This window comes from Abrus precatorius, unplaced genomic scaffold, assembly GCF_003935025.1.
Source record: "Abrus precatorius isolate BTA unplaced genomic scaffold, Abrus_2018 Scaffold7, whole genome shotgun sequence".
Lineage (NCBI taxonomy): Eukaryota > Viridiplantae > Streptophyta > Magnoliopsida > Fabales > Fabaceae > Abrus > Abrus precatorius.
The window spans coordinates 5050415-5122503 of record NW_020874417.1 but is presented as its reverse complement, the minus strand read 5'-3'; the positions used below and the strand labels follow the sequence as shown (position 1 = coordinate 5122503).

Here is a 72089-nt window from a genome sequence, read left to right as displayed (position 1 = left end):
TCTCGACACATTTCTCTACAAGCTAGTGTAGCATGGCCTTCCAAAACACCAATATGTGCCTTAATAAGCATGCATATGAAACAAGAAAAGGATTGAGAACAGCATAGAGCAAATCACACGTTGAATAGGAAAGCACTTTAGATGAAGAACCTTAGCAAAAAGCCAAAAAGGTAGCTCTATATTATATAAAGGCATGCATGCTAAGATGAAAGGTTTACCATCTCAACCTTTGCTATCTCCTTGGCCAACACAAAAGGCCCCTAGCAGATGTTGACTAGTTAAAAGAACGAGGGGGGTACGTATGCATGTTTCTTTTCTTTGGTCAACGGGAACGTGTGTAAGTAAAATATATGGAGGAAATCACCTTACCCTTGAAAGAAGTTGAGAAACCCAAAAAGAAAAAGTTTCAGGACCAATGGGAAAATTTAAACCAACTCCTCTACATTAGGGTCCATTTTTTTAAAGAATTGTTCTAGTATTACTCAAAAGTTAAAAATTATAAATTCTGAAGATGTTATAAAAATGGCGTTTCATGATTTTTTTTCCTTAATCATAAAGCAAATAGGCCCGTTTTCTGTAGAAAAAACCATGCATGAGATTTATAACTCGAGAATCATTTGATTTTGTGTGGAATATTAAAGAAGAACCCAACTAGACAGGTCCCCCCCCCCCCCCCTGTCATTTATCCACTATCCACCACGATCACAGTCTTATAACTGAAAATCATATATTTATAAGAATCATATTATATTTATAATATATAAAAAAAAATCATTTAAAAATTGTTAGAGAAACATGAGAGAGAGAGATTTAGAAAATTCAAAAAATTATATTATTAATGAAATGAAAAAAAATGATACAATAAATTGTCTTATATATAAAGGAAGAATCAACATATATCACTAACTTCAATTAATTATAACAAATTATATAACTAAATATAGTGTTTTTTAACCAATTCAATTAATATCTATACTCTGAGATGGAAAAGGTCTTCTTGGCAAATGTCATAGAATTTGTACCTTTTATATCCTTTAGACTTTTGTATGAGAAAATTATGAGATAAAAAATTTGAGAAAAACAATTTTAGAGGTGCGAATATAATTTGTTTTATTTGATAACTTTATTGTTTAGTGGAAGGAAGAAAATTGGAAGAGGCAGGATCCACATAAAATAAACCACTCCTTCAAAGAAAATGGGAGGGAAGGGAACACTGCCTTTTTGTTTTTTACTTTATTTTTAAATTTTTTTTTAAAGTATGTAAAAATACTATATTTAGAGTTTTAATTTTTTTATTGAATTAATTTTATTATTACTATTATTATTATAAAAATAATTTTTATATAGTTTACTTATTATTTTTTACTCTCTGTTATTTATCTAAACAAGTAAAAAAAATATTTTTTCCTTGTTTTATTTCTTTTCATCCAAATATTATTTTTTATTTTATTTTATTTCTTACCCTCCTATTCTTTTTTCTTTTTCTTTTTTTTATTATCTTCTTCATTTCATCGTCCAAATAAAGCGTCAGGGTAGCCTAAAATAACACTAGAATAGTTCTTGGAGATAGTTTATCTGATTGTGTAGTATCACCTCGATCAACTTTAATTTTTGGTTATATTTATATTTTTATGTATGATACAGTTTCTTTTTAAAAAATTGTATGTAGTTATTCGATATTGATATATACCCCGTATTCATGCAAACCCAATACGTAAGCAATTGTAGCGAGTGGGAGCAATTAATCTGACCGTTTAAATTCAATTTCTAAGCCATATATTATATAATAATTTCTGAAATCGCTGCTGACAATTTTTTATTTTGAAATCATTAATAACAATTTTTTGTTTTTTTAAATTTTTACTTTTTAAAAATTGTTATTGACGAGTTTTAAATTTTAGAATTTTTTAAAATAAATTTTAAAATTTAGTAAAATATCTACGCTAAAAATTATCATTGATAATTTTTAAATTTCATATTTTTTAATTTATAAAAAACAAAATATATATTTTTCGAACTCATGTATAAAAAATTAAACCTATAAGCATGTTCATAGGCATTAGACTTCTTAAAATAAAATAGACCTGTGGATCTCATTATAAAGGACTGTTTAATGTTACACAGGACGAACAATTTTTGTAGCAATACATCACGAATTGACGTGGTCATGCCATTGGGAGAATAATAAAATTAAACCCAAAAAAAAATATGAAAACGACAAAAATAATGCTAAGTTTTTCGTGAAATAGTTTTCGTCACGTTTTTCCTATTATTGTGCATTTTTTGTTTTTGTTTTTTATGTTTTATTTTATTATCAGGATTGGTATACTATTTAGTGCGAAGATGTTTCGTAACGATATATCATGAATTCACATGATCATGTTTCATTGAGTGAATAATAAAAGTTAAAAAAAATACACAAATCATGTCTAATCGTCGTTCCTAAGAACGAAATTGAGATATTTTTGTGTTCTTGACCTGGCTATTCTATTTCTACGTTATTAAATGGAGGGGTGCACCACTAGATTTGCAAAATCATTTTCTTTTACCATAAGGAACCTAGAAGAAAGGCTTACCTTCTTTATTCATCGCTGGTTTAAATTTTTTATTTAACTTATATTTAATGAATTATAATTTACTATTTCATTATAAATTAAATAAAAAGTTTAGATTAAGTATAAAAAATTTTAAATTTATATTGATGTGATAACATCCTTTCCCATTTTATGAATATCTATATATAAAAAAAATCATATTATAAGCTTGATTAATTTGTTTATAACAATTTATTTTTTTGTAGTGTCAAAATATAAATATTTATAAATGCCTAAATGGGATAATATTCATTAAAGAACCAGCAACAGCATATATAAAAAGCTACCTAACTTTTTTCATGAGTTACTAATACTTAAAGATATGCTCAACGGTCAACATACTTAAAAGGAGTGCTTTCACTATAATTGAAGAAGCTCGTTATTTTCACAGCAGACACCCTAACGAACACTCAGATTTCTTTTATTTAAGACTATTGACCTTTACGAAACGTTTGAACATATGTGAGGGTAAAAGGACCAAAGCATTTGTTTGTTTTCATCAAAGTTAAGCTATTCTGACACTACTTGCGGCCTATATACGTGACACCATTTGATTTTTAGTACACTCACTCCAACTGTTACTTTATGGATCAAATTTCTACACCTTAATTACGACTCATTTCTCTTTCCATGGCCATATATGTAAACCAACGGTAACTACAAAATTGGTATAAAGCTATTGCAGATTTGCTTAGAACGAATTTAGAAATATACCCTTTAATACACTTTTTTAACACTCTTAAGTAATAGTTAAAAATATATTAAAAAAATTATGTTAGAAAGTGTGTTACTAAATTCCTTCCTAACTTGTACTCAAGTCTTGATGAATGCAGAATCCTTAACTGTTCTCTAATCAGTACTCACTCTTCCAATATGAATTTTTGCCATTTTGATACTATTTTGATCGAATGGTTAAACTATAATTAATTGACGCGCTTTCGTGCTTGGTTGAGTTCTCGTTATATGGAGGTCCATACTCAGAGATTTTGAGATTATTTATTGAGACATACCTTGATGCTTATTGGAACTTTTTACTGTATAGAATTATAGGTCAAAATTTTACTTTTACTAAGCATTTCTGTTCCATAAGCAAGAGTAACTATAACTACAGAAAATTTGCCTACACCCACAACAAAAAGAAAATCATATATACTAACAGAAAGAAAATGTTAGTCATTAAACATATCACGTGCATTTAGACTTATCTAATAAAAATTGAGCAGTATAAGTCTACAGATTTGATATACTTCTGTGGTAATTAAAAGAGAGAGTGGCTGGGTTGAAAAGAAAAGAAGGGGATTTTTCAAAATTATAAGAAATTCTTAGTCTAATTAAACAGTGTTTATCAAACATGCAGATCCTTGAACGGTTAAACCATTTTTGTTTGAGCTGAAAATTTTAACTAGATCATCAGTACTCATTGTTCTTCAAGTTGGACGGTGTGCTTCGCATTTCAAGCTTCCATATTTTGATATTTTCTACTTTCTTACATTAAAGAAAAATTATTGTGTAATAAAGAATCATAGTGTCCATAATCTTGACTAATCATGTATTGCAGTTCATGAAAAAAGATTATTTAAAAAGATCATGTATTGCATAAAATAGACTTGATCATAAACACATGGTGATCTTAAATCATACAATAATTTCACTACATTAAGAGACTTTAATTTTCATGTTAAATTTGGTGTTGGTATATGACTTAAATATATCTTTTTTATATTGTTATTCAATTTACTTAATCACTTCTTAATTGGTTCTCACAAGTCACAAGTGATGACTGATTATCATAAGGTGTGAAGATGTATTATTTCCAAATACACATGACTCTTTCCAACATCACGCTATTAAGTATGTGACGTTGTTATCATGGGACACAAGAAACAACTTTAAAAGATGCACAAGTAGAACTTGGATTCTATGATGACCTTTGTCTCACCCATCTCTGTCATCCTTTGGGGCTCAAAGGGCTCCAACCTCAGCTTTTATTTCTAGCAAAGGTACAACCAAACACACAGTCCAATCTGTCAACTTAGCCTTACACACACAATCAATTGCATTTTGCATATACATTACATAAATCTCAATTTTTTTTAAAAAAAAAAATTGAATTGAAACCAAAGCAAAGCCAACCCAGATCCCGATTTCATGCAAGCAACAGATAGATCTAAAGACAGGAGAGGTGAAAGTGAGATTGTATCAGCTTTCTTCTCTGTGACACTGGCACGTTATAATTAAGGTGAAAGGGAGAGGAGGAGGGTTGAAAGAAACAGAGATGAGGCCAAGTGCTCTGTTTTATTTACCTTCCTTTATTTGTCTCTTGTGAAGGCAGCAGTGGTGGCAGGTTATGTGTACTGGTCACCCTCTTTTGAAGCCAAACCAGTTTTCCTATGTTCCTATTATTATTAAATTCCCATTTTACCTATTTTCCAAATGTGCCCGCATTCTCATTTGTGAATTATAATTGAGGATATCCTTTAGCTACCCAAGAGAAAGAGAAAAAAAACCATGAGTTTTGGGTGATTGTAGCACAATGGAAAAGGAAAAACTATAAGAGTGGATTCATAGGTCTATGATCAAATATGGTCCCCGTTGAAGCCTGCCTGGGGGGGCCAACTGACATATGCCTTCCCTTTTTCACGCCTTGTCCTTAGTTCTTACTCCTTACACTCTTCTCTCTTACTTCCCTTATGTACGGTCTCTGCATTAAACACACAACTTTGTTGCGCCCCAAAAGTGAAGTAGCATAGCAAGAACCTCACACAATTCACAACCCTTTCTCTCTCATTCGTCCCTCACTTCCCTTGCACCTAAAAGGACAGGAATAGAAACTTTCCCCTCTCACAACTCTAGTAGTGTCGCGCCCCACTACCACATTCAATATACCAATTTCATTAATCTTCTATAAGGGGTAGTAGTAGGATAGCTATAATAACTATTGATTAGAAATATAACATTTAAGTTTTGATATCTGCATGCATTTTACTACAACTTCAGCTTCAAGCAGTATTTATTTATAATTTCACATTTTTTTTAAATTACATCCAACTTTTAGAGGAATTGAATTGACTCCATTAATTAAACGCTATATATGCTCGCTAGACATACCTACGACCTTTCTCTATCTTCTTATCACTGCCTTTGTGGTCCATCAATTTTCACAACCGAGTGAGCCCCATATAAACACTGATAAATATTGGAGTAGTTGAAGGGAAGGAAGAGAAACACCAATATGGAGTGGAATGGGAGCACAAGACGCTATGTTCCTCGACCTGAGTCTTCTTTAAGCTTCCTCTACAACTATAGCTACACCCCATATCCAGGTAAACTCTAAAGACCAAAACACTATCTATTCTTCTTAAGCATTGACACTTTTCCTCCAATTTCATCAAGTTGCTTTCTTTTCACTCCTCTTACCCGCTTGAAGCACTTAACCTGTACCATGGTAATTTAGTAACTCCTTTATGAGTGTGGACTATTTTCAGAGTCCATTTTTGTAAGTTTTCGCATGAATAGTAACTTGAAGCACAAGCTATTGCCCCACCACAATTATTGCCTTTCTTGAACAAGTGGTACAGAGTAGGTACATAAATCATTGTTACAGCATGTTTCAACCCAACATGTGGCATTCTAGCTTGATCAACATAAAAAATCATGCTTAGTCCATTTAAGAAAATTATTAAAACACTTCGTAAACTCTCTGTGTGTTTAGGAATGGAAGTGAAGCAACAAGCACTGGCAGAGACACCCCCATCAATGGAAAAAATGAACTGTGGGAACCAAGAGAAGAAGAAGAGATTAACAAGTGACCAACTTGACTCGCTGGAGAGTAGTTTTCAGAAGGAGATAAAGTTGGACCCTGATAGAAAGATGAAGCTTTCAAAGGAGTTAGGGCTTCAGCCTCGTCAGATTGCTATTTGGTTCCAAAATAGGCGTGCAAGGTGGAAGACCAAGCAACTTGAAAGTTTGTATGATACACTTAAACAAGAATTTGATGTCATATTCAAGGAAAAACAGAAGCTTGAGGAAGAGGTAAGTTAACATAATGTGTGTGTGTGATTGCATATCTCTCTCCATGCAGCTCTTGCAAGTTGCTTTATAGACACATTTTACCGTTGTTTGAACTATGTAAGTTTTTGCCTTTAAAATCCATGACCCATGCGACTTCATTTCATATATGTTTATATGGTTTCAGGGTGTCTCAGAGCTTTCACGAAGATTGATTTCTTGAACATTTTAAAATTAAAAAAATTAAGTCAAATTTATGCAAGTTATTTGTAACCTTTTTTAAAAACTTAAATCAATTTTTTTTTCATAAATAAATCATCAAATAAGCTAAAAAAACTATACGAAAAATTTGTGATATATTTTTAAAAACTTAACCTATAAAAACTTATCAAATTAAGTATTTAAAACATAAAATTGGTGATGATAAACTCTTATTTAATAAGTATTTAAACGTCCATTAAGTTAAACAATTTATTAAATATTTATTCAATAAATTTAATTATAAATTTTATTAAAATAAGTTTAAAGAGTTTAATTATTTTACTAAATATATAAAAAATTCTTAAATTAAATTTAAAAAATTATAAGTATGCATCTGATAACACAATTTAATTAAACATTTATTCAATTAACTTTTTACCTGAAGATTTATGCTATAAATTTATTTATAATTTTTAAAATTAAATTAAAAAGAGTTTATTCTGATAAATTATTTTTAAAAAATTAATAAAATAAGCTAAAAATAACTTACATAAATTATAAGTTATTTCATGTATAAATGTTTTATCAACACTTTCAAACACACATAAATTATTTTTATAAGTTCTTACAAATACTCCCTAAATAAACAAACCATTTTAAATTATCTTGAACACGGTGTGTTAGTTTTTCCCTTGTTTTGTTAATTCAGTGAATACCAAAACTACTATTTTCTTTTTACTTGTCTTAACATGCTGATGGTTTGCTGAAGTTTAAGAACTAGACATTCCTCCGAACTGGTTATTTCCTTAAGCTGTTTTTTAATCTGTGCAGGTTATGAAGTTAAAGGCCATGCTGAGAGACCAAGCTTCTAGAACCCAAGTATCAACAGGTTATACAGAAATCTCTGGAGAGGAAACAGTAGAAAGCACGTCAGAAGCTCTTCGTTGTTCCAAAAGGGGAACCCTTCATCATCATCAGAACATTGGCGAGGGAAATTGTTCTTTCATTTTGGAAGATTATAATAACACTGTTCCAGTACTACCCTACTGGCCTGGTGCAACTTATTATCCCTAATATGCTTAAAGAACTTTGTGAGTGAGCTTCATTAACCTGATTAGTTACATAGATAGATGGAAAACCCTTTTTCCTTAGAAACTGACATGTTAGTACGATAATTATTACTAAATTAGCTGTCCCAGCAGACATCACTTTTATTAGTCGCTTCCATATTGCATCAAGTCTTTAATTGTTACGTACTTTTATTTATGTCTAATCCTTGTTAGTTAGTGACATTTCTGCTGTTTTGTATATATAATGAACTTTTTTTAATGATCCTTATATCTTAAAGTGTGTACGTATACGCAAGGATTTTCTTTTTCTTTTTAGGTTGAGAAGGACTCTTTTGTAGTATTTATGTTCCGTGTACGCAATGGATCCAGAGCATATAAGTAATTAAAAAGTTAATTTAATTAATTGAGAATTGTGACCTGAATAATGAAAATCTTTTAGGATTGTGTTTGCTTTTTCTTAAATAAGATACTAAAGCGTATAATTTGTATTCAAATTCTGTCCTATACTTAACACATGAGGTAATTCTCATCAAATGATTTTGTGCGTGTAAGAGCAGCAAAGAAAACCATTTATTTTACCTTTTTCATTCCTTGATGAGGAGAAAAACAAAATTGCTCAACATCTCTTCATGCCCGGTGCTAGTGCCCATGAACATACTTACGTTCTGGGCAGTCATTTCAACCTCCATCAGCCCAATATGGCCACTAAAAGTTATTGTCAAATAGGGGTACTGTTAAATTAATATGTTCGATGGGTAAAAGATAAATTGTTAATTTATTAAAAATATGTTAACAGAATTTAATATATTTATAATTTATTTAGTACATGTTCATCCAACTCATCCATTAACTTTTTTTAAAATTAGATATTTAACTCATTCAGTTAAAATATGTTTTATTTAATTTTTAAAATATTTTTATAAAATAAATTAAACTTCAGTATTTATGCATATTCAACTCTATAACGTGTGAGACTCAGCTTTTAATAGCCCATGTCCAGTTAATAAGCTGAACTATTTAGTTTAATGGATTACAAAATATTGTAAAGAGTCCATTATACAGGCAATAATAAATGGTGGTTCAATCCAGCTCACACTTTTGAAAAAGATAGATTGAATTGGTTTTTTTTTTTTCCTTGAAGATGGCCCAGTAGTTTTTCATTATAATACGGAAGAGAGGTGGTAGAGAGCAGAATAGCAACCTCAGCTTTCGAAATTAGAAGCAAATAAGGGCTATTTTACAAATGATGCTATAAATGCATCTAACCCTATATTATTTTAATATTAAACTTATGGCCAATAAATTATTGTGCAATAGTGTGCAGTAGATTCCGTTGTCCACCTCCTTAATAGGTGCCGTCAAAAGAAGAACCACTTTTATGGTTGATGAGGGGCTTCCTTGTTTAACCAGAAATACTGTCAGGGAGATTTCAACTCTCTCAACTGCTATGGTCCCTTCTCTCGACTCTCAAGACAATAGCACGGTGTTGAGCTCTATCTTTTCAGAAACAGGAGCACCTATCTTTTAACCCCTCAAGCATCGATCTCCTTTATCTCATGATTGTCGTGGAAGAATCAAGTTAAACTAAGTAGTTAGAGAAGGGTGAAAAGTGTAACCCTAGTCACATGAGCTAGGCTTTGACTTCTATAGGCTCAACACTTGCTTAATAAGCCTATTAAAATTGAGGTTTCAAAATGAATATTGGTTATTATATACAATGGGATCATGTAATTTGTTGAGTTATTTTCCTATCTGATTTTACTTTTTCTTTGAGTATCAAACTATCTCATATAGCAATTATTGACATAACACTAGTAAATGTTATCATTATGTTTTATATTTTCTCTTATTTATTTATTTATTTATTTATATTTATAAATATTATGTTTTTCATCATTTTTTTTATGTAATCTGATATATTAAACCAACGTAATTTACTACATCATATAATATTTTTTTGAATTATATAATTTTTAATTATTACTAATTGGACTACTATTCAAGTACTATAAGACTAGTAAGGTCTCTATTAGTTTAACGAACAATATTGGTTTTAAAATATTAGCAATATAAGTGATATTATTTTTTATTTTAATACTTTTGCTTAGGTGACACTCTCCTCCTTCAATCTTTGTTTTTAAGTCTAGTTACTCTTCTTCATTATTAACAACTAATACATGTGAAATTCAAATTTTATAATCAGTTGCAAAAATTATTCTAAAACCAGTAAATTCATAAGAATAAAAGGTAAGGTTGCCTCAAAGCATAGACAAGTAAGGCCTATGACGTTAAAAATATATGATTTATTAGTTCATGCACAGTTATTTTAAATATTATATAAATATAATAAAATTATTTCAACTATTATTTAAAAAATGTTTTAACTTAACTTTACAATTACATATTCTAATTAGTCAGTATATTTTAACTTAACTCTATAATCACAATTTAACTTTATATTTCAATATATTATGTTGTAATTTAATTTCTTTTTAGTAATAACTAATATCAAGTCCTTTTATATAGTAATATATATTTTCAAAGGAAGATAACATTGTGATTTGAAGATAAGATAAGATTTCAAAAAAAAAAAAAAGTAAATTTTAAAACAAACATTTTACATTATCAAATGTACTATTGTAAATTGTAATTTTTGCTACGGCTCCATGGAAGTTTGAGTCATGTTCTAATAACAAGTACTTGTTTAGAAGAAAATTATATATAGCTCTTTTAAATATTTTTGAATGTCTTTTCAAATTTTAATCCATGATTAACATATTGACTAGTAATTCATCCGTTTATAATTTTTTTGAAGACAAATGAATTAACAATATAGTACTGTTTAAAATTAACAGTAATTACCGAATATAACTTTTGATGATTATCAGTATTTTTGAAGTATTACCTTTGCATTTAATGAATTTGAAGATCATTTTGACACTAATCGAGGCTCAAAATTAACTTTAACACGATGCGTTAATGTAATCCCTCTCTTATTCGAAAACTAATTACAACCTTGATAGGTCTAAGAAGTAAGGCGACCAATAACAGGAGATGTTTAACCCTTCATTTTCTCTTTGTTTTTGGTCAATCTTCATTGTCTCTCTTCAACTCCTTATGTGTGACCCTTCTTCATAAGAAAGGCCAGCGCCTCAATTTTGTTCTTCCCCTCTTCACTACTTCATGCAATCCATCGTTTTCAACAAAATAACATTTGACGATTAGAGAAGAGATTCCTGCCATTAGCTACTAAAACTTGGTTCAAATCACTAATAATATCCCGCTCGTTAATACGTAAAGCCCAATACATCTTTGTTCTTTAATAATAAGAAGAAGTTAGGAGCTCTATGAAGAGAAATTTTCAAATAGAAAAACCTGTATTATATAAGTTTAATTTTAATAGCGTTAGTGTAAAAATTGTTATACTATCAACTAACTAAAAGTTATCCTAAATCTCACTTTTAAAATAATTATTATTTTCAACAATTAATTAAATGATAGCGTAAAAAATTACATTATTAGAATTCCAATTTAATTGTTATTATATTCCAAATTTTAAACATCAAAATGTGCATTTTTTTGCCTTTTCGAACAGGATTAAAACATGTATGTTTCAAATACTCGTAACTCATAAGACTACCCAATATACCCATGGCTTGTTAAGGTTGATTGAAAATTGAACACCCCAATGGATCTGTTAAAAACCTTACTTGCGTTCCTGCTTGATAGCTTACTATTAAAGTAAAAGAGACATAAAATATAAAGAGCAGGATTCAAACTACTGTCAGGTACAAAAATCGTACTCATATCTCTCACCCAATCCCTATCCCCTCCCCTGGACCAAAAAAAATTGATGGCTGAGATCGTTCAGATATTTATGGTGATTGATCCGAACTTCAACTATATCTGGCTGCCATTTGATATTTCAACAGAAAGTATGACTCGGAACTGGTTGAAAAGTCGAATGAAAACTTGTATAAACGCGTTTCAAGTTATAGAATTTTATTGAAGGTTCCATAGAAAAAACTAACCCCAACCTTTTCATCGGAATTTCATGTATTCATACAAGGCCCGACCCGACATTTCATCTTTAAATGGCTTTAATTGTAGTCACAACTCAATTTGCGTGCATCGTGAACAACTAATTTCATTTCGGGTTTCGGAAATATGTTAGAATATGTCACATTTAATAATTAGATCTGAAATCTACACAAGGAGATTTTTCTTTTGATCGCATTCAATCGCATTATATCACGAGTTAAATTTAAAACGGCTTCAAATTGAATAGGTGCACCCCCAATACCAAACGGTGTATAGAAGAATCATCCATATTAATAAGCCAGTAGATGGTAATTTGAAATATGATTTTGGAAAATGGGGATACCACCTCACAATATGAAGATTCAAAAAACGCTGAAGATAATTTGTATAAAATTAAAACTAGCTCTGCCGGCAAAATCCATTAGCTAGGTACTCTAAGCTCCAAACCCAAGTTTTGATAATCAACCAAATAAAATATCAGTACAATAGGAACATATCAACTCTATTTAAGTGCTAGGCCCAAAAGGAAGAAAACTAAAATCTCAGCGCTTGCCACCTCCACCACCAAGCTTGGGGCCTTTGGGAGCAGCAGCCTTGGAGACATTGCTTTTGCCTTGTGATTTCTGTAACTTAGCCTGAACTTCTGCCTTCTTAGCTCTCTTCTCATCCTTCGTTTTCTTGACCCTCTCTTTAATTTCACTGCAAAACACAATGACTTAAGATGGTGAGACATAGTAGCCATATCTGTAGGCAAATACAAAGAGCTAATTATATATAGAGATTGCAAAAACAGAGATGATGTTACATGTACAAGTTAGCATTTTATATACAAGTTTCAAGTTAGCATATGCCAATACAGAATCTACAAATAGAAATTAATAAGATAACACACCGAAGAGCAGCTTCTCTAGCAGCATCCCGAACCTCTGGCTTCTCAGTTCTTCTTTTCTGAATAACTTCCAAGGTAGCCCCAACAATGGACCTAGAGTAAGGCCTCTTGGTAGTTCGACGCCTCTTCTTCACAGCTTCTTGAGCAATATCCTACAAAACACATACATAAACAAAAAGTCAGTATACATGTAATTAAACAATCACAGGCACTGCAATTACAAGTCAATTTAACAGTAGCATGCATATGTGGCACAGTAACCTGTTTAGAGGTACAAACTCAACTCAAACAAGTGTATAACATATTCACCTTATCCATTTAATGACAAGTCTCATTTCACAATTGAAGTACAAGGGTTTTATGACAGTTGATACTGCCTATGTTGTATACAAATAATTTCAACTAAATATTCACCTTCTTGTGTTGCTTCCTATACATGGCAGTCCATGTGAGCTTTGATGGCTTCAACCGGTTGTGGAAATACCTTTTGCATTTTGAGTTGGCAAAGAGGAAGACCTACTCAATTAACAAACATCATAAACTCTCACATGATTATCAATTATGAAGACATCATAACAAACATCACATTCAGAGTCTAATATCATCAGCCCAAAAATTCAACAAGTGCCACAATTATGTCACCTGAGAATCACCACGAACAAATCTGATGCCTTTCCCGGGATAGATCTTTGCACCACTAAAACGGCAAAGCTCAGTCCTAACACACCAATAACAAATACCAGTGAGAAGACTTTTGATTACTCATTTAATTAATAACAATTATACACTGTTAGATTTAGGGCTGACTTTTGTCATTAGAAATGTTTTGATCAATTCTTTAAAATCTATTTTTCCTATTTCTGAAAAGTGAAAACTGAAGATTTTCACTTTTAGAAAATATTAAAACAACTTGATCACAAGCACAAATACCTAAAGATTGAAAAAAAAAACGGTGCACTTCTACATGTTTAATTTCTTCCCAACTTAGAAAACGCCAAAATAATCGTAGTGTGGATCTTTCGTGTTTTGTAATTTAGTCCAATAATGTAAAATTTCAAATAAATGACTCTACAGAACAACAATCTCAACTCAAGCAAAAAGCAGAGCCTCATAAAGGTAATATAAAATTGATGATTCCATCTGCAGGAAAAGATAATAACATTGATAATGAACCAAGGCAAAACGGTTAACAATTTGATAAACCAAATTCACAGGTTCAAAAAAATGACAACATAGCCATAAAAAAGGAGAAAGGAAAAACAACATGTCACACGTTCCCATCCAACTGAGCACGTTCACCAATGGATATGTAATAAAACACTAAATAGTTGGTTGTTTTCAAGTACAAAAAACAGAATGCTGAAAGATCATATTTGCTTCAACAAAATCTCTTTTTTCTTAAAAAAAAACACTCAATCACAAACCCAAACAGTTCTACTGCACCTAAAATGATAAAAAAAAGAGGCACACTTCAGAATGTTTAGTACATTATCAACTAAGAAAACATAAACAGCAATGCAGATCTTTCATGTATTGTAAATTAGTCCAATAATGCCAATTTCCTAACAAACATATCTGTAAAACAACGATAATTTCAAACAAAAAAGAAAAAAGTTCCATTTTCGCGAGCTAAAGTCGATTATAACGACCACAACACAGCCATCAAAAGGAGAACGACGAAACGACATGTCGCGTGTTCGCATCCAACATGTGTAATGAAACTCAAAATGGATGGTTAGTTTCAAAACGCAGCATGCAAAAAGCGACATTCAATTCCAAAAAAAAAAAATGAACCTAAAGGATGAAAACCTCGAACAAGAGAACAGATGTTGATTTTGGGGGAAACGTACTTGAGAACCATTGCTGCTGCTGCTGCTGCTGCTCTTCCTCCTCCTCGATCTCCTTGGTGATAGAAACCCTAGAACTCAATGTCCCCTATGTATACGCCAAAATCACGATAATTAGCCTTCGGTTATTATAAAACCACAAAAACGCCACCAAAATAGCTCGGCCCGTGTCATACGGGCCCAAAGTGAATAGCCCAAACTACTTTCCCGGACCAGAAATCTTTTTGCTGGGTAATATGGGCCACGATTTTATCAAGAGGAATATTAAGAATCACATTCTTTTTAATATATTTTTATTTACTGATTAAAATTTTTTGAAATTATAAAAATACGAGTAAAACTTGTTAAACTAAAAATTTATATTTTTTAATAAATTTTAATTAATAATAAAGATGTATTTAAAAGAATATATTAAAAAATGAATTATTTTATTTTAATTTATAATCTGATTACCCAACACTAAAAAAATAGACTTTTTAAATATATTTTTTTTTACTTAAGATAATACAATCGACTCTTTTAATTATTTTTTATTAAAAAAAGTCAGGTTTAATTTTAAAAACTAATCTAAATATACACATTTGAAAGCATTATTTATATAAACAAATTATAATTTTCCTTTTTTTAATATGATGGAAGAAGTATGATTTGTATAATTTATAATGTTCCTTCCTTAGAAGTGGAATGCCATTTTTTATATTTGTAATAATAATAATAATAAATAGTATTTTTTAGACTTATTCTAATATTTTTTAAGAATTTACTATTGAACTATCTTATAGGAAAAATAATGCGATATCCATAATTAAGCAATTTTCAAATAAAATTAAATTATTTATAACTTCTTCTCTTCCCTCTCCTTCTAAACCTAACTTCTAAATATAGTCTTAAACTTTGTTTGGGAGTTTGAAAAGAGAGAAATGAAAAAGGTTTGAAGGGAGAATGAGAGGAATGGAAGAAGAATGAGGTTAAATTTCTTCCTAATTTGAATATTTAATATTAAGAAGGAAGAGTAATATGGAGTTTAATTATATAAATAATTTAAAATATAATATTTTTATTTTTTAAAAAAAATATCACTTAAAAAATTAAATTTTTTAAAAAAAGTTAAAATTTTATTTATGAAATAATATGAAAGAGTGGAAGAGAGAAAATTCTAATAATGAGATAACTTAAAAAACAAATTTTTAGAAGATTTAAAAAAATTTTAAAAACTTTTCCCTCCTAATTAAGCAATTCTTAAATCAAATTAAACTTCTTTTAACTCTTTCCCTCTCCTCTCTCGTGAACTTAACTCCTAAAGATAATCTCAAAAAATGAATTTCATGTTAAAACTTTGACAAGGAATACGAGTTATTAGTAATATTATAACGTGGTCATGTTTCTGTTCCACGAAAAAACAATAGAGGCTAGTAATACAAGATATATTCATAGTTCATAATCATGAAGTGTCAATGGGCACTAAGTTGATCACATAACATAAGTAAATCTCCACTTTTTTTTTACAAGGATCACCACTTAAATGATAATTCAGCAAGGAATCCAATCGATTAAATATTGTTTAATACAATTATTATTTTTTGTAGCAACTAATTAACATTATAAAGCTAGGATTTTTACTCTTAGGACTCATCTTGTATAAATTAAATAAAAAGAAGAAGAAAAAAAAGAGCGAGTGAAGAAGAGAAAGAACTTGAAATTATTATGTTTAAAAAGGAGATGGAGACATATTTTAAATTATTCATTGTTATAAAAGTAGGAACACTATCCACTCCTCTTATAATTTTTCAAATCACAATAATAAATATTTTTGTTATAGCAGTGAAATACTTTAAAGTATATTAGGACAATAAAATGTTAATAATATACATTTTAAATGCACTATTTTTATTTAACGAGTTTTATATATTCAAATAAAATGAAAATGAAAAGTTAAAAAGACCATATAATTATTTTTAAAGTACACGTATAAATATTTATATTACATAGATTTTTTAAATGTTATATTATATTTAAAATATAGGGTTAATATTCGTATTACATGGTAATAACGTTGACTAAAGATTCATGTTTAGATTTAGTTTTTTTTATTGGAATTATTTTTTTCATGTACAGTGATTTGAACTTGAGACATTACTTTAAAAGAATTAAAAATTTATCATTTAAATTAATTATATATTAATAATGCACACCAGGTCAATACTTAAAATATGACAACAAGTAGAGAGCAAGTTTTTACAGATCAATAAAAGAACTACCCAAAATACATTACAGATAAAAAAAAATAGTACAATAATAACAAGTACTTGAATTTCTAATCTTAAGGACAAGAGTTAACCTCTTTATAATCAATATGCAAATAAATATTTCACATTATTTTAGTCTTTTTATGAATCAATTGTATATTGACCACGGATAGATTTTCATATTGAATGATTGACATATATAATTTTCTCAAAAGCTTTTAGGAAAATATCTTGTTTACCTGGAATAAAACTACCATCATTTTTATCAAATTCATGGTCCTTAAATCCATACATAATTCTTTACATAGAATCAATGCATTGTCATTTGATAGCAAAATGAATGACATTTTACTCGAGCCATGTGTATGGGTTTTGACTTGGTTCTTTATATATTGAATATACCACTACCTCCCAGTCTAAGAATTTATCTCCCAAGGGTTGAACAATAGAGCCTTATTCTACTATGGAACTTGTTATTTATATGTCAAATATGTCACCACCACCCTCTAGAGTATCCCAATTTATTGCAACTCTCCAAATTCCTTCTCACCTTATGAAATTTGCCCTTTTACTGGGCATATTTGGCACACATTGATATTGCATAGTCATTCATTTCAATCGAAAACCCTTTTTACAAAGCAACAACTTCACATATAAATCAACATTCGCAAACTTACAACTCAATTTCAACGACCAAACTTGCACATGTCATAACATAGAAGCATTCACCTGATCACTTGCATTACTTAGCATGATTTTCTTATATTTATATTCATCAAGTCGTGGGACCTTAATCCCAATTCATCTCATAGTCATCTCTTTCTAACTTTATAGTGTTAGCAATAGATGTATTATTTGTATAACTTGTCTCCAATCTTTGATAATATCACATTTAATGCCATTCAATTAGTTCAATGTTTGTCTTCAGATTTGTTTGGTAGGATGATCATAACTATACAAATTATTCCAATGTTTGGTTTCTATGTTTTTCACTCCCACAACCTAATTTTTTTGGATCCCGTTGAGTTCAAAAAAATTTGATAGAAGATTTAGATTTACTTTATCCTAAAAAGATAGTGTATGATAAATATGTCTTTATATTTAAATATTAATATTATTTTATGTATGTATTAATACATACATATATGTATGTGTAATATTTGTCAACTAGAAATAAATTATCACAATTAAAAAGTAAATGTTATTCTTTTAATAATAAAAATATATTATAAAAGATAAAGTTAATCTTCATAACAAAAATAATACTACCGTAAATTAAAATAAAAAGGAAATATATACTACAAAGAGATATTAACTTCTACTACATCTGATTACACACACACATTGGTCTACTGAAATAATCACATACTAACACAATAATTACCAAATCTGAGTTAGGTATAAACTATCAAGTATATGTTATTTTTATTAATGCAATTCATGACAAATTACAAGGGGTTATTTGATATCTTTGTTTTATGAGAGTATCAATACTTTTAATAATAGTTCTTTCAGATTTATTTATAAAAAAAATACTTATTATTTTGTTATATATAAAAAATAAAGATATATTTTTAGATAAATTAATTGGTAACTTTTTTCTATTTTATTCATTGTAAGCATTTGTGAATATAAATGTATATATTCATTTATTTAATACATGAATTATCAATTTAACTATTTATTATAATATATATTTTAAAATATACTATAAATCTTGTGACATATAATTACTTTTTATGAATTTTGATAAATCCTTTATTTATTTATTTATTTATTATTAAAAATCTAAAGAAAATATTTACTATAAGTGGCTTGTTTTATTAAAAGTAAATCAATAAATGTACATTTTGATTAAAATTAATGGGACACATAAACACAATATTAATCATTGAATACAAAGAAGAATCAATACCCTCACAGATAATAAGTTTAAGAGAAAAAACTCGTAAGTTAAAAAAGTTATTACAATTAACAAAAGCATTGTTAAAAAGTAAGGTTTTACCCAGCCTAATCAAGATGATTTATGGGCTGATTTAGTTAGGACCAGTACAGGTTGAATTTGGTATTCAATTTTTCTTTTACTATTAAGAGTGTATGGAGCAGCTTAAATTAAATCAGAGACACAAATCCCACTAGACCATTATATATAAAGCACTGGAGGCAAAAAGAAGAAAAAAAAAAAGTGATTAGTTAAATGTCTTGCCATTTGGCCGACCAATTCTAAACTTCTTATTATTTTATCTGTGAATATTTTATCAATTTAATAGATTAAAAACAAATGCTAAAAAGGGTTGTTAATGAATTAAAAAACCATTAAAACTATTATTACTGCATGTGTTTGTGATATTTTTAACATAGATTTTAATAAATGTTTTAATGGCTTAAGCACTTTGCGTGGTCCAATCAACCAAATCTCCATATTGCTAAGTTTCATTAGCAATGATATGGCGACACCACATACACCCACCCCATCATGGCATTCTGAAAAATGATAGGTGCCATTATCTCTTAATATTTATTATATATACCGTTTAGCTTATTTAATATTTATAAAGCTCCTCTTAAGAACGATGTTAACTTGTAACTTTGACACCAAATGATAGTTTACAAGACGTTAACGACTTTTGACTAGGCATAATTTCTTCGTCTTTATGGGAGGCTTTTTATGACCATAGGCTAATTTGACATAAATCGATTTGATTTGGTCCAGCGCATGAGAAATATTAATATTCATTTTTCATTAATTTCTGATTTTGAATCTTTAAATCATGTCACTTGAAGAATAAAGTTATTTAACCATTAACAATTTATCATATTCCGAAATTATATCATGATTCATAGTCATTGATAACAAACTTTTAATGCATGAAATACCATACCAAATTCAAGGGCTCAATTAGTGGTCAAAAATATATACTTAAGTTTAATATTTAGGCAAATTAAAAAAACTAAGGTTTGCTTCTTTTCGTTTTAGTTTTTAATTTTTAAAAACTGATTTTAAGAAAAAAAAAATGAAAGTAAAACTTGTTTATTGGTTTAATTTTCAATTTTTTTAAGATGAGAAAAATAAAAAAACGTGTTTCATGATTTTGTTTTTAAAAGCTAATAAAAAACGTGTTTAGTTTTATGTATTTATTATTTAGTATTTTCAATTAAATAAATATATAAATCTATGTATCTACATTTGATATTTAATTTTAGTATTTTTATTTACTTAAATATATTTTTTATAGTTAATAAATATTGAATTGAAAATTTATTAAATTATCAAAATTTAATTAATATTATACTAAAAAATTACTGTTTTTGAAATAATGCTTGCAATTCATACATAATTTAATAAATTATAAAAATTATAAAATATAAATTAATATTAAGCTAAAAAATATTAATTAATTCTAAAAATATTACTTCTCAAATATAATAAAAACTATTACAATAAAAAATGAAACACAACAAGAATTATACGATATTTAATTTATATTACATATAAATTAATAAATAAAATAATATTTTCATTTTTATTTTAAATTTATGATTTGTTAAAATAAAAAATTATTTTAAACTAACAATATATATATGTAAAGAAAATAAAATAACAAAAATCAAAATACCTTAGAAATTATTTTTATTTTAAAAATTAAAAATTATTTTCAAAAGTTAAATTAACAAACATTTTTTAATAATTTTAATTAAAAAATTATATTTTAGAATGGAAGCAAACATTCTAAAAGCATCTTAGGAAATACAATGTAAAAGAAACTAAAGAGTTGAGATAGTTTTTTTTTTTTTTTTTCACTTTCACTCAACATATGTGGGCGTTAAATACACGTGTAGCTTAGTTCATTTAATAGCACTAAATCAAATGGAAAAAGTGTGTTGTTGTCATTGGAGAAAAAAACTGCAAATTTAATGTAATATATAATATTCGTTTTCATTTTTTTTTTCCATTCAACACTTATAATAATTATATTTTGTCCACTTTTTATTGTCATTTTATAAAATTAATAAATATTTTTTTATAACTTTATCTTTAATAATCAATGTGTATTTAGTAGATAATAATTAATAAGCAAAATATTAATTAAAATAGTAGATGAAGTATATAATAAAATATTATGTAACAATTTTTTTATAAAAAATATTAAATATATTTATATTTATATATTATTTCAAGGAAAATTTTAAACATATAAAAATAATATAAAACTTCCAAAAAATATGAAATCCCTTTATTAAAAATAATTAACAAATTAAATTAATAATAATAAATTTTAACTTGACAGCTATTTAAACTGAATTACTAGATTTAGTTCATATAAAGAAAAAACAAAGTGTGTCCCAACTCCCAAATGCATTTATCTTTTTTTTTTTTATTAATTATTTATCTACTACTTCTCATTTAAAACTTTAAACTTGTTTGACTTTTTCTTTTTGTAAAAAAGAGCAAAGTGTGAAAGCACTACTGATGATTGATTTCATTTGAGCAATATCTTAAATTTGAGTCTTGTTGGAGAGATAACCCTATCATATTAAGAATATTTTTAATTAAAAAATATTTCATGATAAATATTTACGTTTTAAATAAATAAAAAAATTAAAATAAAAAATATATCTAACTTAAATAAACAATAAAGACATTCTATTTCTTAAAATTTTACACAATTATTCATTTTAGATCTAAAATCCTTAATTGTTAATGGTCATTTAAAAAGTATATGACAAGAAGTTTCATCAGGATAAATTAGTATTAATAATAGCCATTTAAAAAGTTTAACCGTTTTAATTCTGTAAAACCACATTAATGCAAAATAAACAAAATTTTTCATGACAACGAAATAAAAATAAACAATATTTATAATAAATTTTACAGAAGAAGAGTGGTAGGACAAGGGAAGATAGTGGAATATGATGAAAAAGGGAATGAGTATAACTATATATATACGTATGGGGAAGATGACACCTCACTCAATTAAATTAACCGGGAAGAGAAGAGAAGGGAAAACCCACTCTTCCCCATCTCGTTTCTCTCTCAAAAACCAAACCCTCTCTCTCTCTCTCTCTCTCTCTCTCTCTCTCTCTCTCTCTCTCTCTCAGTGTTCGCTCTTGTATCGTAGAAGGGATCAAGTGGGACCCATCAAATGGGAGACAAACACCAAGACGACAGCAGCGATTTCACCTCCGAGGACGAAGGCACCGAGGATTACCGTCGCGGCGGTTACCACGCTGTACGAATCGGCGACACCTTCAACTCCGGTCTTTACGTCGTTCAGAGCAAGCTCGGTTGGGGCCATTTCTCCACCGTTTGGCTCGCTTGGGACACCAAACATTCTGTCTGTGAATCTCTCTTTAACTTCCTCTTTTCATATTTTCTCCAAACCCTCGTTTTCATCCAAACGATATAACAAATTGCTGGCACTTAGCAACTGTAAACACCGGTTTTTAATTATTTTTGTTTTTGACTATGGTGTTGTTTTTTGTGTGTGGAGATCTGCAGAGATACGTGGCTTTGAAGGTTCAAAAGAGTGCTCAGCATTACACTGAGGCTGCCATGGACGAGATAACGATTCTGCAACAGATTGCAGAGGGAGACCCTGATGATAAAAAGTGTGTGGTGAAGCTTTTGGATCATTTTAAGCATTCTGGTCCCAATGGACAGCATGTTTGTATGGTGTTTGAGTACCTTGGGGATAATCTTTTAACTCTTATTAAGTATTCTGACTATCGCGGAATGCCTATTAGTATGGTTAAAGAGATATGCTTTCATATTCTTGTTGGATTGGATTACTTGCATAAACAGCTTTCGATTATACATACTGATTTGAAACCCGAAAACATACTCCTTTTGTCCATGATAGATCCTTCTAAGGATCCTAGGAAGTCTGGTGCCCCTCTTATTCTTCCCAATAGTAGAGATAAGACAGCACTGGAGTCGGCGGCTGCGAAAGATTTGAAGACGTCGAATGGGGATTTGATTAAGAATCATAAGAAAAAGATTAAAAGAAAGGCTAAGCAAGCGGCTCATGGGTGTGTTGAGAAGGAAGCTTTTGAAGGAGTTGAGGGTAATGCTGAAACATCAGGGGCTGTTGAATCATCTCCTAATGCAAGAGAACAGGCTTCTAGTTCTGCAGGAACTAGTAGGTTATCAGATGCTGATGGAACAAAGTTGAAAGAGCAGGGTAACAAACGAGGAAGCCGCTCGATGAGACAGAAGCTGCTGGCATCGGTTGATCTCAAGTGCAAGTTAGTTGACTTTGGTAATGCTTGCTGGACATATAAACAGTTTACAAGTGACATCCAGACAAGACAATATCGGTGCCCAGAGGTGATCCTTGGATCAAAGTATTCTACTTCTGCAGATCTTTGGTCCTTTGCTTGCATTTGTTTTGAGCTTGCTACTGGAGATGTGTTATTTGATCCTCACAGTGGTGACAACTTTGATAGGGATGAGGTATGCATATTTTGATATATTTATTTGTTCTATCTGATCATTCTAATGCTGTGTCTGAAAATTTTAGGTTTTGTGCTCCTTGAATTTGCAATAAAAAGGTTTAATGGAAACTATAAATTATAACATATTGAATAATATATTTACATTTGATGGAGGCTGAATTAGATCTATGAAAATCTTGCATTCATCATGAAATGGGCTGCAGGAATTGTGTACTGTGGAGCTATCCAAGTAGATGAATTTTGTGGCTGCTTTATTTTTTAAACTTCTTCATTTCATTGGTTTATATCCAAGTCCAAATTCATGATGGTCTTTGAATCCTAATACAGAAACTACTCAATGTGAATCACAATTCAGAACTTAAGTTAATAAAACCTGCAATAAGAAGCTCAAATAGCATAGAAACCATGAATAGAATCTCTGACGAAGTAAAACCCCTCCACTGCAAAACCATTTTTTAAAACTACCATTAACCAAAAAGCTTAATTGTTACTATTTTATAGCATGGCAATTGATTGAATATCATGGAATGCTAGAGTTAAATCACAGGCCCGCATCAGAACCATATATGGAGCTCATTGAGTGCAACATTTAATACTCTTCATTTTGTGCAACATCCAATATACCATCGATTCAAAAAAGCAAGTTCTTTACTCTTCATTGTATGGAACATCCCAGGCCTTATTCACAACGTTAATTTTTTTTACCTTTTCTTGTTTATATGGTGGCGACTGTTGAGAATGTGATGTGTATGTGTCTTGCCACATATTACAGCTATTGGCATCATTCATCTGTGGGGTGCTTTCAGTGAAATATAAACTGTCTACCTCAAATGCTATATGTGAATGATCAATCTTGAGAAAAGAAGAGGAATAAAACATAGAGAAATGGTAAAAGAAACAAATTTCATTATGGTCTAACCCTAACAACCAAGCCTTATTTCACTAGTTGAGAACTTGAGATTAGCTTCAAAATTTCACTATGGTCTACGACAAATTTATCTAGTCTTACTGGACAAGATAGGATTATGAATGTAAGCATTAGGAAAAAGTTGGAATGACACCTATTGTAGAAAAGATGATAGAATCTCACTTTAGGTGGTTTGGACATGTGTGGAAAAGACCTGTAAAAGTGCTAGTAAGGAGAGTAATTTAAATGGAGGGTAGCCCAGTTGCAAGATGCAGTGGGAGACTGATAAAAACTATAGGTGAAACATTTAAGAAGGATTTCAAAGTCAATACTTTGTTTTTAGACATGATTTATGGCAGCTTATTATGACATCATTTGATCTATGTAATTGACTCTACCAGGTAAGAAAAGGCGTGGTTGTCATTTGTTGTAAAGTTACCTAGTCTTGTTGAATATATAAGTAATAGAAAGTAGAAACACATTTACTAAACACCATGAGCTGAACATCAAATAGAAGTCAAATCTAAATTCTGTCATAGAGATACTTAAGTTCTTAAATCATCCTCTTAATGGTTTTGGTCATGGTAGTGAAAATCGAGATTTTACTTAGGATCGGAGAGGGGGTTCAAGATCGTAACTTGTAGGATCGTAACATGGAACGTAAGATCCTACAAAATTGTATATATACATACAAAATATTATAAATAGTAAGAAAATAAAAACATTAATTCAAACCACAATACTTTAAAAGATAAATATTAAGAACATGTCCAACATAAAGTTCCAAACAAAATACAAAATCAATATCCAAACTTTAAATATCTATTTTATCATATCTAAAATATTTTGATAATAAAAAAAGTCGTCATCTCCTTCATTATCTTCATTTGGTCCATCATCTCCTTCATCATCAAAATTGTTTATATTAGGAACATCACCAACACCAACATCTTGATTTGATCCTTGGTCTACATCCAAGTCCCCATCTTCATCAAGAGCATCAACCTGAATGTCCTCATCTTCCAAATTGTCTTCTAGACCCAAATCTTTATGATTTCCTCTATCATTATTTTCTACTATCCACTCATTGTCAGATAGAATATCATTTACATTTATGTGAAGATCCTTCACTCTCCTAGCTGTCTTCTTCTTGGCTAATTTTGAATTTGCCATAACAAATACTACATTATTCATTGTATTTTGCTTCAAATGGTTTCTTCTTTTAGTATGCACCTAAACAAATAATAATATATTAAATTATAATTTAAGATAAAAAAAATACTTGGCTAGCTTGGTACATAATTTTAGAAAAAAGAATTTTTACTTACCATCTCAAAGGCGCTCCAGTTACGTTCACATCCAGAAGAACTATATGTCAAGCTTAGTATTCGAATAACAAATTTTTGAAGCTCGAGATACTCATCTCCATGAGACATCCACCAATCAGTTAGCAAACGTATATCAATAGTATTTCTAGCCAAGTGGCTACCAAAATTACCAGCTCGCTTTCTAAATGAATCAAGTTGACAATCAATTTTACATTGTTCATCTTGATCAAGTACCATCCTTGTCAAACAACCATATAGTCTACGCTTAACTTTAAGATCAGTTTTAAATTTAGGACTATAGTGCATCCTAGAATTAAGAAAATAGCCTGCAGCATGCAAAGATCTATGGAGCTGTTTATCCCATCTTCCATCTATGATATTCCATATAGGTACATAACTGATGAAGAGCAAACAACAAAGATTTAATATATAATACAACATAGATCACAAAATAGAGACTAATTTAATTTGATAGATTATAGTTAGTTACCTTTTCTTAACATCATTGAAAGCAATTTGAATATTCTCTTTAGCTTGATCCATTGCCTCATAAATAAAGTCCATAGTTTCTTCATCTGAATCAACCATTCGAAGAACTTTAATAAGAAGAAATTCAACCTTCAAACAAGTGATTATATCCTTCCAAAACTCTTATTCAAAATCAATACTTCTAGAACTCTCCCATCCTTTGTCTTAGCAAACTTAGAGGACTTCCATTCATTAGATGTAAACATTCTTATCAAAACAGTTCTATTTTCTTGAAGGCACCCTAGAGTCAAATAAGATGTAGCAAAATGAGTAATTCCTGGCCTTACCAAATCTTTGTCTTTGGTAAAATGTTGCAATAGAGAAATAAGACCCGTTCTTGAATAGATGTAGGTTGTAATTTTTTTACTTTTTGGAATTGTCTCTTCATGCATCTGTATCTTCTTCTCAAAGTTCTTCAGCATCAAATCAATGCAATGTGCTGCACAAGGGATCCAATACAAGTGTTTCCTTTTTTACATTAACATCTCCTCTGCAGCTTTATAACTTGCTGCATTATCAGTCACAACTTGGACTACATTTTTTTCACCAATTTCTTCAACAAAATCGTCAATCATTTTAAATATTTTATCAGCTATTTTTTTCTATATGAGATGCATCAATAGATTTCAAAAAAATAGTTCCTTTAGGACTATTCACCAAGAAGTTCAATATTGCTCTCCTCCTCTTATCAATCCATCCATCAGTCATTAATGTGCGTCCAACAGTATTCCATTCAGCTCTATGTTCTTCTAATCTCTCTTTTGTTAACTCTATTTCCTTCTTTAAATACATTACTTTAATTTCATGATAGCTTGGTGGTTTAAATCTAGGACCATGGCTAACAATTAAATCACGCATAACAGAAAATTCATCACTTATTGCCACATTGAATGATATGGCATTATTATAAAAAAATCTTCCAATAGCTTGACAAGCCTCCTCTCTTCTAGTTTTGTTGAATATGTTGTTAATTGTTGCTTGGGTGCTCCTTTTCCTAAAAATATTTCCTCCTCCAGTTACCTCATTCTCACTTGATTTTCTTTTGCTTCCACTACTTGTATCTAAAGTCTCTTTCTCACCAGAACAGTCAGCAAAGGAATTTGATTTTTTATTCAAATTTTTTTGCATGCTTACAAGTAAATTCCACATTTGCTTTTTGACCTCATCCGGAACAGATTTACATGCTCCAACATCTTTGGCTGTTTGAGCCAAGTGATGCTTCAATCTATAAACACCTCCACTTCCAACTTTTTGACAATATTTGCATTGAATTTTTCTTGTACCTTCAATTGCAATCCCATGTTGCCATGCTACATCACTTTTGTTTTCCGGTACATTTTTTGGTAATGACTTAGAGGGAGGAGCTTGACTACTGGTTGAAGCCATTTTATCTAATGGTAGCAGACAACCGTAGCACAGAAAACAGAGAGCACAAAAACAAAAACAGAAATCCCAGTCACACACAATAGCCCAGAAATGATGAAGATGAAGAAGAAAAAAAAAAAGCACAAAAATTACAAAATCTCAGACCCAATTGCAGAAAAGTTCCAGTCGCCGGAGCCAAATCCCAGTCACTTGAGCGAAGTCGCAGTGCCAGAAAGACACAGAGAGGTTGAACAGCAGAGTCGGAGGAAGAAGTATCGAAGAACAGAGGGAAGAAGAAAGGTAGAAACCACAGCGTAGAAGTTTTCTGATTTTAGGGTTCCAACCCCTTTAATGTGGTCGGGTCGGGTCACGGGTCAAGGGGCCCAAAAGGTTGTCTTCTTCATGTCGTTGAGATCGTGCGTTTGAACGATTTTACGCTCTAACAAGCACGATCCCACCAATCCTACCAAATTGTGTTTCCGTCACCGATTCGACACGGAAGCTTGCCTGGAGATTGTAGAATCGTACGATTCTACGATCTGAAACTCGATTTTGACTACCTTGGTTTTGGTATATCACTAAACACAAATTCACTGGACAAGGAACAAATTATTTAACTTCTCTGAAATGTTACCTGAGGTGATCACATGAGTTGAATAATGAAATAGAGTTAAATTAAATTCCTTGTTTCAGAGCTTCTTGATAGTGAGGTTTGTGTTTTGATGTAGACTGTAGCAGAAACTGAGTTTAGATATTAGATATATCATCGAGATTAACACCAATCAATTGTTATGTATAACTTCAACAAGTCGTGGCATTAGGCCAGTCATGCCATCATGTATTTGATGCCTGCTGCCAAAAATAACCATGTTTTCCAATGATTCTCGTATGTAATTTTTTGATTTATTACATCTAATTTTAAGAATGTTTTTCTTTTTCTTCCTTGCTTTTGTCCGCTTTGTTCTTTGCAACCCTTCTTCCCTTAATGATAATATTCTTTTATTAAAAAGAATATAGTATATCTTGTACTGATTCATGAGATATAAAATTGAATTTGTAAACTCAGAATTGGTATTTTATTCTTTTTGATTTAGAAATAGAACTGTTATAACTTAATACTTTTAGATTTTATCTTGTATATTATATGTTCAAAAGCCCATTCACTTGTGTTTTCCTGTGTTTGAGTTGATGCTGTAATAGAAGTTTTAGTTTCTGAGAGGAGTGATCAAGCTTAAAACAGATGATGAGAATGCTTTGAAACAATTGAATTTATGTAATCAACAATGAGTTGATATGTGATATTTTGAAGGAGGCGGTAATGAGAAAAAGCTGTAATGATCACACATGGCAGACTTGTTAGGTTTCATTAGGATGTACAACTTAATTAAACATTTATTCAATTAGCTCTTTTTACATGAGTGCTTACGTAAAAAATTTGATCATAAAACTTACTAAAATAAGTTGAAAAGAGCTTATTTTAATATGTTATGCTAAGAAGCTTATTTAAATGATCTAAGAGAGTTTGAGTCATTAAAATAGATCTAATGATAAATAATATTTCTAAGAATTTGATTTTCGACCTAATTGGGTGATCTATGTAGTTGATCTCACTAAGTGGAGTAAGGCTTAGTTGTTGTTACCTTGAGTCAAAAATTATTTCCATAAGTTGTCCATAAACTTTTCCAAATTAATAAACTTTACTAAGCATATACTTATTGCATGCTTTTTAGACTTTTTCAGGATGAGAACCTACTTGAATTTTGTCCTTTTTTAAATTGAGACAAATAGAAAATTATTTCTATGGTTGTAAAAAAAGGAAAATCTCCATTTCATACAGTTTTAAACAAAATTTTAAAAGTCTAATCATGTAGTGTAGGTTTAGTCATGGGTTACAACAGTGAAAGGTGTTTAAACTTTGTTACAGTAACATTTTCCCTTAGAATTAGGTGATGAAATGGTGATTAGGAAAATGCACGTGAATTTTTTTTTATCCGGAAAAACTCGGGATATGATGCTTGATAGTAATACTATGGTTCTATCGAAAGAAATTAAGAAAGTACTACTAGGATGGACATTGAGAAACAACATTTGGATGAACTAAATTTGAGGTGAATGTGTAGTGATGAGGCATGTTAAAAATAAAAAAGGGGATGGTGAATTATCTAAAGTAAAAGCAATCACAATGATATACTAGCAAGAAAGTGGGTACTGAGTAGAATAATTGAACTTCAAATAATAATTAGTAGGAATATGGAGTTAACACCTAATATTTCAAATAATTTCTTAAGCATAACTACATGTGTGAGATGTTTTGGAGGCGTATCCAAAGACTTTCCAATTGGAATAAGTTTCATCAAGGTTTCGCCTTGAGTCTTTACTTATTTCATCTTGTTTTAGATGTGCTTACAAATGACTTATAAAAGATTATATCTCGGTGTATGCTATTTGCAAATGATATAGTGTTAGTCAAGGATTCGAAACTTGAATTATGGAGGAAGACTTTAGAATCTAACAGTTTTCGCTTGAGGAGAAGTAAGACAGAGTACATGCATTGTAGGTTTAGGAAAAAGCCAAGATAAGGTTCATGCGTTGAAAATTAAGCTTGAAGAAAATATTATACCAAAAGTTTCAAGTTTTAAGTACTTGAGATCAATTATACAAAATAATAGAGAAATTAATGAAGATATTAGTTAAAAAATACAAGCTGAGTGGTTAAAATGGAGAAAAACATTAAGAGTCATCTTTGATCGTAAAGTACCTATTAAGTTGAAAAAAAAAAGTTTTTGCGTACTACAATATGACCAACTATTCTATATGATAATGAATGTTGGATCTTAAAGGAACAACACGAGAAAAAAGTGAGAATGACTGAAATGAGAATGTTAAGATAGATGAGTAGACACACAAGAAAAGATAGGATACAAAATAATAGTATACGAGTAAATATTGAAGTAACACTTATAATAGTGAAAAAGATGACTGTAAATCGTTTAAAGTAGTTTGGTCATGTGCAGAGAAGACTTTTAAAAGTGCTAGTAAGGAGGGTGGACTGTATGCCTCTTAGTTCGGTAAAAAAAGAGATCGAGGGAGATTCAAAAGAATCTTAGACAAAGTTATTAAAAGAGACTTTTTTTATTAATCAAATTTTTAAAAAATGATTTTTGACCGAGCCTAATGGTGTCATGTGATTCATGTAACTGACCTCACCCAGTGAGATAAGACTTGGTTGTTATTGTGGCTGGGCTCTAGCTTTCTTGAGTTGAATTGATGTAGCTGAAATTTACATTCCCTTCAGCTGTGTTATTGTAAGTCCTTATATTTTCTTACCTAAATTCCAAATAAAAGATATTTGTTATGGAGAGGCCCTTTGAAAATCCAAATTCCAGAGTTGGACAGAGCACTTAATATCATATAGACACATAATTTCTTGTGGGTTCTAGACATAACAAAATTTAATTTGTTGAATCTTGATAGATGTTGAAAATGTTGTTAAAATTAAGAGAGCTGCTAATTTAGGTGTGCAGTGATGCTGTCCAACAGTCAATTACATATGGAGTAGGCCTTTGGTGTATTTAATGAATCTTGCTTAGGTTTAGTTGGATAGTTTGGAGCTGTTTGTGATTAAGTTTGAAGGTTTGACAGAAGCAAGGAGGTTAAAGTTTTATGGCTATTTGTGTAGTATGCTGTCATTTGGTGTCTTTGGCTGGAATAGAATGATGGAATAGCTTAGAAATATCTCTCCTTAGGGTAAAAGGCATGGTTATTTATCCACACATTCTTGAGTGGAAAGGGATAGAGCCCCATGTAGTTTTACAAGATTTCAAATCTATGAGGAGCTGATCAGAAACAAGTTGGGCTAAATTTTCCTGGAAAAGATGCAGAAATGTATCCTCCAAGTTCTTGGGGAGTGGTGTATGCAGAATTTCGCAATTCACAATTTGATTTGTGACTTACCCTTTGGGGGAGTCAAAACTGTGGGTGATACTTTTTTGTGCCCTGGAATTTTGAAATTTGAACCTAAAATGTGTGGTCAAATTGGATAGTGACCTAGGTCAGATTTGTGATTCAAGTGGAAAAATGGCTTGATTTTTCCCTTACTTGGAATTTCTTAGGGAAAAGGGAGGGAAAGGGCTGTAAAAGGCAGCTAATTTTCGATTTTCCACTACTCTCTTTCAAACTGATTTATTTTCTGAACTTTGATCCATGTGACTCACCACCTAATGGGATAGACTTAATTATTGCTGATGATGCTTCATGCCTCTGTCACTCTCTTCTCTTGATACCTTTTTTTTATCTTCTGCATTGAGTTTAATTGGAAATGGTTGTTATCCCCTAGCCCAAGAATTGACGTTGTTAACCATGTGTTAACTCTTGGTTTTAGGGCTTAAACTTTTAAATTTTGGTACTTGATGAGTTGTTTTGTTTAGAATGTTAACATTTGTCATTTACTGCATGTTTGAAAATCAACCTTTACAATTTTCATTTTAATACCATGCTTGGGAGCAAAACCTGTCCAACCCAGGAAATTGTGCCCTCTGTTAGTTGACCTCCGGAACTGGGCATTAGATAAAGTTAAATCCAGGAGGTCACCTTAATATATAAAACCGTGTCCCTGAAGTGTATGAGTAACCTTATCATCTCTTAATTTTTCATTATGAATCAAAGCATTGGAATAACCCCCTGCTCACCAGTGCTGAAGCAATACACAAAACTCAGCTCTTTCCATTGAAGAGAGCTCGGTCCAAGCATTATGTGAACATAGCCTGTAGTAAACCATCAACCACTTATGTACCCTTCCTATAATATTAAGACAGACTGTGGCTGAGACATGGAGAGGATCAGCCTTTATAGATACGCTAGAGTTGGCATTAGACATAGGTTAAGTTTGTCATGAACCAACAACAACAACAACAACCAAGTTTTATCCTATTAGATGAGGTCGGCTACATAAATCACACAATATTATTGAGTTCGACCAAAAACCAAATTTTCATGAATGTAATTAATCAAAATATTTCTTTTAATAACTTTATTTAAGGTTCTTTTAGATTTCTCTAGTCTCCTTTTTAATGGACTAAAAAGTTATACAATATACTCTTCTACTCTTCTCACTTGTGCCTCCCACTATTTCAAAAGCGTAAGGTGAAGACACATGAATGCTTTTATTCTGTATATTACATCTCTAACATGCCCTGTAAGAGGTCTTTGCACTTGAAGCATGGACCATGCACACTTGGTCATAGGGACTTTGATACCATGTCAAGAACATATATTCCTAAAGCATTTGCTGTTGTATCAAGACTCATGAATGGTTTTATATTACATCTTTGACACATCTCACATGCAAGAACTCTGTGCTTGAAGTGTGGATAATGCACAAGCGCCCTTGTGCTGAAATTCAACATTTTATTGGAAGAATGAGGGTAACAAGGATTGAACTTTACACCTCATGTTCTTAAAGGCTGTGATACCATGTGAACATACTATTCCAAAAACTTATGTTTTTAGGTGATGACACCTGAATGATTCTAAATTACATCTCTAACATGTGATATATGCTTTTGTACCATGTAATGAACCAACCATGCTATCAGTTTAAGCTTGTGGATGAAAAGCATATGAATGGTTTAACATCAAGTGAAGATGTCATGTTCACTTGTGAAAGCATAAAAAAATTTTCTTACAAATCTCCCAGCAGTAAAATCACCCACTGCAAATCAGCAAGGAGTGTGACAGCCATGCATAAAACTCAGCTCCTTCCAAGGAATACAGCTTTGCCTCGGCTTTGTGGTTGTGGCACCATAATCCAAAGTAAACAACCATTGTCCCTTTCCTACCATATCAAGGCAGAATGAACTTTATCCCATTTTAAGTTTTAGCGTCTCTAATGGTTATTATGCAAAGATTCTATGTGCCAAGTTTGTTATGCAAAACGGTTGATTCAGGCAGATTGTGCTCCTGTCAGTGAAGTGGTTTGGTCTGTGTGCGATTTTTACACATGCAACTTACCGGATGTGCTTATGCATTCCTAGGTTTACATAATAATATGTTTTGCTTGGGAGTGACATGTTGATTTTTTTTATTATGTTAGTTTTATTTTCAGTACTGAATTTTGAAATGATTTTTACTTGCATTTGTACTTCAGTTTTGGTGTTGATGTCTGACATAAGTGTGCTCTATTTTTAATTTACCTCAGGACCACTTAGCTTTAATGATGGAACTTCTTGGAATGATGCCACGCAAGGTAACAATATTTTTCGATCCATTCCGTAGGTCTTAACAGTTATATCATTATTTCATGATTAACTCGAGTCTGCACATTATAATTCTCAGATTGCACTAGGGGGTCGATATTCCCGTGATTTCTTTAATAGATATGGTGACTTGAGGCACATCCGTCGGTTGCGATTCTGGCCATTGAACAAAGTCCTCGTGGAGAAGTACGAGTTCAGTGAGAGAGATGCAAATGAAATGACAGACTTTTTGGTTCCTATCCTTGACTTTGTTCCTGAGAAGCGGCCAACAGCTGGTCAGTGCCTTCTACACCCATGGATCAATGCAGGTCCTCGCCTTTTGGAGCCATCTGTGCCTTCTAATCACAACCCCACCACTGAAACTGCTGTTTCTGACCAGAAGAAAAAGGACAAAGATGAGAGGGAAGCCATGGAGGCAGGAATGGGAAATATTGTTATCAATTCAGATTCTAAACCACTCATGCATTCTCCATCTAAGAAAGCCTTCCAAAGCATCCAGAAGTAGTCCATCTAGCAAGAGCTCTTTCCTGTGTACTGTTTTTATGTTCTAAGTGTGCCCCTGCATCATATCTCTCATTCAATGATGTCCATGGGAAAATTGACTTGGGCACATGTTTATATAGCCTTGGCTTGGTTCCCACAACTACCGAATTTGATGGGGTAGCACTTGTGTGACGCTAGGTGCCAGCTAAATCCTTTCAAGCCTTCCCACATTGTGTCATCTTGAACCAGTTGGATACTCCAAGAGCTCTCACTACTAAGAATACCATTATGATATATCCTTTCCCTTGTTTCTCATGCTTATAATAGGTCAAAGATGAGCCTTTGTTAATTGGTATCATTGACTTGTTTGTGAACAGTGTTCATTATCATGTCCTCTTGTGCTGAATGGATGGATATTCTTCATACGGAGACATTCTAGACATGTTCCAAGTCATTCTTTGTTTTTCGGTCTCTGCGTTATCTATTCGGCTTCTACTCTACTACATAGTTTCATTAACTGATTTTTCAATTTTAAAATATATGATTTTATTAATCTTAGTCCTCAAGGTTAATTTTAAACATTTAGAACAGTAACTTTTTTTATTAAAAATAATTTTTAATATATATTCAATATAATAAAAGTATTTTTTAATAATTGAATGCAGATGTTTAATCTTTAGCCTTAAGGTTAACATTATATATTATTACTTTTTTTCTTTGTCTTCGACGTGGTAACTTAAAAATCATAATTGAAAGACCAATTTTCGATTTAAGGATAAGTTAGTAAAACTTGTTTTGTTGGGTCGCTAAGCTCATAATATTAGATGCCCTTCCTTTATTAAAGATTAAAAAGGGAGAAATCTCACTTATCTAGCGTCACTAATTAGATGACATGACAAGGCATTTGAATGTTTGCGTGTTTTAATTTGTTTACTTCTATCTTAATATGGGAAGGGATGTTAGTTCCTTTATTTAAACAAAACATTAGCATCATATATAGTATTATATATTACTTTAATTTTACTTATTTTTATCTTATATATTTTAAAAATTATAGTCCTTTTAATTTGCTGGAAGAAGCACCTGATCTCATGCTGACGTAGTCAAGAAACGTTCCTTTCTATGCTTATCTTTTAAAAACTAAGCTAAACAATAAAGATAAAATTTAAGTATTTTTGGTATGATTTTTATTAAAATTAAATTTTATCTTGGTATAAAATAAGTATTTAATGTTGTTGCAAATCATCAATATACAATTTAAATTTTTATTAAACAATATAACAAACTCGATAATCATTTAAGAAACTACACTTAAATTTTAGCCCAATAAAAAATGATAATCAGCTCATTGTTGATCTTGAAAGTGACACTGAGAGGGATGTCTTTTATTTAATTTGTTTCCCCTGAAATGGTTTTCTTGATTAATTATTGTTCCTTCGTTATTAAATTTATGGGGCAAAGACCAACTTCACTATTCCCAATTGGCGAGGAGCCACCTTCAAAGTCAACAGTGAAGTATTATATGGGAAACTAGGGATTGTTTATGCCTCTCTGTTTTTTCTAAAGTTAAACACGTTATTTAATTAATCTAATGATAGGGTTGGGGTTGGAAGTAGCTCTTTTGAGTTACGAAGAGGAAGTTCGCTAAAATCAGAATTTCAAAATATATTATACTCATTGACTAACCTTTTCACAAGTAGTAACATTTTAATAATAGAAAAATATTCTATAAATATATGTATAGATTTAAAAATAAAATTCATTTTCTACAAATCGAACTAAATCGCTATTTTTTATACTTGCAAAAATAATTTATGTTGTTTAAATGAGACTAAGCTACTCAAATTCAGGTAGTATTTGATTTAATTTTTTTACATTCTCATCGAAAAGAGAAATTAAGTTAAATATAACTTTAAATGAAATGAATTTTTTGAGTAAAAAACTAGCAGAACTTAATATGGAGAAAATGCTCCCTTATTACCTTGTAAATAATTGACACAAAGCAACAAATTTAAACCTTATTCTTATATCAAACAAGATAAGATATAAAAAATAAATAACATGATATTAAAGAAATATTACTAATACAATTTTTAATATAATTTTTATAATCATTTCTTTTTAGAGAGTTAAAATGTTTTTTTAAATAATTTGAGATAAGTATTTAAAAATTTTAACAAATAAATTTAAGAACCACCGACTACATGCTATTTCAACGTAATTTTGAGTTTAAATTCTAGTGTATATATGGATTAAATATTAAAAAAAGCTTTTATCTTTTAAAATGATATTTATTTTACTCGAAAAGAATTAATTTTAGTAAAAAAATACAAGTGCTCTAACAAATATAATAAATTTACAAATATATAATTAACACAAGTTTCATGATATTATTGATCCTGCAACGTGGGCACATGATCTCCTCATCAATGATGATGCGCTCTACATAGTACACGACAAGATTCCAACGAAGCATAAGGTACATTAGTTTCCACATACGGGGAAACAGTAATCTCAATCCAAACTTTTGGTGAAAGAAGCCAAACAGATTACGACCACAATCCGTGACTATTTAGGACAACCATAATTAATTTTAATTCTTTAATTTTGGCAGAATACCATAATCAATTAATCTTGGAATCTGTTTCTGGAACTCAGATCCAACAGATCTTCACCACACATTCTTGTAATAAACGCATATTTATTATATTTTAATAAAGTAAATATTTACTTAATAAAGGCTTTTTAAATTATTTAAAAGAATTCAATTTTAATGTATGTGAATGAATGGTTAGACTTGAAATATTTTCAGTTCTCAAATTGCCACTCATTTTCTATTAGAATATCTAAACCTATTGGGGCAGAGGTATCTTGATACTTTGAACATCCAAACGTATAAAACCATTCAATACCATTTCCATTATTTTTTTTTATGACACAAATTAAATGCAACCGAAATCATCCAAACCAATGAAAAGAAAAATAAATAAATACTACCCACAATAAGGTGTTAGCCAGTAGCTAACACTCAACCACAACTTACTTTCCTGGATAGAAAGACAAGCTACTCTTGTCATTATTTGACATTGATCTTCCTGTTGGTCAACTAGGCATTGACCAGCATTGGGGAATGTCCCACACTCAATTTACAACTTTTTTTTTTCCCACTTAATTTGAATTTTACCCTTGTTTGCTATGCCCAATGCACACTAAATATATCACTGATTGGTACAAAAGCCTAAGAATCCCATGAACTCATGATTGTTTATCATTTGAATGCTCTTATCAATGCCAATGACACCTGAAAGAAAAATGTCACAATTAGACACAACAATGTAAAATGTGCTACGATATTAGTTAAGCAGAAAATCATTATAGATCAACAATTGAGTTTGGTTTTCTTTACCCATGGTGAGAGCGCTGGCAAAAATGACACCTGAGAGGATGAACACAATGATTGATGCCCTTCCAAGACATGCAATTATTCTTCTTACGAAGAACTGTCCCCAGAAGCCAGCCAAAACTGACACTGAGGTGAGATACAATGCTGCAAAGAAATACAATGAAATAGACTATAGTTAAATTCAAAATCATATATATGATCACATAAAAAATAAAATGATTGTGGAATTGTTGGTGTATTGGCCAAGAAAATTGAAAAGGGATAAAAGCTTGATGAAAATTACCATAAGGAATGGGGAATCTCTTGAGAAGGTAGAATTCTACCACTGACAAAGATGATGAAAACATCATCACAAATGTTGCTGTTGCACTGGCAACCTACAAGATAGTGTGTAAACATCCTTGTAAGTCAAGTTTCTTAAATTTAGCTGCAAATTCGACTATAAGTACAAGTTAGTGCGTATTTGGATCCACGAATTCATTTTTACTTCAACATTACTGGTTGTAACTTCTGTATTCGATACATATTTACATAATTTTCAACGTGTTTCCAAATATGCAATTAAAAGGACATATATACTGTACCTGAGGGATGACACCAATCTCAAGGAGAAGAGGGCCCAAAATGAACCCACCTCCAGAACCAAGTAGGCCACCAACAACTCCACCTACAATGCCACAAAGTGCACAAAATGCAATGTTCATTGGGGTCCATTCTATTGAAGCCTCACAGATGTATTCTAAGCTCCCAGTGCTTATCATCTTTTTGTTCTCCTTGTATAACTTAACTGCTTCATAGCCAAACACCAAAAGTGCTATTGGAAACTGAAACAGAAAGAGACAAAGTGCAAGCCAATTAGTCTAACTCCACTGCTCAACAAGTTATGTAACAATTTGAGGTTATGTAATTGATCTAATCATCAAACCTGCAAGCCAAAAAGCACCCAATACCATGTACTGCAAATCTTTACATCATTCTGTAGACCAAACAACAAATATTGCATCAACAAAATTGAATAGAGAAGTGAGTGACAGAGAGGGTGGAGGGGACTTGCCTTGATGACTTGAACTAGTAGAAAAGAAACCCACACAACAATCAGAACCAGAATCCTTTTCCATCTAAGGTTGAAACAGAGAATTTCCTGAATGGTTTTCAAGTGAGGAAAATATAAAGTCAGCTTCTTTCCAATATTGCAAAATGAAAATTTTGTCAAATGCAAGAGAAATTTACATACTAGAGCTGACTTCTCTTCTTTAGGGATCAACGGCTCAAATTTTGTGTCAATTCTAACTGAAAATATCAAAAAACAAACTCAATACACAGTTAAAGAAACAATCATATGCATAAAAATATGCAGGGAACTCCTTAATGAACAGAAATTATTCCACTTTCAAAGCAATAAAGCATGACACTTTAGTACTATCTACTTTTTCATTAATATACAAAAATAACTATTTTGGAAAGTGCACATGCCTGTCTTATCTTCGCCACAAGAATTAACCAATATCGCTCGCTTCTTGGTCATTTCTTTCTGCAAAGTAGCAAACAAAAAGTAGAGACAAACAAAATGCCAATTAGTGTCTTTTACTAAAAGGTAATAACTACAGTTAATGACAGAATATTCATCGTATCAAGTCATGAATTTTTACCTTGAAAAGAGTCTCTTGCCTCCACATCTCGATTCCCTTGAAGAAAGACCTTGAAGAAGTGCCTATACAAAAATAAAACCAAAATTTTCAAGAGAGAAAAAAACACTGTTCGGAATCTGTGGCTTAAGAATTTTTCATTCAAAGAACAAACACTGCTTTCTTTTGCAAGTATTTTATTTTTTTTAAGTGAAGGCACAAACCTACGAAGAGAATGATGATAAGAACAGTGATAAGCCAGTAAGGGAAGACAACACTGAGAGCAACACCAACAGTGATCCCAAGCATGAGCATAGGCTGGAACAGAAGTGCCAGATCATAGTCTAAGATGGGCACCTCTTTCGTTGGGTGGGGCACTCTTAGATTATACCAAACGGATGATGCTGAAGCCCCCATTATCATACCTATAACAAGTCAACAACACCAAAACCAAACTTGTTCACAACACAACAAAAAAACAACCACAAAACAACTAGGCAATACTAACAAACTAGTTTTATTTTTTAACAACATAAACATAATTTCCATTTAGTTCCAGAAAACTAGTTACAAGAAATTGTGAGAAAGTTTTACATTTAGAAAGAGCAGCAGCAGATTTGGTATCAAACCCAAGAAGCAGATTAAGCATGGGAACGAAAATGCCTCCTCCTCCAACCCCACCAACGGTTCCACACGCTGATCCAAGAAACCCAATAACCGTTCCCAACACAAGTTTCCAACTTGGCTCCAATTCCTGCACAAAACACAACACAAACATGCATTAACCTTTTGATCACAACAAAAACGTACTCATGATCCTAATAGTGTGCTTGGTTACCCGTTGGCAAAGAAATTTTTTCTTTGCGTTGGCCCAAACTTAAGTTGAGTTTTATTATAACTGAAAACCAAACACGCACTAAAACACCTGAAAATTGTTCAGAAGTACTCACGGGCCAAACTTTATGAGTTCCAGATACATCAGAGTTTAACAAAGATACTTTGTTGCTATCATGAACATGGTTGGTGAGGAACAGTGCAGAAAGAACAGCAAAAGAGAAACTAGATACGAGATAAAGGATGAACCCTCTGGAAGACATTGGTATTGTCACGACCACTAGCAAGAACAAACAACAATGGTCAATAGAAGTTGCAGGTGCAGTCACGTTATGTTTGTGTTATGTGTCCTATTCTGTTCCACAGAGACAAAAACTACACTATCATCCTTCCACTGCTTTATATATTAATCATATTTTACACAAAAATTAAAATATAAATTTAAAATTTTAGTTTCTATTAAAATTATCGTCTAATTTCTTATTATATTCGTTATTTATAATTAAAAATTAAAAGCAATTTTTATTAAAAATTAAGATATATTAAAAGTTACTAAAAATAGTGTACTAATAACGTTTTATAATAAAAATATATTTATTTCTTTAACAAATATTTTTAAATATTAATTAATATTTATTATTAATAAAAGAATCGATATTATCTTACATTTTAAAGTAAAATAATTTTTTTTCTTAAAAGATGAAATAAATACTAAAAAATTGATTAAAAAGAATAAATATTTACTAAAATTATCATATATATAATTTTTAGTAAAAAATCATTATTAATTTTCTAATTAATATTCTGCAGTTATTGATTAAATTTATACTGATTAACACCACCACTAAAAAGAGATTGGAAAAATGGAAGTGGAGAAGACAGTGTCAAATGTTAGCCACATGGCATCATCTGAGTGGGCGGTGGGCGTTGAATATCACTAGTCTGTCTCTTGCTTTGATTGATTGATTGGATTATTTTATAGTTTTATGTTTCCAATCTCATTAAGATTACGGCATTCTGAGGAATCTCATTAATCTCAGCAGTTAATGAGAGAGGTCGAGGGTTGGTGAACTTTTCCATTTACTTTATTATTCTATTCTGTGTACTGTAACTTAAGTACGATATGATCATTTCCACATTTAAATAATTAATGAGGAAAAACAATTTTGGAAGGTAAAAGGTTCATGCCAAATTTAACTGTTCCTAATAATCATTTCTCAAAATTATTAAATTCACAATTTTTTAATGTACATATTAAAATTTGTAAGATTATAAAATTTAATATTTATTTATTAATTTTTATTATATATATTGGGACTTGAATATATGTTCAGAAATTATTATTTTAAATATTTTTTATGTTTACAAATTATCTTAATTATTAAAAATTTATATAGTATTAAATTTTATTAAAGTTATGATATTTAATTTTATTAACATACTAAATTTTATAATATTCTATAATTTTTAATAAAAATGTATTGTATTTAAATTCTTATTATACTTCTTTAAATATATGTTAGAAAAATCGTTAAAATAATTTAAAATGAAAAGTTAATCAAAATGCATCTCAAATATTTCTAAATACAGAAAAAATATTTTATATATATATATAACTTTAATGTTGATGCATATTTTGTGTAAAAAAAATATATACTATAAATAAGTTCAAATATATGACGGATATAATTTTTAATTTAATTTAGTTATAAAAGTTAATGATTTTTATTGATATATTAATTTATAATTGAATGATAGTGTATCAATGTATTTAGGTTGAATTTTTATTTATTAAATAAAAAATACAAATAAATTTTTTAAAAATATAATGTTTAAAAAATTTCCATTTTTAAAAATAAAATAATTAATTTAATTATTAGAAGATTATTTTTTCATGATATTTAGATATTCCATTATGATTTATGAATATAAATTATTTTAAAAGATGGGTATTAATTAAAAAATCATTTTTTAATTGAATAAGTTTTTTTTGTTTCTGTACCCAAAATGTTTCAGAACCCAAAATAACTAATCAGGAAGAAAATATAATAATTTGATATGAAAAACTAAAATTCAATTTTTTAATAAAATTTTAATATTTTAAATTTTATGAATAAAAAGCTAAAATAATATTATGTTAGTTTGGGCTAAATATTCACCTAAATCATGAATATTGATTTGTCCACTAATTTATAGGATTTGCTGATGTTGGTACTTAATTTGAAAATTTATTACCTCTTCTTATTAATTATATTTAAAATTAAAACGAATAAGGAAAAATTTGTGATTCATCATAGTGTGATAGTTGAAGAAAAATATTAAAACTATAGATTAAAAATTATTTTAAATGTGTTAAAGTAGTAAATTTTTATTAATAATATAATTTAAATCCTTTCACATTGTTGAGTAATATAAAACAGTTTTATTAGAAAGAGAAAGACACAATTTTTTATCAAATAAAAGTCCATTTGTTTCTTGTAAAGTTAAATATAATATATTTTAATAAAATTAATTTTGAATTTGTAAAACATATTTAAAGTATGTGTCAAAGTTATAGTGTATATATATATTACTGATGTTTGATATTGTATACTCACTAATTTATTTAAGAGCTAATTTTTTAAACATATAAGTTTATATTCATTAAATTATTTTAAAATAAATTTATTTTAAAAAAAATTACTATAAATTAGACAATATTAAATGCATGGATTTTAAGTTTATAATGCTTAATCACAGTCTGAATTTTAGAATTGATTGAAAATCTTCAGTTATACTCGTATTTTTTATAAGACAAAAAAAAATTCATTAATTACCTTTTTTTTATCAATATTAATTAATTTACTTAATCACTGCATTCCAACTCATTATTGGCATAGAACTGAATTTGAATCACCATTTTTCATAAAGTCTTCCCATTAATATTCAATGAAAAAAAAATAAAAAAAATCTATCTCATTTATCTAATATAAAAGTAGTAGCTATTTGGATAATAATCTCTACTTGTTTATAACCTTCCGAAAATAATGAGTTTAGCTCCATAATATATATATATATATGGTCTTTCCGATTTGTATTATCGTTTCAGAACTATTGCTGACATCAGCGGTGGCACCAATTTAATTTGTTTGACTTGGATAATTTCGTCTCTTACTAATTGACGGTTTAGAATATATTAGATAAAATATTTTAGATTATTGATTATAAATTTCTTAAAATAATATCAGTATGTCGTCATCTAAATTTTAAATCTTAATGATAAAGATATAATGAATAAACTTTTTTTCTCTTAAAATATTTACGATAAATTAGTAAAAATTTAAAAACTTTTAAAATAACAATGTTTAAATTATAATTTTTTTTAACTTTGCTTAAATAATAAGAATAAAATTTTATTAAAATTGAAATATTTATTTTAATTTTATAACTTTAATATGTACTTTTTCATAAAAATTTCTATTTATGCATTTTTAAACTAACAAATTCTAAAATTATATATATATATATATATATATATATATATATATATATATATATATATAGACTCGACTTTTATATTATATAGAAAGTAAAGTACGATAGAATTATTTTTTTAACACTTTTTCATATAGATATATTTTAAAATTAAAATTGATTGAGAATGATGTCTAAATTACATTATATTTTATTATAATAGTTTTATTTTTATTTTTATATTTTTAATTTTATTTAAAAATAATGGAGATTATAATTATTATTTAATTTTTTTATTATCTTATATAAATATTTATATTTTTGATAAATATTTTTTTATATTTATAAAAATTATCGATTATTTTTTTAAAATTTATACTTTATTTTTAAGAGTCTTGTTTTTAAATATGTATATATTTATTTTTAAATTTAATTAAATTTTTTATTACTATATGATAAAAATATTAGTTTAAAGTAAAATATATTTTAAAACTATTTAATTTATTATAATTTTATCATTTTCATACATTCTACTTGTAGTTATAAAATTAAATTAATTTTTTTTAAAAATTTATTATTTATAATAATTTTATTATATTTATACATAATAATTTACAAAAATATAAAATTTTTATTTAATTATTAAATTATGTGTACATTTATTTTAAAATAAAATATACGTGAATCGTAGGATGTTATCACATTGAAAATAAAAAACTAGTTTTGAAAACATTTTGTTATTCTAATTGACTATATTATAATAAATCATCATTTTGATTAATTATGCTGTGTGTAATTTAGTTAATTTTTACATAGTTATAATAGCAATTGTTTTGTTATCGCAACGATTACAACAATGTGCATGTGCTCTTATGTGATTTTCTACTATCCTTCTTCATGTTTGTTGTTCTAAGTTAATGTGAGTATCTTTGTGAGTGAGAGAGTTTCCAGCCATACTCTCAATGGTTAATGGGAAGAATCAAGAAAGATGGTGCATTCAAATGAAGGTGGTGTTAGGCTTTCAAGTTCTGGGCATTGAATGGTGTGGTTGAGAAGAGGAATAGAACAATAATGAATGGTGTACGAAGAAAAGCTATAAATAGATATGTATATGTGTTGAATAGAGGTGCAACATGCATGGTCGTTTTATTTGGTAACTCTAGAAGAAGGCCAAGTGTAAGCCATTTGAGAGGGTTTGGGTCACTCTGCTTTCAACATATACAAAAGTGAGTATACAATTTGGTGTTAATGTTTATAAAAAAAATTATTAATATAGTAAGTTAATTAAAATTTACTTTTACAATAATTAGATCTTTTCTTTAAAGAAAATTGATTATTTATTAAAAATAAAAGGAAGAAACAAAAATCAAATAACTTTTTTGGAAGGAAGTAAAAAATAACTTAAGAACTTGTAATAATAGACTAAAGTTCTGAACAAATCGTAAAAGCTATTTCCTTTGTTGACAAAATAGTAAAATTATAATCACAAAGCAGAATTAAGTGTAACACCTTTATTTATACGTAGGTAAACTTTTTTTCTTCAAAAGAACCAAATATTATCAAACATGCTATAAATTGTTTTGGTTATCTTATTTTTAGAAATTTTTTTGGAATTTGACTTTAAAATAATAAATAAAAAGTTTTAATGAAACAAGTTTTTTTATTCTTTTATTTTTGAAATCGCGATAATTTTCATAGAAATCTCCTTTTAATTTTATTTTTTATTTAAATAACAAAATGTAAATTTTAATTTTATTTTTCATAATTTTCTCACTATAAACACAATCAAAGAGTAAATGATTTAGTTGTCTCTATGAGTTGCGTCATTTTCTTTCCTATACATATCTACATAAGAAGAATATAGAGAAGGAAATGATTGAACCTGGTCACAGGTCAAATCCTAATCGAAATTGGCCTTCTCCACCGTCCACACGGCTCAACCCTGGCTGCTGCTGGTAACTGGTAAGCGGTGTCTCTATCACACGTCTTTCACTAACTACGTACCATAAAATAAAACTTCACTGTTACAGTTTACTCCCCAGTGAAGTGTGGAACACGGAAAATTAATCTCTGGTGCAAGAGGGAGTTTTGTTGGTGAGTTTATAATTACCATGTTGAAGAGTGCTTATCACATGGCTACAGCTCCAAAATCTCGGGTATAAATTGTCGTATTCCTCGTCGCAACTGCCAAGTTTATTTTATTTTATTGTAATTATATGTACAAATGCAAGTGGTCCAATAATAGATGTGGAATGGAGGTGCAGCCACACATGGCTATGAATTCGTACAGCAACATGAAGTGAAAGAAGAACCTCTCCAATTTAAGATTTTTTATGCGTTGGAAGAACCCAAATGATGAATAATGGAGAGGTTGGTCCCGCGCGAAATAAAGAATTGATTACTTATTAACCTTAAAGATAACCAAAATAGAATATGAAACAAAGAGCTAATATTTCTTGTTTTTGGTAAAACTAACATTCTTTACCACCCCTTTCACGTGTGTATTTTTTTTATTATATATATATATGAAAAAAATATTATTTTACCTTCATGATTTAGATATAAATTAAATAAAAAATTAAAATTAAGTATAAGAACACTTTTTATTTATTATTATTTAAAATAAGTTAAGTTTTAAAATAATTTAATAAGATTTTTAATTAAAATTGTTGTTAAAATTAATCTAATTAATTTATGAATAAAAATTAAATTTGATTTTCATAATTTACACTCTTTTGTAATTAGTCCTTATAAAAAAATATACATTTTAATATTTAGGCAAGATTAGCATTTTTGTCCTTGAATTTTAGAGTATGTTTTAATTTTATCTTCTAACTTTTTATTTATTTATTTTCATCGTCAAAGTTTAATTTTTTTTCCATGCTTATAATTTTAGATAAACCTAATAAAGACATCTTATTTGAATCAAAAGTAGCATAGACATCGTTAACTAGTCTCACTTGATCTTTTTTATTGAAATATCTTTCTCACACATTGTTTGAGACACATTTAAAATAGAGAAATTGTCATCGAGTTAGAGACAAATTGAGTAGAAAAATTTTGTTCATGAAACATAAATTTTAGTAAGATAAAGAAAAGTTTGGAAAAAATACTAAAAATTTGAACTGATGTTAAACATTAATATTATACTGTATATTTTTATATTTGAAATGAATTCGATATAATTATAATGAAAGTGAGTTTTGTGGTCTTAGACTCATAATATTGTTGAATTTTTAAAGATTTTGTCTTTTTTAAGTTTAGGTTTATTTTTAAATATTTTTTAATAAAAGTGAGTTAAGAAACTTTAATGAAGAGGCATATAATTAACTCCTAAAGATTCTTTCAAAATATTACAGTAAGTTAAAATTTTCTTCCAATCAAAGATAGATGTAATGTAAATAATTTGACTTTTAACATATAAATAATAGAATCTAGACAAAAGTCAATTGTAACTATGATGGAAGAGATAAAATTTTATCTAATGGAAATGAGAGTATGAATGGAAAGGTTATATTGTTCAATGAAGATATATTGTCAAATATTTTAAAAAGGTTACAAAAATTTCAACCTAAATCAAGATGGTGGTTGAGTAGGTAGTGCTTGTAATATTTTAATTTTTAAATTTGATTCATTTTAGTCCTCTAAGAATTCTTAATGTTTCATTTTAGTCCTCTAAAATTTTTTAAGGTTCCATTTTAGCTCTCTAACTATATTACAAACATCTACAACGGTCTTTTAATTTAAAACTTAAATTAAAACTTAGAGCATGTTTGTTTTGATTTTTAAAAATAGTTTTCTCTTTATAAAAATAAAAAATACACTTATTTCTTATTTTAAAAAAGAGAATTTTTTTTTGAAAATTAAAATAAACATGCTCCTAGTCTTCTCTTTCTATAGTCTGGTGAACATATTTTTGAGGTTAAACATATCAATATAATTAGAGATAAATTTATGATGAACCTTGAAGTAAAAGAATATTCTTGCAAATTATGAATGTTTACTAGATTACTTTGCTTTCATTTTATTACTTGCATGAACTATGTAAATCTCAATATTGCATATTATATTCTTATTTATTACAAGAAAAAAAAATATTATACAACATTTTGTCAGCCCATCATATATCCAACTAATATATCAAATTTGTAAGAATCTACTCATTACCTTAATATCTTACTTCCATCAATAATGAAATAACTTGGGAGATAAAAGGAGTTAAGGGATAAAAATATAACTGAGAAGATTATTGAGAGAAATGCAATAAGTAGAAAAGGAGTATTTGTTAAATGCAATAATTGTAGAGTATGTGGTTATAACAAAATTACTTGCAAAGTTAAACCCTACTGGAATAAAGGTACCAACTACTCATACTCAAACTTAAAAGACTTCTTATATTCCAATTAATAATGATAATAAAGAAGATGTGTACATGACTAACTAACATATTTGAAATTATATTTTGTGAGGACAAGTATTTTGTATGACCTACGTTTTTATATTTTTGGTTGGATAATAAATTTTGTGGAACTTGTATTTTGTTCCTTTAGTTTTTCATTATGAACTCATTATATTTTTTATTGGTATATTTTAATCAATGTTCATTTTCAATTGTCATTATATTTTTTCTAACATCCATATTTTGTGATAGAAAATATGTTAAAAAAAATTTCCATTAAAAATAGAACATATTTTGACATTTATATTCTAAGATAGAACATTATCTCTTAATCAAAATACTAATATAGAAATTACATCCCTAGCAACCCTTATACAATTCATAAGACAATGATTTTCTGCTAAATTTTGTCTATAACAACACCATAACTAACACATGAACCACTACATTAATACTAAAAATATAAAAATAATAATAATATTTTTTTGTTAATTTTGAGTAAGTTTTGAAGATGTAAAATTTTTCTTGTTTGTCTCAATAATGCAATTTCATTATCTTTAATTTCATCATCTACCTCCCAGTTGAAAAATTCACAACTCTAATCAAACTAAAAAATAAAAATAAAAATAAATTAGTAATACAAAAATAAAAAATTTATTTATACACAAAAATAAAATCCCATTATTTATCCTTAAAAAATTATTTCATAGTTTCAAAATTCCTAAAAATCAGTTCCTATATTTATTGTTATTATTACCATGTGATAAATATTCTTCAAATCATAATGACAAAATAGATATTGAGCACTTCAGAGAACACATGATTATAACTTTTTGAATAATTTTTTAAATAAAAAATTTTAAGTTTGACTACTTAACTTTGTTTAGACTATTCTAAATGCTACATGAGATGTTTTTGTTATATAATATATATAACAGATTTAATGGAAAGAACAAATAAAAAAAAATTTGATAGATTAAAATGAAAATAAAAAAAATGACTAAATCGAAACTTATTCTAAAAGTAAAAGATGAAAATATTAATTTTATCTAATTTTTATATAAATATTTTATTATGATTTACTTCAAGTTATAATAATATTCAAAAAGATTGAAGTCAACAAACAATAACTTCTATTAATAATTAATAATGTTATATTAGATAGAATTAAAAGTAAAAAGTTTTAGTAATAGAAGTTAATCCAAGTAACAAATAACTTAATATCGCTTAAGTAAGGTCTTAGGTTCAAGTCCTCAGTGGTATGCTCATTCACCACATTTAAGTACACAACCCAGATCAAATCTGAATTAGAATGGATGAGAAAAAAAAATAACAATTTTTATATAGAAAAAATATGATTTTTAAAGCATAAGAATAGTTTATAGTTGAGTAGTAACTATGAGAAATAAATGCATATTTTAATTTTAATTTATTAAACAAATTTTAGTCTGATCGCTTTTTACAATAGCCTATACCTCATTTATCAAGTTAAAAAAAAAAAGCTTACTTGATATTTAACTCTCATGAAGCAAATAAATTTAGCTGATTAAGTAAAAAAAAAAAAAAAGAAAACCATTCATAAGAATAAAAAATAAAATTATTGTCTAAAGTTTAAATAACTATTTTAACGATGACTAAGTGAACATTGTCTATTTATTTTGGACTAAAACTATTACGTAAATAGTATAAATAATAATAATTTTTGAGACATTAGATAATAAACCTCAACACACTAACGACGTGATCTATAACTTAAGCATAATTTAAAAAATATTGACAAACATGAATAAACAAAGGTTTAATATTACACTTTTTAAAAAGTATGAATAATTGATATATTTTAGTTCTTAAACCTTCAAATCATGTAGTAATATTTAAATTTTAAAAAAAAAGTATATTTGGACACACATTATAGATATTATATACTCATTTAAAACACAGAAGTTATTATAAGCAAGATACGTAAACGCGAAATTAATTACACACAGCATGACGTTTGAAGAAATAATGATAATGTAATATGTGTGTAATGTAGAATCTTTGAAATTATATTCAAAAGGAAAGACACCAGTTGGTGGTTATATAAATATGTGGAGATCATAAATTGTCTAAATAATTAAAAAGTAAGTATTTTAATTATAAATAATAAATATTCTGTATATTAAATAAATTAAATCAAAGAGGTAAAAAATTTAAATATATATATATATATATAATTTAAATTAAGATTGAATTCAAAAGGTGTTAAATGCTCGATGCATTCAAAGTTACATAAGGGGGAAAAAAACTAGCCTCTAAAAACACTCACTTAAGATGATTATTAAAAATATTCTTATTTAAAATTAAAAATTAGAATTCATAAATTCTATATAAAAGTTGATTAACTTTCCAATGGTTTGAAATTAACTTTGATGGATTTAAATTTTAAAATTAAATCTTATGCGTTTAGAGATGGATTTACATTATATTTTCGGTCATCTCAAAAGTCACATGGCTTATATTCTTTTTAGGTTTTAATTTTTTAACAATTATGAATTAATAATAATTTTAAATTTAATAGATAATATTATGTATAACATATACTATATTTATATTTTAAAATATACATTATAAAATATACCTTAGTTTAATTTTATATTTGTTTAATTTAACTATATAGAATATTAAAAATAAATAGACCATGTTCACAAACTCAAGTTGACTCAGTCTCATCTAATATGTTACTGAATTTTTAATTGGGCTAAAAATTGAGTTCAAGTTAATGATCTTATCAAAATTTAGAATCAAACAAATACTAACATAAACTTGTCCAAAATTAAGAAATTTGAGCCTAATTCACTCTCAAAAGCTTTTCAAAAGCTAATAAGAAGAAGACTATCGAGGAGGAAGACTCCCTAATCCCTTATAAGAGTATCATAGCTCTATTTCTAACCCTTAACACAAAGTCATTCCATAAATGAACCTAGCACTGCATGAATGTTTTTGATTTTGCACACAAATAGGCTTCACATAGGACAGATGAAGTGAATGAAGTACGAGTGGCAAAGGAAGCATATCTGCGTTGTGTTTGCCAATGAGAGACATTTGAAATGGGTCGGTTCAAACTTTTGCACTTGTTTTAAATTTGTTGTTTTTTTTTTTTTTTTTTGTTGATTGTAGTTTTACAAGGGATCAGTATCTTTAAGCTGATATTGTGCCTTTTTTTTCCAATCATTTTCACTATTTTAAGCATACTGAAAGATTGAAAATTTTCAATTCTATGTTTTTTGGGCCTAACCCAATCTAGTTAAATTTTTGTTAACCCAATCTGATTTTTTTAATGATTATTTATATTATAATCATTTGAACTAAATCATAATTTTGGAGAGAAACTAATAGAAAACTAGTTAACAATAACATCTTGAATTTAGACTTGAAAAAAATGGAAGTATAGTTTTTTTTTTTAATTTTTAATCCATAATAATTAAAGCAAAAATTTTTCATATTTTAAAAGAAGCGAGTCCATATGCGTCGAGAGTCCAAATGAGTTGGACTAACCCCAACGGATAGTCCAAATTTTTGCACAAGCCGGGAGCTGGGCTGGGTCGAACCCTTAATATGTTTTAAAACATTTAATGTTTACTGTTTTTCAATTATTAAATAATTACTAATAAAAACTTTATTGACAAAAAATTCATTAATGAAGCATACAAACACAACTCATATTCAATTCAGGTCCCAACCATTATCCAAAAGAAGTTTTAGATGACTTGTTTTGAATTTAATTTGTTTTGCAATATTTTTGTATTTTTTTTCAAATTACACTTCATTAACATAATTAAAACATTAAGGAAAGAAAAATTCTCCTCCATCACTCCTATATCGTCTTCAACACTACACCAAATCGCAAACGGAATATGACCTTATTAATTTATAAAGGTTGGAATTCGACTATTGCAACATGGAATGCCGATTGATGTAGCGTCAATCACAATTGGACTTGTCAAAAACGTAACCGGCATTGAAAATGCTACCACCGTGATCTTGGTTTGTAATGCCATGAACAAAGCTATATTATAAACTATTCCCATATATATACATACATATATTGAGATCAATGAAGGGAAGGGTAGAGTTGGTTGTCTTTTTGCTTATCCACACGTTGGACGCAATGTAATATAATTACTGAAACCCAACAAGACATTCTAGAAACTTAATGACAAAAATCCCTTCAAATAGAGACATGTCACTTCTTTTATTCTTGGAATGTTTGGTACTTCCGAGCAGAGGTTGAAGGGGACGCGGGAGTCACTTTTGGATAGATGTTTATTGTTGGAGAAAGAGGTGAAAAAGTAATGGCGAAATGTATGTATACAAAATAAGAGAGAGAATTTTCACAACAGTGCTGAACAGTTTTTGATTTTGACACGGTCTATAATCAATAAAGCCCAGAACCAAATTTCAAGACCATATATCTTTTCTGCAGAGAAAAGCAATCCGTAAACAACCAAACGAAGAAGTAAACAAGCAAGTTTTCATGACATGATATATAAATATAGTCTAGTACACTACATTAACTGCCACATCTTCCACTGATTCCATCACATCTTATTTATTACGGCGCTCCACATTGACGTCCCCTTCTTCATCAAACCGTCCCACATCGTTGAATGTCTGACCCGTCATCTGATCCGCCGCTTTCAGCGTTTCCGCCACCGCCCCCGGCCGACTCTCTTCCACTTTCAAGACAACTTTATCTCCACCCTTTGCATCGTCATCCCCGTATCCTTTACCTTGCATTCTCAGTTCTTCCATTTTCCTCCTAGTAGCTTCTTCACCTGCTCCACCCACATTCTCCTGCATCCATATCCACATCATCAACAATTAATTAGTCATACAAGTTAACACTACCCATTACCCACATAATTTTATAATTTCTTAGTAATTTTTGACTAATAAGAACATGTGTTAGTATTGTTCCTATTACACACAAATGCACCCGGGTAAAATATTGTACAAAAAATTATGTAAATTTTTATACATAAACTCACAAATTAAAGGTGATACCTTGGGGTTCTCCTTTGCCTTTGCAGTTTTCTGCTTGGCTGCCTCAGTAGTCTCTGCAGCCTTGTCCTTAGCCGCATCCTTCAGCTCAGTAGCCTTGTTCTTCGCAGCCTCAGTGGCCTCTGCAGTTTTGTTCTTCGTTGCTTCCGCAGTCTCTGAAGCCTTATCTTTGGTTTCGTCTTTCTTGGCACCCAAGTAACCCATAGCCCTTTTAGCCGCATCAGCAGCTGAATCCTTTAACTCTCCAAGCTTCCCCATCGTAGCATCCTTCCCTTCTTTTGTCTTCTCAGCAGTGTAATCCTTATACTCACCCATCTTGTTCATTGTAGCGTCCTTTCCCTCCTTTGCTTTCTCAGCTGCATAGTCCTTGTACTCTCCACCCTTCTCCATTGTCTTGTCCTTAGCTTCCTTAGCCTTCTGAGACGCGTAATCAGTGTACTCTCCCGCTTTTTTCTTTGTTGCATCTTTTGTTTCCTTGGCCTTCTGAGACGCGTAGTCAGTGTATTCTCCAACCTTTGAACCTGCTTGGTCTTTGGCTTCCTTGGCCTTTCCTGTGGCAGAATCATAGATTCCAGGAGACTTGTTTGCTGATATGTCTCTCACTTCCCCAGTTCCTACACAATCATTATCAACATTGACATGATGAACAACCTCTGTAGTACACGAATCCGCAGGTTCCTTTTTGCCAACAACAGCTTCCTTAGCATTCTCGTAGGTGTCTTGCACGGCCCTTAGGACCGACCCAATTACACCGCGCTTCTGTTGGTCCAGTTGTTGTTGGTCCTCAGCTCCCAAATTACGCTCTCTTTCTCTGTTAACTTCCTCAAGATCCCTTGCAGCAAGTTTTGCTGCTGCTTCAGCTCGTTCCTGCTGTGGTTGCCTTGATGCCATTGAAGTTAATGTGCCTGTTTAAACAGCTCCCGATTCTGATTCACTAAAGTGTAATTGATGTATAGAGGTTGGTTTTGAGTTTGTTATGAGAAGAGGGTTTGATATATAGTATTATATATATATGAGTGGATGAACTGGGGAATGGGTTAAGGAAAGAGTTAGCTGAGTGAGTAAAACGTGGGTGTATAAGGAAAGCACCACGTGGCGAGAGGGGGGCGGTGGATGGACATTTGGAATGCATGCTTTGGAGGTGTGACACGTTATGATGAGATGCTTGTTGGTGGTGACATGTATCTTATATTGAAAGCATTTAATGTAAACATATCTGAATGAGTGTTTGTTGGGGGAGAAGTAGAGAAAGTGCGTAGGAGTAAGAAATGGTCTTCAACTCTGACTTGTGATGACAGGTCGGTTACTCGCACGGTCCCATAGAAACCTGACATGCACGATGAATGCTGTATGGTAAACTCAATCGTGGCATGTTAATATGAGAATGAGTAACCAAATCAAACTCAAACCATTCTTCTCACCTGTTCATCCATCTTTGTTTGATTGTGTATCGCATGTGTTGGCTATTCTTTATGAGAAATTCTCAGATGGTTAGGAATTTCTTTTAACTATGTATTCAGTACTATAATACGTAGAAAGAGCTTTTTTTTTCCGTGCTTTTCCGTTTGACTGGGTCAAAAGTATTTTATATGGTTTGTTTAATTTTTATTTTACGAACTAAGTACTTCTGTCTTAAATAGATTAATAAGATTTTATTTATTAAAAGTTAATATAATATGTTAATATTATTAATCTATTTAAAATTAAGTTAGTAGTGAATAACTTAGATAAACCTTTTCGTAGTTATAGTAAAATATACACTCTTCACAGTGGACAACCTGGTAATTATCATCTCCCTAAAATTAGTTATGCCTTCCCATACAACTGCGGGATCATGTCTACAATAGACATTTATTGTATGCGTGTAAAACTTTTCGAGAAAAAAATAATTCTAAATATTTTTTATTTTATAAGTCATCTTATTTATTAAAATAATAATAATAAATATATTATATTTAAAATAATATTATTTTTGTATAATATTTATTTTATAAAAATAGTAGAAAAAATACTCAGAAGATTAAAGTAGAAAGACAGAGTAAAGCTATTTCAGTAATGATACTTTGAAAGAAATTGTAAAAGTTTTTATAATTTAAGAGAGAAATAAAAATCAAATAAAATTTATGATGGGATAAAAATAAAAAATATATAAATTATAAATTTTATTAAAAAATGTTATATATGTGTGTATGGTTACTCAATTTTTTATTCATTGTTGACCAAGACAAACTACAAGTGTTTTATCCAATACGATTTCAATCACCATTTTGGAATGATTTTATTCAAAAAGCGTAAAAAATGTTAATTAAAAGAGTAGAAATAAGAGAAAAGGAGTGAAAAGTCTCTACTCTTGTTTATTTGAGCAGAAAAGAATAAAAGAATATTAAAAGTTTATAATAATAATAATAATAATTTAAATTAATAAAAAAATAATATAACTTTTTCATAATTTTAATATTTTATTACATTAAAATTATTTAAATTAAAGTAAAATGAACAAAAATAAACGTAATTCACCCCTCTCTCTCTCTCTCTCTCTGCAATGCCAAAATTTTCATTGCGAATCTCCTTACTGTACTTTCACTACTTTAGTAGAAGACAAAAGCACAAAAGACAAAGAAAAAAACGTGAATTTCACCCTTAAATCACTTTTTTGGAATTTTCATGCAATTTGGCCACATCCAAACAAAGCTCTGTGAAGATTCCTGGTGAAAAGCCTAGAAATAGACATAAATAAAACAACTTGGATTGACGGGAATAGAATCGCACATTCACAGCATATTACATTGGCAACGATGACGAGTTAGCTATTGATGATCATTGATTCTGAAGTTGAGTCTTCTAAGCCACACAGAATGAAGGATCATATGGAACAGATCGAATCGCTTCGGAGGAGAATGTACCTCAAAGTGTCTCCTAATTTGTCCCCCTCTTCTGTGCATTCTTATATATTGCCTCGGTGAAATACCCATCAGAATCTCCTTCAACTTGGGAATGTCCTTCACAGAAACCTCAATTGAAAAAGCGTTCCAATTCCAAACGTCACTGAAGGGAGGGACATAGTGTTCTGAATTGAGCACTGGAACACACCCTTGTATATTGCTTCCACCACTATGGGTCTGGCCACCTCGTACCCACTGGGACAGAGACAGAACTTGCTGTTCATCAGCATCTTGTAGTACGAGACACCCTTTGGAAGATACGTGTGTACCTGAATATCTTCATCCTTGTTTTCCCAGTGCTCAAGAAGAACTGGCCTGATGGGCCCATGAAGCCCACCTGCAAAGAAAGCCAAAACTGAACGTTTAGAGGCAGGTGAGACATGAACGAAACCGTTTATTGAACCAGTTCGGAGGTTAATTTCGGGTAATGAAACATCCTTTGCAGGGTTGAATCGCTCTGATGTGTTGGCATTCCAAAGCACACGAATATAATTTTTTGTACAGGTAAGGTGCGGCTAATGATGTGCTTGGCCCCTAAAGAAAATCAAATTAATTAGACAAATGCTAATCAACATCAGTTAAATTAAAAGATTTTTGTCAAAAATATATAATTAATACAGCATTTTGGATATTGATTAGTAAGACAAAATAATTAATATATGAAATAATTTGTGCTAGTGAGGGGTTGACTACTCACCCAGTCATGGCAAGAAAGCATGAAGTGATCAGCGCCAAGGCTTCGATTCCAATAGCGATATTTAGTAGCAATGAGATTAACATAGTCATTGACATGTTTTCTAAGGGGCCAAAGTCGTGTGAATCGGTTACATAGACGAATTTGACCATCATTACGACGCTAAATGGAAGGAAAAATACGTGTGCTTTTTCAGGATTTCTTGTTCGAAAACGCTCATTCATTTCAATAGCATGGATGAAGTTCCCCTCCGATGAGTATATGCTTCTACATGGTCCGTGATGGAAAACCGGTAGATCCCCTTCTTCGTACACGAATACTTCGAACTGCCTCTCCATTTCTAAATAGCTCCTGTCATATATAGCAATTCATTATATTTGGGAGTGAAATCACAGTGCATAATTGAAATTGGCCTTTACGAAGAGAAGCGCAAATTTGATACTGGATATGGTTAAAGGAGGACAATTAACGGAGAAAATAAAGCCGTGCATTATGTACCTGTGAAATGCCTTAGCATTCAAATACATAGGACCTATTGGAACATAGTCTAGATCTTGTGTTCGATTCCAATTTCTGGCTTCTCTTATGGCAGCTCAAACTTGTGCTAGAAGGGCTTCGGTTCTATCTAACATACTGAACTTTCTTTTCTGCATCTATCACACCTCCTGATTTCAACCCTGCCTTGGAGACATTGTAAACTTCAGTTTCGTTCTACCCAAAAAAGAAGAGTCGTCAACTTCGGTTAAATCTGTCAAATGCTAAGATTTGATTTAAATCATAATTTAATAGTGGAATAGGATCGAATAAAATATTTTTAAAATAAAAGCTAATATTAAGTTTTGAATAACACACCTGTCAATATTCAAATTATATAAAATTTAATATACTAATCATGAAAAAAAAATATGTTTTTTCATTTGACACTAACGTGTGTATAACAACAAAATATTTACGTGAAAGATGCATGAAATGATAAACTTGCATGACGTAGATGAAGGGAAAATCCCAAAATTAGAAAGCACGTGAGTGCATGCTTGTTGACAAATATTAGTTGTCACTTCAATCCACTTCTTTGCACTGTAAAGATTCTAAGATTTGGCTGTATTTTGAAAAAAAGAATTACGTGAAATCAATATAAACCTGTCATTATATTTATGAATATATCTATGTAGATAAACCAAAGATTTCCTTACCTTATTTGGAAGAGAAGTTTGAGAGAAGAATGAGAAACTTTGTAGTTAAATAAATATATTTAAAATTAATATTTTTAAATAAAAATATAAATTAATATATTAATATAAGTTTAATATATTTATTATTATAAATAAAATATAATTTTTTATTTAAATTAAAATATATGTCTTTCTTTTCTTTTTCCTCCCAAACCTCTGTACTTAAAGTGAAAACTTAATTCTTCTTTTGAACAGGGGTTATAGAGTTAGCTCTAGTCACCCATTATTGCTCTTCTGAAAAAAGAATTATGCATGTTTGGTATTCGCATTTGATAAATATTTTTCTTTCAAATCTCTTCGAAAAATTAATAAAAAACGATTTTTTTCAAATAAGTTAATTCAAAATCATTCAGTGACAAATTAAACGAAAATGAATGGCATTATTATATAATTACAATTTGTATTCACTTCCTTTTGAACTATATAATTAGTTCATTTAATATTGCATTACTTAACGTCCGTAAGGGATCCTTTCTAATTATTCCACCCCGTGGTTGACTAAAAGAAATTATAATAAAATTTAAAAATATTTTTTTATTGATTTTAGTTCTTACTATAAGTTTAATTTTTTAAAAAAGTTTCTATGTAATATACATCTATTCATATCACATTATTATTATTCAAATAATGTGATATACTTAAATGATTATCACTTTATGACTTAATAATAATTAGTAAAAGTTAAAATTACCAAAAAATTTAAAATATTAAGATTAAATTTTAATCATATTTACATGATGTAAAAAGATATTCTAGCTAAAGAAAATCGCCTAATAAAAAAACTGAGCTCTTACAAAATGATGAAGTGTTTCTATGGCCGGAAGAGGATTTTTTTTATTAATATCATAATAAAAGTTAACTTTAAATGAAAATAAACTCAAAATATAATAATTTTTTTTGGGAAAGAATTAAAATATATTATATAATAAATTAAAGAGATAAAATTTTAAAAGAAATTGAAATTTTAAAAATAAGATTAAATTTTAAAAATTGCTCAATCCAAAATAAATTACATAACATAATCAGTAAAATATTTTTTTTTAAATTACTCTCATTTAATATAATTTTTAAAATTACTATTGTCTAAAAATGTAAATTTAAGTTTAATATATAGAAATTGATAAATAGGGTAACTTTTTTTAAAAAAATATTTCAAACTTTTATTTTTGCAAACCTTCCATCCTCTTTGTATCTTCACACTTGACATTTCAAGGTCATTGGCATATATTTATAAGGTTTTCGTTTTCTAGTAGCTAAATAATATCACAATAATGAATAGATTTTTAAGAAAATAAAAAATATATCTGTGAGGAGATGTTTATTAATTTCCTATAAACACTAGTTTTAAAATAATGTAAAAGTTGAAAGTTCAAAAAATAATTAATTAATTAATAATATTTAATAAATTTAATTGTTAGATTGCATACAATGATCTGAAAAGAACCTAAAAGAACAAATTATGAAACAATAATGATGATAAAACTAAAACCACAAAGTATTGTATGAAGTAACGTTTTAGAAAAAGAAGAAACGTTACAAAATGTTACGAGCAATTAAAACGTTTAAGATTGCCCATTTGCATACGCTGAACATCATACACGCTTTGGTCCTTATTGCGAAACCCTAATCACCCCTAACCTTGAAACTATCAACAACTTCCTCTGTGGATTCTCTTTCCATTATAAATAGGTTTTTCCTGTTTTTTTTTATCCTTTTTTTTAATATTTATTTACCCACTGTTAACCCTTTTAATTTCATTACTATTTTCTTCTCTTACTTTAAGTCAGTCATCATTCTTTACAAAGGAAGAAACTGCTAAGATTATCCTAATTTTTTTAATGGCCGTTTTTGCTACTCAGCCTAAGTATGGTTATAATACTTTCAAATGCTACGCTATCATAGAGTGAAAAAAGAAAAAAGAGGTAACAAAGGAAGAAAAGGCAAAGGAAGGAGTTTTCTTCCTTTGTTTTGTCTAACTACACGAGACTTCACTCTACCAACAACAAATAAGCAAAGAATATTTAAATTGTTTGAAGTTGTAAAGGGCTTTTATATGTATGTTGTAATGGGTTTTTTTTTTTTTTTGAAGTATTATAATATTACTCTTGAAGTGTTATACTAATTTCAAACCTTGAATCTCATCATAATTGGAAAAAAAAATCCATGGTCATTTTCTTGAAAAAAGCAGTAAGAAAAGTTATGTAGTACAAGAGTGAAGATTCATTCATCCTTATTTTAAATTAAAAATAAACTTAATTAATTTTATTTCGGGTATAAATATCCTTCACTTGTACACTTGAGAAGCTTTTTCATTTTATAAAAGCCTTATCATTTTCTCTTACGATTTGTTAGAAGGAAATGAGAAGAAGAAAACTGACAAGAACGTTTAGCTGTGGCAGGGAAGTGCACGCAGAATGTCAGGCTCGTCATTTGCATTATTCTCCTATGATAATTGATCTCAAATTAGTCCTTCACGACTTTTGTTTTTGCATATCTAAGGAACCGTGTAGTTTCCAAAATTACTTTTTATTCTTATTTTTTATTTTTAATGATAAAACTATTATTTTATTTTCATTCTATTTTTACAAATCTATACAAAAAATATTAGAAATTTTTTAATTTTTACTGTTTTCTGTACAAACCTTTTAAAAAACAAAATAAAAATAAAATATTTCTAAACCAAACATGCCCTAAGACTTCCATTCAAGTTTTTTCAACCCTTTTAAGCGTAGCACCACAACCCCTTAGGCTGCTGAAATTTAGGCGACAACCTTTGGAGGGTGCTTATATTACATATTCCAAAGAGCAGTCAACAACATTGCTACATCGGAGGGATAACTTCTAGATTACAAAAAAGTAACAACGTGCTACACTGGGTGAAAAGCACTAGTTCCTCTGATCAACTAAAGACGTGTGGAGGCCATTTCCTTCCCAGCTTTACCTCATTCCTCCTTTTAGAAGTTGACAGTGGAAATAAATATGATAATCTTGTCCACTAAAATACACAAGAAGGACAAGTACCTAAATTCATCAGTGCATTAAAAGCTGGAAATCATCATCATTATTCACCACTTTATAATCATATCCAAGTCTGTCGGCACGATCATGGAATTCATCCATCTCATTTCTGGGTACCTGTATTCCTACTAGTACGTTTGCTCCAGTTTCACCCTGTTGGCATTAGATATGCATTGGTCAAAGGAATGAGAGAAAATGCATCATAAAACCTTCATGCAGTGTGTTTGATTAAGGAATAGAAAGTAAAAAATTCCCACCTCCCCTCGATAATGGAATAAACTAATATTCCAACGTGGACTGAAGGAGTCCAAGAATTTCATCAAAGCACCAGGTCTTTCTGGAAAGGTAAAACGACAAAGAACCTCGTTCTGAATATTTGATCGGCCTCCCATCTGAAATGTGTGTTCAAAATGAAGTTAACATAGTAAGACAATACAACCACAGTTGATCAGTTATTCACTTGTGAGAGTTGCATGTATAAAAAGATTATTGCAAGAAGACAAGACAAACAAATCAAATAATGCGGCTTAGTCATGTGGTGTTACTTAATTTTCAACATATTAGCTTAATTTGGACTCGAATCATCAGAAAAATCCAATATATCTAACATCAATATTTGCATAGTTTGGAATTTGTGATAGTGTTGAAAAAGGGTAAAGAAAATAATAAACTTCACTAAGAAGGGAATTCATTTGGCCATCGTACCAGGTAACGCAAGTGGTCTTTCACCAAGTCACTTTCCGTGAGATTGTAAGTTTTAAGCTGAGAAGATTCGATCCTCTCTTGCATGGTTCTTAATTCTGAGACTGTGTGAACCCCAACACTGCATACAAGTATAATTGATGATAAATGATGGGCCTCAGAAGTAACACTTGTTGTCAACAGATATTTGCAATAGAGAAAATGAAAGTCATTGAAACCAAATAAATTGGGACACAGAGATGTCAATATTTCGGGAACATATTGATTTTCAAAAAAAAAATGATCAATAAAAGATAAAAGAGGAATGATCAGGCATTTATGATCTTACCTGTAAAGGACAACAGCCTTCTCATTGGAGTTATATCTGTATTTGAATTCTGTGATATTTATCTGCCCCACCTGTCAAGCCAGAATAAAATGAGCAAAGATGTGAAGAACAACAGTGTTTTAGAAAAGATGCAAGTCAGAGTAGCAAAGACATACCAATTGACAGAACTGTTTGAAACTGCCAGGCTCCTCTGGCAAAACAGTTGCCAGCACAGCCTCTTGTTTACGACCGACATTAGCAAGCTCAGTTACAACCCTAAGCTTATCAAAATTCATGTTTGCCCCACTGGTTATTACTACAATATTTCCCCCTTGGAGCCCGTAATACTTGCAGTAAGCCTCAGCTCCAGCAAGTGCAAGAGCACCTGCTGGTTCTAATATGTTCCTTTTCTCCTCAAACATATCCTGCAATAGTTTTATTGTTGTCATATCCCAAAAGTTTCAGTCATCCAGAATCTCTTGTGCATTTTATTAAGTGTACAAGACAATCAAAGGTCTATGTAGAAAATTAAGTTCCTAATTCTGATTGGTACAAACAGAGGAGCGAGTCTGGACCAATACAAACTCATCAATTGAATAGCCTATGCACTGAGTGACAGAGAATGTATACAAAAGAACAGACACCTCTAAAAGTAAGGGTAAAATTAACATCCAAATTCATCTAATTATAGCAAATGCCTCCAATAATCATCACCCAGTGGCAATAAATGGAAACCTGATAAAAATTAATCTAGTATTAAGTATCTCTTTATCGGGTTCTTCCAACTACTGCCACCATTCTCCAATCCCCTTCACCCAACCCCAAACAAGACACAAAGAAAAAAAAAACATTACCGAATATGGATTAAAAAATGTATTTAGTAACTCTTTAATTACACAAAAATTAGAAACAGTTGAAAAAATATTGTAGATATTATATGCAAAGCATCCACCAACTACAAATTTGAAATGTAATGTTACTTGAAGACTTGGGTTCATAAGTCATCAAGCAAATTTCAAGTATTAACTAATTCAAATAAATTACAAATTTCTGATCAACTGCAAACATTAGATGCCAATGAAAATCTCATCTAGCATCAGAACAATTAACCTGATCAAAACATCTTTACACTTCTCATGAATAGTGAATATATATTTACTTTGTTTGACAAGATACAATGAATCTTTCAACATTTGCACAAAAGATACTAGAGAAGTACACATATCATATAGGAAGTTAAAATATATATCTGGAAGTGGAAAGTATACAAAACATCAGAGATTTAGAATGCAAACTTTCATAAGCAAAAGGCCATCTCACCTTTATTGATGCACAAATTGAATCACGGCCTACAAGAACAACACCATCTATCAACTCCTTGCATAAGCGAAAAGTTTCTTCACCAACCTCTTTAACAGCTACACCATCTGCAAATCTTCCTACCTGGTCCAAAATCACTCTTTGACCATGATGGAGCGACAATGCCATTGCATTTGCATCAGTGGGCTCCACCCCAATAATCTTCACCTGCACATTCCCAATAAATGTCAATAAACATTTCTCTAAATGAAGACATAAAATGAAAAAATAAACATTAACATAACATCGTGAAAACCTGTGGAGAAACCCTCTTCACATAAGCAGCAATGCCAGCAATGAGACCGCCACCTCCCACAGGCACAAAGATTGCATGCATTGGACCCTGCATTTGGCGCACAATTTCCATCCCAACTGTTCCCTGACCCATGATGACATCAGGATGATCGAAAGGAGGTATGAATGTACGTCCCTCCTCTTTTGCACGCTTCTTAGCATATGCTTGTGCTTCATCGTAGGAATCCCCAACAAGGACAACAGTAGCACCCAGCGCCTCCACGGATTTCCACTGCAAAATTACAAGAAATAAAAAACACATAACTTAATTGACCACATTTTTTTTTCTTGGAGATATAAGAATGAAACAAGCAAGCAAGCAAAAGTTAACATATAAATAAAAAGACACCTTGATTTCCGGAGTGGTAACAGGCATGGCAATCACAGCACTACAGTTCAATCTCTTGGCAGCTAATGCAACTCCTTGAGCATGATTTCCTGCAGACGAGCATATAACCCCCTTTTCTAACTGTTCGCTTGAAAGTTTTGCCATCATATTATAAGCTCCACGAAGCTTAAATGAGAAAACCTACAATTAACAACAACCCCCAATTTCAGATACTCATTCAACAATACACACCTATGTTATTTCTTCATGTTTCAGTAAACCAGACTGTATCTCAAACTATAGAGTCCATTATGACAAAATCCGAGGAAGTGTATTAAGCCCGCGTCATTATTTAAAACTAAAAAACAAAATGGGAAAATACAGATACCAAGGCAAAAAAAATACTAAGTGATTGATTGAGCAGAGTTCCTTCCATTTCAAGCAAAACCAGAGTCATTTACGTTACTCAAATATTTTATTAACACAAAAAAAAAATCATCATATTCATTTTTATTTTAAAAAAACAATAATTTAAAATAATTCAAATAAACAAGTATACTCACTAATTACTACCATTGCACATAAAAATCAAAATTTGATTTGACCCAGATAAAAGAAAGGTGGTGGGAACTTACAGGCTGCAAATCCTCCCTCTTGAGCCAAAGATTAACGCGGAGTCTTTTAGATAGCTTTGGCGCCAATTGAAGAGGAGACTCAATGGCCACGTCATACACCTTGGAAGACAGTATATTAGTCAAATAACCCATCGCATTGATGACGCCCTCGCCGGTGTCGGAACGGGTCCGGTCGGGAACGGCTCCGACGTATCCGGGTGGGTACTGAAGGGAATCCGGCGAAACCCTGGGGCGAGGAGGAGACACTGGCAAGGGATCTTCCACGACGGCGGCGGAAGTGTGCGCTACCTCCGGCGGCTTTGAAAGCGTGGCGGCGATGAAGGGCTTAGGGTTGGGATGGAGCTGAAGAGGGCTACGCACCATTTTGCGAAAAGGGTGGCGGCGGAGAAGGGGTGGGTAGTTAGGGGTGAATCGCAACGCTTCCATGGTGCTGTGGGGGGAAGTCGTTTGTTTGGACAAATATAACAAGTTGAACTCGTTGTGGTGTAATATATATATATATATATATATATATATATATATATATATATATATATATATATATATGTGTGTGTTAATACAAATAAAAAAAAAAATTTACGTAATAAATAAATAGGAGCTTATTTTTTATTATTATGTGTCGTTTGTTTAGGACTGGAGTTTGAAAGAAGAGAAAATGAGTATGAACAGTGTTATGTTTGTCTATGAATAATGTAATATAATATGTGATCCTATCAGGTTCCTCCTGCCCCACACTTCTATAATAAAACAATAGACGATGGAATCATGGGTTTGTGAAATAGAGTGACAGTAGTATCAATCAGATGATAATAATGTTATATCATTGTTTAAGAATATTTACTTAAATGCACTGATTCACCCTAAAGTTATCTCAGATTATTATATAAATAAAATTTCTTAATTTTTTATAATTAATATAACAATTATATTAATAGTATATTATAATTATTAAACATGAGCATTGCGCAGATTCTTAATTAAAATAAAAATAAATAAATTTTAAAATATAAAATAATTTTAAATAATTATTTATCAATTTAATAATCATAGAATTAATAAAATTAAGATAATATTTTATATTTTTAAAATAATAAATTAAGATAATAATAGAATTAATAATATATTCCATCTTAAAAAAATACTAATAAATAAATAAGTAAATTTTTAATTTATTTTTAATACATATTATTAGTTATTTTAAAATAAATTATAATAAATAATATCATATATAATAATTATAATAAATTTTAAATGATAAATAAATATCAACATATTTAAAAAATTAATATTATCACATAAAATTTTTTAAATTTTTTTGAATTAATTAAAATTTTTTAATAATGATGTGAAAAAATATTTTATTTACTACTTAAAAAGTATATTAACTTTTTTATGATTGTGAGAAATAAATTAATTTACAAAATTATGATACATAATAAATTAATAATAATATAATATATTTTTAATATTCAATAAAATTAAAATGTTAAACTAAAAGAAAGATATTAATTAAGTAAAATATAAATAATATATATATATATATATACATTTTTTTATTACAGTCATACTTTTATAAAAAATGATAAGAATAATATTTTTAATAGTAATACATAAAAAAAAAACTATATAATATGTCTGCAAATTAAAATATATTATTTTTAATTGTTATATAAACAAATTTATTTAAAAATATATCATGCATTGGACTAGTACTTTATTTGAACTATGTATTTCCCATTATAAAATTCATGTTCCCACGATATTAGTATTTCACTTCATTGGTGACTATGACTCTGACCTAAGTTATCTATCAATCAACTCTAATATAAATATGTATTAAATTTTATTTTTAAAATAAAAATCACACATACTCTTAATTTTATTTTTTTTCAGTTATACAAATTTAATCATCTCATTTTTTGCTGTTGCTTTTATCTTTAAGGTATGCTCTTGTATAAATATAAAAACATACAAGTTTTATCAATTGAATGAGTTTATCCATTAATCTTTTATAACTTGCACGTTTTCTCCAATTACTTTGGGGGAAAAACTATAACTTTCAAATAAGTTAACCAAACATGTATTAAATATTTCCTTCAACGGGCGTTACACGTTTTCTATAATTTATGTAATAAGGGGCAAAGTTGGATAGAAAAAGCAATTAGGAGATAGTTTGTGACTTTGTGAGGTTTTTTTTTTTTTTTTCAATCATAGTTTTTTACTTAAAATTACATATATTTTTCAGAGAACTAAAAGTAGTTTATTTACTCAATTTTTCATTTAAATTTATTTTTTACATAAATAAATTTACTTACTTTAATATAATCGATATTATAATAAGCATGTATATTTATTTTTAATAAAAAATCATATAAATAATGAATTTATTAGATAACAAATAAGAAGAAAAAAAGTCAGCATCCATGTTTACTATAATATTAATTATATTAAGTAAATAAGTATATTTATGCAAAAGATTATTACTTTTAGTTATTTATCTTAAAATAAAAGTTAAATAAAAAAAACTATATATATATATATATAAACACATGCTGTTGTCATAAACATGCATATTTGCCCCATCTTATTACTTAAATTATAGAAAACGTGTAATGGGAAATATTTAATACATCTTTCATTAACTTATTTGAAAATTATAGTTTTGCCCAATGTAAAACGTGTAAGTCTCGCGCACGAGACTTCTTGTGCTCCATTGTTATATTTTTTTTAAAAATAAAAAAATTAAATAAGAAAATTGTTTTAAAAATTTATATTTTAATAAATAATTTTTGAAAAACAATAAAAAAAACCTACCATAGTATATAATTATTTTATTTTCTGTATTTTAAATAAAAGGGAAAGTAAATGAAAATAAATACTAACAGTTTTTTTTTTTAAACTTCTTTTTACTTTATTTTAGTTAGGTAAAACCTTGTCAAATAAGATCTTGAGATGCTGGATTTTTAAACTATGACAAGTTTAAAAAGATTTTCTAAACAAATAAAAGGTTTGAACAATATCTTGGGAACAGGAATTAATTTGGATGCATCAACATAAAGAAAGAATTTCATTGTTATTTAATATACTTCCTATATTATTATATATTGTTGTGCAAAACAAAATTAATGTCAGTGCCAGATATATTAACAAATAATTTTTATAAAATAAAAAAATATAATTGAATAACAACAAGTTTTATATACATATTCAAAATTAAGTCATGTAAATTACATGCGCATTTATTTATTTACTTTATACAGTCTAGCCTGCAGGTCAAGCTTTTAAATTTTAAATATTTAGCTGACGCGTTGAAGGTTGTTAGACAAATGTGTACTAATTAATATGTGACAACTGTTTAATGATCTAACTCCATGGCCTCACACTGTTTTACGTCAACAAGACAAATGTTTAATGGTTCTTTAATCGTTGGTGACAGAGACCCCCAAAAAATAATTACATCTTTAGTTTAATAAATTTTACTTATTAACAATTCAAGTTATTAAATGATAGGTTATTTTAAAAATATACTTTATTAGGAGAGTGGATATATTCCTTCACTTAGGGTCATTTTCTAGATATCAAATGAATGGTTAGAAATCTTTAATTTCTAAAAATATTGTATAGACTTGGAAGAGGTGGAACAATCACATAGTGTCTAAAATGCTAAATGATTGGGAGCATTGGTGAGAAAAGCAGAGGAAAATATTTGTTTGATGAAGTCAAGTAAATGGGTAAAGACAACAAATGTAGAAGTTTCTCAATTGCAGTTTGAGATGATACTTTAATTTTGGGAGAAGGGACATATAAGAATGCACAAACAATGAAAGGGTTTCTCAAATGCTTTGAGTTGGTTTCAGGTTTCAAGGTTAACTTCATTACAAGTCACTTACTTAATGAAACTCAATGTTTTAACAAGAACCCTAAATCATAAAATGATGAAGTTCCCTTTTGTACATCTGAAAATTCCGGTAGATCTAAATTCAACAAGTTCCTCAACTTGGAAACTCTTTGTGAATAAGATGAGAAAAAAAGTTGTTCTGCAAAGACACTACTCTATAATTTTAAAGTAAAAGATATCTATTTAAAAAAAAAGTTTTCATAATTTTTTATAATTTTTCATCTTCTGTTTGATAATTAATCTTTGGCTTAAATGAAGATTTTGTCTCTAAAAAATTTGTAATATTCTTCTTCTATCCAAATTAAACCCTAAGCACCTGTTTGTTTCTTTTTTAGTTTTTAATTTTTGAAAAAAAAATATTTTTAAATAATTTTTAAAAATTATTTTTAAGATAAAATGAAAATAAAGCTTATTTATTAGTTTAGTTTTCAAAACTGTTTTAAAATGAAAAAATAAAAAAAAAACTTACATCAAAACTATTTTTGTTTTTAGTTTTAAAAATAAAAAATAAAAAATAAAAATAATTTTTTAAAATTTAGATTCACAAACAAATTATTGTTATTTTTTATTTTTTTAAAAAGAAAATTTTATTTAAAATAATTTATAAATTTTTTTTAGTCTTTTGATTTATTTTTATTTAATTTTTAATATTAATTTAATATCTTGTTTTATTATTTATTTACGTAACATCCGAGTTGATTGACCAAGATATAATATAAATGAGATGTCATTTATTCATCACATTTTTCATATATTCGAATGAAAATTTAGTTTACGAAGTATCTTATTAAAAATTATTTAAAGATATATGAAAATTAAAGATTATTTTATTAACTTAAATTTATTTTTAATAACTTTTTAAAATAAATAAATAATAATCAATATATTATTAAAAATACTAGAAAATTTTAAAATGTGACTTATGAAATAAATAAAAGAAAATATAGTGTAAATTTATATCCATTATTAACTTAATAAGCATATATCTAACATCAATGTACTGAATACTTGATAACATGTGAATCATGAAATTTTCTATTTGAAAACATGATAGCTAGGAATGTAGGGGATGGCCCCTCCATTGTTTTGTCAAAATTAGACCCAAACTTGCCTTTAACATATTCATTTGTGGTGATGGTACTACTTCCAAACAAAAGTAGCATTGGCTTTTCTTTATTTGTGTGTGGTTAGAGAATGGGGATTGAGATTAGGAGACTATAATGTTATAATTTGCTTGATTTAGGATTTGAATTCTGGTGCGTATAACTTGTTAGTTCTCACTGTTGAGCCATTACTGTAAATAAGTATGATTAAGCTTATTAATCAAAATTTTCACGAGATTAACCAGGGTTATTATAGGAATAATTATAAAAAATAGTTACCTAAACTAGAATGTAAAATAATTAAAAGTAAATAAATAAAAAACAAACTGGGTTGGCTTACGATTGAGCTCCACGAAGCTCACTGGGGATTTCCTTTTGTGGTCCTTAATGATCCTAAAACACAGAGTTGAGATTAAGGGACAAGGACTGGGTTGGTGAGTCTTTGAATTTGGGAATCTTCAATCTCCATCTTCTCCCAATCACCCGTGACCCATCCCTCTAAGTTTACATCCATGTATTAAATGTTTATCAACTTCACACAAAGTAAACACGTTTTTTTAGAGTGTGTTAAGGCAGATTTTACCAAAATTAACTAATAAAAATTATTGTATTTATTATTATTATTATTATGTGTTTTGAGTATGATCTAAATTTTTTGAATAATGAAAAATCATTTTCTTGTAGTATGACAAAAGCAGAGTCAAAGATAAAATGAAAAAGTTTGGTCATTTATCTCATATCCACGTGCCAAATATCAAATGGTTACTTAAAATATTGCGATAAAAATATACTGAAATACTGGTATTCAACTATTCATGTTTATTTGTACAATTTTTCCTCTCTTAAAAAATTGACCTTATTTTGATTCCTGTTGAAGTCACAATATTCAAATCCAGTCTAATATCTGTTGGGTTTTAGATTTTTTCGCCTCTGTCCCATTCCTGTCTCACCTATGTTAATCAATACTAAAAAATGATTAGGTAATAAACTTTATATTATGGTTTAAGCAATTTTTTTTGTAAACTTGGATTAGAGTTGGGTGAGTCTCTGGCTGCTCACTACTTTAGGGGGGTGGTCTTTTAATAATAGGGAAATGAAGGAACAAAAGGGTACATAATTTAAGAAAAAAAAGTGTTCTAGATATTGTATTGAAAAAATTGTTATTGAGAGTTAATTCTAGCATAATGTAAACATTCTCGATTAAAATCATTTCCTAAATAAGATATTTATAAATAGAAATAGAAATAAGATAAGTTGTTTGTTAAAAAGTTATGACATAGTCTACATTGGACTTGGGCTAGACTAAAATTATTTACTAAATCGATCTAGATCCATGGTTCACCTCTCTTTATGAATATGTACTTGTAGAGCAGCGGTTAAAAGTTGATATGGAATATGTAGTTGGTTATAATCTCTGGTCCCTGTTCATTTGTACTTTACTGTACTTACAATTCTATGTGGGCTTCACAGTTATTGTTCCATAATCACAAGAGATTTTACTATCTTCATGAGTGTGACTGATATTTATGGCTATAATCTTCTATTTTATTTAATTTTACCTTCTTTACATTTTTTATAACACTTTATAACCATATAGCTCAACAATATTTTTTTTATTAATCTATTAGTAATAAAATTTTCTTGACTTATATTTTTTTAGTAAATATAAAAAATTAATAAATTGAAACACTTAAAATATTAAAATTAATTTTTTTCTAATAAATAAAGTTTAAAAAAATAAAAATAAAACTAGAAATCAGAACTAAGGATCCAAGTCCTTGAAGAATCCAAATTTTAAAAAGAGACTAAAGAAAAAAGAATCTCATTAAAATTAAAAGATATAAATCTATAATTAAAACTCAACTTAGTTAACTAATAAATGGGTATGGAGGGCAGATTTTTTAGGTTGTTATTTAGTGTAATCTGTGTATTCATGACTATTTAAACTTGTTGGTGATCCTAATAGTGTAAATCAGTGTACGGCAAATGCCTTACAAAGGGTATAGAGAAGAAATGTTCTTCTTAAGTGTCTGGTATTTTTTTGTCAATTGTTATTGAATGAACTTCCTTGTAAAAGTTTACTAATTGATCGTGGTGTTTAAATTGATGATATAACTTATTGCTTCTGTCATGGTTTTGAGGAACTTCCAACTCATTTATTTTTAACGTACTTAGTTTCATCTCAAATCTGGTACTTGACTGCGCGTTGGCATGGATTCTCACTGGTTTTGCCTTCAGATTTATCGACTCACTTGCTTTCTTGGTTTGATGTTGGCTGTAGTAAAAGAGAAAAGATATGCTTATTAATTGTTTGGGTAAATACAATGTGGTCTTTGTGGTTACATAGAAATAGAATTATGTTTTCTAATAGTATTTTGGATAAGAAAGAAGTCTTAGATTCTATTATTCTGAAGTCCTAAAAATGGCTATCACTTGTTAGTAAGGGAGAAACTATTTTGTTAGTTAATTGGTATTTACACCCACGAAATTGCATCCGTCTTAGCTTTGTATAAGTATATTTTTGTTTTCTATTTATCTGAGTAAGTAATTTTTTTCTGTGTATATGGGTTTTGAGTTCCCTTTGAACTCTCTCTAATAATATT

At 29.3% G+C, this 72089-nt stretch overlaps 6 protein-coding genes and 1 pseudogene across 10 annotated transcripts; 2 read left to right on the top strand and 5 right to left on the bottom strand.

The window, feature by feature from the left end:
• Positions 1–5826: 5826 nt before the first annotated feature.
• Positions 5827–7877, top strand: LOC113872024 (putative homeobox-leucine zipper protein ATHB-51). The gene is made up of 3 exons (XM_027509189.1): positions 5827–5917; positions 6307–6626; positions 7635–7877. The coding sequence occupies exons 1-3, from the start codon at positions 5827–5829 to the stop codon at positions 7875–7877; spliced, it is 654 nt and encodes a 217-aa protein (XP_027364990.1).
• A 4400-nt stretch (positions 7878–12277) lies between these two features.
• On the bottom strand, positions 12278–14708 carry LOC113872740 (60S ribosomal protein L24-like). Its single transcript, XM_027510536.1, has 5 exons — positions 14654–14708; positions 13446–13521; positions 13218–13319; positions 12807–12955; positions 12278–12613 (listed from the first exon to the last, which is right to left on the bottom strand). Exons 1-5 carry the CDS (start codon positions 14662–14664, stop codon positions 12457–12459), a joined length of 495 nt encoding a protein of 164 aa, XP_027366337.1. The 5' UTR covers positions 14665–14708; the 3' UTR covers positions 12278–12456.
• A 7157-nt stretch (positions 14709–21865) lies between these two features.
• On the top strand, positions 21866–34714 carry LOC113872346 (serine/threonine-protein kinase SRPK). 3 transcript variants are annotated; one of them, XM_027509838.1, is made up of 5 exons: positions 21980–22232; positions 22397–22954; positions 23075–23350; positions 33677–33724; positions 33814–34714. In XM_027509838.1, the coding sequence occupies exons 1-5, from the start codon at positions 22041–22043 to the stop codon at positions 34237–34239; spliced, it is 1500 nt and encodes a 499-aa protein (XP_027365639.1). In that variant the 5' UTR covers positions 21980–22040; the 3' UTR covers positions 34240–34714. The 3 variants fall into 3 exon arrangements, with proteins under 3 accessions (XP_027365638.1, XP_027365639.1, XP_027365640.1); XM_027509837.1 differs by having other exon boundaries at positions 21866–22232; positions 22397–23350; XM_027509839.1 differs by having other exon boundaries at positions 22106–22232; positions 22389–23350.
• Positions 34715–37083: 2369 nt separating this feature from the next.
• Positions 37084–40456, bottom strand: LOC113871193 (sulfite exporter TauE/SafE family protein 4-like). 3 transcript variants are annotated; one of them, XM_027508105.1, is made up of 12 exons: positions 40196–40441; positions 39840–39999; positions 39470–39670; positions 39270–39331; positions 39094–39151; positions 38855–38910; positions 38546–38761; positions 38205–38444; positions 37904–37997; positions 37624–37764; positions 37404–37518; positions 37085–37353 (listed from the first exon to the last, which is right to left on the bottom strand). In XM_027508105.1, the coding sequence occupies exons 1-11, from the start codon at positions 40340–40342 to the stop codon at positions 37436–37438; spliced, it is 1458 nt and encodes a 485-aa protein (XP_027363906.1). In that variant the 5' UTR covers positions 40343–40441; the 3' UTR covers positions 37085–37353; positions 37404–37435. The 3 variants fall into 3 exon arrangements, with proteins under 3 accessions (XP_027363905.1, XP_027363906.1, XP_027363908.1); XM_027508107.1 differs by having other exon boundaries at positions 37090–37518; positions 38546–38596; positions 38675–38761; positions 40196–40456; XM_027508104.1 differs by having other exon boundaries at positions 37084–37518.
• Positions 40457–52518: 12062 nt separating this feature from the next.
• On the bottom strand, positions 52519–53865 carry LOC113873399 (late embryogenesis abundant protein ECP63-like). Its single transcript, XM_027511500.1, has 2 exons — positions 52978–53865; positions 52519–52767 (listed from the first exon to the last, which is right to left on the bottom strand). The coding sequence occupies exons 1-2, from the start codon at positions 53863–53865 to the stop codon at positions 52519–52521; spliced, it is 1137 nt and encodes a 378-aa protein (XP_027367301.1).
• A 1852-nt stretch (positions 53866–55717) lies between these two features.
• On the bottom strand, positions 55718–57263 carry LOC113870872 (annotated as a pseudogene).
• Positions 57264–60437: 3174 nt separating this feature from the next.
• LOC113872586 (threonine dehydratase biosynthetic, chloroplastic) lies at positions 60438–64964 on the bottom strand. The gene is made up of 9 exons (XM_027510255.1): positions 64486–64964; positions 63872–64051; positions 63485–63754; positions 63190–63396; positions 62046–62294; positions 61891–61961; positions 61566–61683; positions 61118–61252; positions 60438–61013 (listed from the first exon to the last, which is right to left on the bottom strand). The coding sequence occupies exons 1-9, from the start codon at positions 64909–64911 to the stop codon at positions 60873–60875; spliced, it is 1797 nt and encodes a 598-aa protein (XP_027366056.1). The 5' UTR covers positions 64912–64964; the 3' UTR covers positions 60438–60872.
• Positions 64965–72089: the final 7125 nt, after the last annotated feature.

Excerpts from the sequence above, each read along its gene's own strand:
- LOC113872586 (XM_027510255.1), bottom strand. The coding sequence starts at position 64,911 with ATGGAAGCGTTGCGATTCACCCCTAACTACCCACCCCTTCTCCGCCGC. Across the intron at positions 61,962-62,045 it reads TCAAACAGTTCTGTCAATTG|GTGGGGCAGATAAATATCAC; the intron begins GTATGTCTTTGC and ends CTGGCTTGACAG. Across the intron at positions 61,684-61,890 it reads AAGGCTGTTGTCCTTTACAG|TGTTGGGGTTCACACAGTCT; the intron begins GTAAGATCATAA and ends ACTTGTATGCAG.
- LOC113873399 (XM_027511500.1), bottom strand. The coding sequence starts at position 53,865 with ATGGCATCAAGGCAACCACAGCAGGAACGAGCTGAAGCAGCAGCAAAA. Across the intron at positions 52,768-52,977 it reads AGGCAAAGGAGAACCCCAAG|GAGAATGTGGGTGGAGCAGG; the intron begins GTATCACCTTTA and ends ATATGGATGCAG.
- LOC113872346 (XM_027509837.1), top strand. The coding sequence starts at position 22,041 with ATGGGAGACAAACACCAAGACGACAGCAGCGATTTCACCTCCGAGGAC. Across the intron at positions 22,233-22,396 it reads CTTGGGACACCAAACATTCT|AGATACGTGGCTTTGAAGGT; the intron begins GTCTGTGAATCT and ends GGAGATCTGCAG. Across the intron at positions 23,351-33,676 it reads ACAACTTTGATAGGGATGAG|GACCACTTAGCTTTAATGAT; the intron begins GTATGCATATTT and ends AATTTACCTCAG.
- LOC113871193 (XM_027508104.1), bottom strand. The coding sequence starts at position 40,342 with ATGTCTTCCAGAGGGTTCATCCTTTATCTCGTATCTAGTTTCTCTTTT. Across the intron at positions 38,762-38,854 it reads AAGAAGAGAAGTCAGCTCTA|GAAATTCTCTGTTTCAACCT; the intron begins GTATGTAAATTT and ends AAAACCATTCAG. Across the intron at positions 37,765-37,903 it reads GAGATTCCCCATTCCTTATG|CATTGTATCTCACCTCAGTG; the intron begins GTAATTTTCATC and ends ATTTCTTTGCAG.
- LOC113872740 (XM_027510536.1), bottom strand. Across the intron at positions 13,320-13,445 it reads TTGTTCGTGGTGATTCTCAG|GTCTTCCTCTTTGCCAACTC; the intron begins GTGACATAATTG and ends TTAATTGAGTAG. Across the intron at positions 12,956-13,217 it reads ATAGGAAGCAACACAAGAAG|GATATTGCTCAAGAAGCTGT; the intron begins GTGAATATTTAG and ends TGTGTTTTGTAG.
- LOC113872024 (XM_027509189.1), top strand. The coding sequence starts at position 5,827 with ATGGAGTGGAATGGGAGCACAAGACGCTATGTTCCTCGACCTGAGTCT. Across the intron at positions 5,918-6,306 it reads TAGCTACACCCCATATCCAG|GAATGGAAGTGAAGCAACAA; the intron begins GTAAACTCTAAA and ends CTGTGTGTTTAG. Across the intron at positions 6,627-7,634 it reads AACAGAAGCTTGAGGAAGAG|GTTATGAAGTTAAAGGCCAT; the intron begins GTAAGTTAACAT and ends TAATCTGTGCAG.